The 71587-nt window shown below is 48.2% G+C and overlaps 1 protein-coding gene across 2 annotated transcripts; it reads right to left on the minus strand.

Moving 5' to 3' along the window:
- Window positions 1-29783: 29783 nt before the first annotated feature.
- RNF19B (ring finger protein 19B) lies at window positions 29784-49065 on the minus strand. 2 transcript variants are annotated; one of them, XM_075553694.1, is made up of 9 exons: window positions 48306-49065; window positions 40102-40307; window positions 38635-38776; window positions 37037-37199; window positions 36478-36592; window positions 35406-35546; window positions 34276-34483; window positions 31376-31507; window positions 29784-30622 (listed from the first exon to the last, which is right to left on the minus strand). In XM_075553694.1, exons 1-9 carry the CDS (start codon window positions 48956-48958, stop codon window positions 30169-30171), a joined length of 2214 nt encoding a protein of 737 aa, XP_075409809.1. In that variant the 5' UTR covers window positions 48959-49065; the 3' UTR covers window positions 29784-30168. The 2 variants fall into 2 exon arrangements, with proteins under 2 accessions (XP_075409809.1, XP_075409808.1); XM_075553693.1 differs by having other exon boundaries at window positions 38635-38779; window positions 48306-49064.
- Window positions 49066-71587: the final 22522 nt, after the last annotated feature.

Consider the following 71587-nt stretch of genomic DNA (forward strand, 5'->3'; position numbering starts at 1 on the left):
AGCTGCTCTCAAGATAACTCCAAGTCATGCATGGCAGCAGACGCTGTCGCCCCTCCTGCATCCTCATCGCAGTTTGCTGGTATTTTGACAGGCATCCTTGTGGCTGTTGTACCAGGTCATCTCGCCAGAGGCCTCCCCTGCCCTCGCTGGCTCTCTCCTTGACCACACGCAATGCCCCTCCTCTCTGGCAATGGACCTTGCCCGATGAAGTCTCCCAAGCAAATGAGTTGGAGAGCGTTCTGCTGTGACGACGCATCAGGTTTTCAGTGACTCCGTTTGGGAAGTCGATCCACAGGCCTTTCTTTCTACTGCGTCTTGACCTGTTCACCGTGGGCAGCCCTCAGGGCATTCGCAGTCGTGGCGGCACAGCTTCCAGCATCACAGCGCCATGCCAGCCGCCGCCATGTGGCTCACAGACAGGGGCGGGGGGGGGAGGGGGGGCAGGGGGGGGAGGGGGGGCGGGGAGACACACCTGAGTGGGGAACCTGAGCTGCCACTGCTTCCCTGGGAGAAAAGGTCCTTAAAGGGGACTTTAGCTGTAGCTTTACATTGACGAGAACATCTCCATTTAGAACATAAACAGGACAAGACAACAAGACTGGATTCTGGATGGTGTGAAGGCTTGAGCAGGAACGTGCCAATAAGGTGTGGAGGCCTCTAACTTGGGATTGGTTGGTTTTGCCATGCTTGAGCAGGCACGGAGAACCCTACCATCATCGAGGAAGAAGAGCCACCCAGCAGAGCCCTGGCAACGCCTCTACATGACGGGGAGGCAGCAGCAGACGGTGACATGGAGCTCCCCGCTTTCCAGTCCACGGACTGAGTAGAGCTGTGTGCCGTCCAGCTGGCTGGCAGAGGCTGGTTGTGGAGTGGGATGCCCTTTGGGCATTTATCAGCTCAACGGAACACTCTAACGAGTAACCCAGCAGGGCAGAGGTCAAGAGGCTGTGTGGCTAAGAGGCTGAGGACCAGAGTCATGCCTGCAGGAGGACAGAAATACTGCATCCTTGTAATGTTTTCTGACCCTGGTTCGTAAACCGTGGGGACTGTCTGAGTTCCGTGCGGCTGTTGCAGTGGTTCTTGCACTCAGCAGAGGAGCCGAGGGAGGGACGCTTGGTGTCTGAATCACATGGAGAGGGATGGCGAGTGGAGGCATGTATGACCTCTCCCTCATCGCTGGGCGGATGTGCGGCCGGTTCTTTCTTCCCTCTTGTGTAGCGGAGGAGGTCAGACGTGGCCCCCACGCTATCTCCTCAGGGCCGAAGGAGCCCTGTGACATAGTGTTTATATACACAGTGGGCTGCTAGCCGCAAGGTCAGCTCTTTCAAGCCACCAGCCTCTCCATGGGAGAAAGGGCTTTCTACCCCGGTAAACAGTTACACATAATTCACAGGGGGCACGTCTACCCCAGCCTGCTGGGGGTCCCTAAGAGTCAGCATCCCTCAGTTCTGTTCTTGAAGTGCCACGTCGCCTAAGGGAAAGCACGTGTGTAGTTGCTTGCCTTGCCGTTGAAGCAGCAGCTTTTAGCGTGGAATGCCATTTCCACTGGAGAGACAGCAGATGGAGGAGGAGTAGAGGCCCCACATTTGCATAACATCCTGCTCTCCAGTGCTGCCCTCTGCCCTCTCCTCCCACTTCCCACCACGACCCACTGACCTCCCTGGCACTAAACATATATTGTCTGTAGCCAGTGTGACCCGACGATGATACATAATAAGATCCAAACCGGAAGGAGGGAATGATATCAGAGCTTCCACTGTGAATACCAGTTTGCAGAAGGCTGTAGGTGCCAGTGGGCGCCCCAAATCCATTCACGTGGATTAGGCCTCTGGTGAATCCCCTCTGGCCATAGAGCAAGGCTGTGGATAGCCTGCTATCCTGCAGGCAGGGGGCCGTGGTTTTTGTCTCGTTTTCCACATATGAAATCACGATGGAGAATGCTATAGAGACAGTGGCTGCACTGGAGTGTTGCAGGGGATGGCAGGGGAAGTTGGGGAAGGGGGTAGCTGATAACGGTGAGGATAAGAAAGAAGTAAGCATCCTACAGTTGATTGTGGAAATGTTTGTGCAACTCTTTTTAGTACGATTGAACTGTAGATGTGAGTTCTACACCAATAAAATGGTTAAACATCTATTGTCTATATTAGCATCGATGCATTTGTTATTTTAAAACACATGAAAGTTAATTCTTTTCTAATTGTTTATTTCTAATTTAGTAAATGCAAAATAAAATGAGCCCACATTAAAAAAAAGCTCTTTGGGGATTGTCAATAATTTTGGGGGGGCATCTTCAATGATTTTTAAGAGTATAAAGGGACGCTGAGGCCAAACAGTTTGGCAAATGCTGCCGTAGATAACAAGGAGGCCTAGTGGCACAGTGGGTAAAGCGCTTGGCTGCTACCCCAAAGTTGGCAGTTCAAAACCACCAGCTGCTCTGTGGCAGAACGGACCTGGCCATCTGCTCCCGTAGAGATGAGGCCAGTCTGGGGAGGCTGGTGCTGCACGTCTCCTCTGCCCTCCACGGTGACTATGAGGCAGAAGTGACCCCTGGCCAACCGCCGCTGCATGGGTAGCGGATAAATAAAGGGAACCAACTGCAAACATTCTGCTAAATGGTAGAGGTACATATAAATAGAGAATCCCATTTGGAGCAAGGGAGAGGTTAGACAGTACCCGGTAAACTGGTGTGTTACAGATTTCGCTGGACGAAAGCATCAAGAACCCCCCGCCCTAAGCGGCATTCAGAGCACAACTGACCTCTGTCTGCGGGAAGCAACAGTGCAAGAAGCGAGCAGGAGTGGGGAAATGCAGTGTGGGGGTGACTGATCGCCTCCATGAATTACTGCCCCCTTTGCCGGCTCCCATGACTGAACACCTTGATTAACGGTTCTACAGAAGAATATTGATCCTGATCAAAAGAGGGAAAGCGCAGAACAGAATGTCAAAGTCTCAGAGAAGGCGAATTTGCTTGGAACCAGGAAGGGTGGATGACCCTCGTGAGACTAATGCTTAATGACTACTCTTTAATCCTTACACCAAACCCCCCCTGAGGTCTTTTTTTTTTAGATGAACTTGTTTGTCATTACTCAATTTTACTTTTCCTGCTCTTTTTATGTTCTAAAGCCCCTCAGTTCACTATTTGGGTTTGAGGAATAAGAAATTTTGGAGGATTTTTATTTGTTTTTAAAGAAGCATTATATATATATCCCATTTCAAGAAAAGAAATTGATACCAATATCCTGTTAAACCTTCCATATAGCTGTCTGCCCCCCTCTGCCCGCTGTGGTCCCTCCCTCCCCAGTAACCTATTTGTCCCCTCTATTTCTGGCCCAGTCGGTCCCTGGCCTCTGTGCAGTCATCAAAGTCCTGTCTGTTGGTGTGTAAATCACTTTTCCTTTCCTGTGTTTTTCATTGTATCAGTGATGTTATTAGATATGTATCCGTGTGAGCCTGACTGAGCGAGCTGAGCAGAATGTTCCCTAGCTCGTCCCTGTCCTACGGTGCTTCAGAGAGTGCCCATAGTTTTCCGTGGCTGCCGCCATTCTACAGTGTGAGTGTCCCAGACCTTGTTCATCCATTCCTCTGTAAGGGAGGGTTTTGGTTGTTTTCATGATTATGAAAATCGATTCAATAAACAGAGGTGCCCGCCTCTGATGTTTTAAAAGCCAGATAATAGGAGCCATTTGAGATCAACGGGCAGTATTTGCCAAGGACCAAGTTGGGAAGGCAGGAAGGGTTAGGAAAGAAGGCAGAAACAGGAAGCACGGGGAGGAAGTGTGACGCAGGGAGGGCACATTGTCTGTTGCAGTGGTTGACATGGAAAACAAAACCGTGTGATTGTTGAATGGAAAACTGACTTGTTCTGTGAACATTCACCTGGTCACAATAAAATGTTAACATTTAACAACAAGCTGATCTTCATGGTAAGGAATGGGCGCCTTCAATGTTACACTATTTTAAGAACAACTGTAGATGCCCTGGTGTATCATGAATTGGGGTGCCAAACCCCAGGTAAGTTGTGGGGATCTCAGCTGCTCTATGGGGGAGGGGGAGGCTGTCTGCTCCCATAGAGACATCCCACCTTAGAAACTCATGGGAGCAGGTAGTTCGACCTGTGGGTAGCAGGGCCGCATACGCGGCCCTTTCGGTAGGTACATGTGGCTCTGAAGCAAAATCAGAAATGAAAATAAAACTATGACTCTGATCACGGTGATTCTATCCGTTTGTAAAGACATCTGTGGCTGTCAACGGGTCTTTCGACTGTTGTGAGGGACACAGTTGGCTCCTTTGTCTCAAAGGTTTGCCGCCTCCTGGTCCCCAGGGTCACTATGATCAGCATTGACTTGATGGCAGTTGGTGGTTGTTTTAATGAGATCCAATCGATGAAAACAACTGGAAAGATCTGATAGGGACTTCAGGGGCAGGGGTGCATGCTAGTTAAATGGTGACGGTGGAGAGGAACTTTATCATATGGCTCTTCTCTCTCTGTCTCTAAGGAGCCCTAGGGGTGAAGTAGGTTATGAGTTAGACTACTAACTGTAAGGGCAGCAGTTCAAAACCACCAGCCATTCCTCAGGGGAAAGACGAGGCTTTCTACTCCAGTAAAGATTTGCTGTTTCAGAAGCCCACAGGGACAGTTCTGCTCTAACCTTCAGGGTCCAGAGGAGTTGGCATTTGTTATTTTGAGTTATGTCCCTGTATTGCTTCCATCAAACGACTGGATAGAACTGTGAAAATAGGGTGTGTATCGTATCAATGCATCAGATTGGTCAGTTTTAGTTGCCACGCCCCTGGCTATAAGGCCGAGCCATCTCAGAAGCAGGAACAGAGGGGAAGTCCAGGCCCATCGAGGAAGAGCCACTGGCGGAGTAGTTTAGAGAGCTCTGTCTGAAGGGGCAGAGGCTGCGACCAGAGGCGTCGGAAAGACCCTGGGACAGAGCAAAGGAGCCAGGCCGAGACCAGAGGGCGAGGCAAGGAGACCCCGTGAGACAGAATGGAGGCTCAGCGCTGAGACTGGGACTCTGGGTAAAGTAGCGGGCTAGGCTTCCTAGCCCACGGAGACAGATGCTAAGGAACTTCCTGGGCAGAGGATGTGTACTCCCTGCCCGTGTACTTCTCATCAGACTGACTGAACGCATGCTGGGATGCCATCCACGTGAATGATACCACTTCGTCTACATGGGGCCTATGGGCACCTGGTTCACTGCTACCTTCCCCGATAAATCACGGCTATTGCCTGTGAGCTCTGTGTGGCCATTGCATGGAGTATTCAGCCCGGCAGAAAGGTACAGCATCATGAGATGAACAGCTGGTGTCAGAGTAAGGCAGTGGTTTTCAACCTGTGGGTCTCGACCCTTTTGGGGGGTCGAACAACTCTTTCACAGGGGTCACCCAATTCATGACAGTAGCAAAATTACAGTGATGAAGTAGCAACGGAGATAATTTTATGGTTGGGGGGGTCACCACCACATGAGGCATTGTATGAAAGGGTCACGACATTAGGAAGGTTAAGAACCCCTGGAATAGGGTAAAAGAAGGATGGAGAGGGGAGGTATTTTGACCTCTGCCTCATGGCCTTGAGTTTGTGTGGCTGTATTAGACAGGGTTCTCTAGAGAGATAAAACCAGATTGCTGATAATTTATATACATCTATAAAGATAGATAGATATATAATACAAGAAATGAACAGTTAAATTATAAAGCAGTACAAATGGCTTAGTGCAACTCACTCCCGTGAGAGAGTTGTGAGACAATGGCAGTCCTTCAAGTCTTGAGGGCCGTCAGGTAGTCCTCTGTAGAGAGCTAGACTATCCCAGCACAGGCAGCAAACAGCAAGGCAGGTCACCATCCGTCAGCCAGGTCACGAACTGTCAGTCTCCAGCTCCAGAGATGTAAATTCCAATCGTGTGGTCTTAAAGGGACCTCAACTTACAGTGAAACAGTCCACAGGCTAGGTGTCCCACAGCTAGTGTACCCTGTAAATTGAGGCACAGAACAAGCAAGGTAGCCGCACACTGGTCTGATGATCAAAGAGCAAGAGACAAGAAAGGTGAGGCTCACCAAGCCATTTATCTCTCTGCCCTTCAATTAATCCTGCTTGTGTTTATCGACCAGGCTGGCACAGTAAACTAACGATCTCAGTGGCCTTGGGTTTGCTTTCTCCTTACTGCTGCCAGAGGGGGCCAGAGATGACTTGGTGACATTTACTCATGGGGGGGCGGGGGTGTACAACTCAAAGGATGTAATCAATGCCATTGACTCGTAAGCATGGAAACTGGTGACTAGGTGTCTATTTGACTGGGTATAGCCTCAACAACAGGAGCCCTGGTGATATAGTGACTACATGAAGGTCAGCAGTTCAAAGCCCCCAGTTGCTCTTCAGAAAAAAGACTTGGCTTTCTACTCCTGAAAAGAGTCAGCCAACACTTGTCTGTCAGTGTGTCATACTGTGGTGGCGTGTGTTGCTGTGATGCTGGAAGCTGTGTCACTGGTATTTCAAATGCCAGCAGGTCACCCACAGTGAGCAGGTTTCAGCGGAGCTTCCAGACTAAGGACAGACTTGGCACCCCACTGTGAAGGAAGGAGCCCTGAAAACCTTATGCATAGCTTTGAAACATCAGATACTGAATGCCTAAAGAACGGAAGCAGAACATTGTTTGAGACAGTGCCCGAGATGGGCCCTTCAGGTTCCAGGACACTCGGATGGTGACTGAGGAGGAGAGCTAGTTTCTCGGAATGGAGCAGAGCACGTGGCGTAAGTCGGGTAAAGCTGGTGGGAGGGGATCCTTCCGGATCTTCATTCGCTGATGGGCACAACTCAAGGTGAGAACAGCTGCACAAATCTTCTAACGACTGGAACTTGAAATATGTGAAGTATGAATCTAGGAAGATTGGAAGTCATCAAAAAGGAAATGGGACACATAAAGATTGATATCCTAGGCATTAGTGAGCTGAAATGGACTTGTATTGGACATTTTGAATCAGAAAATCATGATGTACTGTGCAGGGATGACACAATCAAGAGGAATGGAGTTGCATTCATTCTCAGAAATGATATTTCAAGGTCTACTCTGAAGTACGATACTGTCTGTGATAGGATTATATCTATCAGTCTTCAAGGAAATCCAATCAATACAACTATTGTTCAAATTTATGCACCAATTAAAAAAAAGCTAGTGATGAAGAAATTGAAGAATTCTACCAAGGACTTCAGTTGGAAATTGATCAGCATCCAATCAAGGTGCATTGATAATTATTGGTGATTGGAATGCAAAGTTGGAAACAAAGAAGAAGCAACAGTAGTTGGAAAACATGGTGTTGGTCATAGAAATGAAGTTGGAGATTACATGATAGAATTTTGCAAGACCAATGACTTGTTCATAGCAAATTTCTTTTAAAAAATCATTTTATTGGGGACTCATACAGCTCTGATCACAATCCATCCATCCATCCATTGTGTCAAGCACATTTGTACATTTGTTGCCATCATCATTTTCAAAACATTTTCTTTCTACTTGAGCCCTTGGTATCAGCTGGCAAATACCTTTTCAACAACACAAAAGGTGACGATAGACGTTGGCTTCCCCAGGTGGAACACACAGAAATCAAGTCGACTACATCTGTGGGGGAGACATGATAGAGAAGCTCAGTGTCTGCAGCTGAAACTAGGTCAGTTGTTTCTGCTATTAAGTGACTTCAGGTTGGTTCCGACCCATAGCGAGCCCATGCACAACAGAATGCAACACTGCACACCCTTCTCGCAATCGTTCCTGTGCCTGAGCTCATTGCTGCAGCCACCGTGTCAACCCATCTCCTTGAGAGTCTTCCTCTTTTCCTCTGCCTCTCCACGTTTCTAAGCATGATGTCCTCCAGGAACTAGTCTCTCTTGATAATATGTCCAAAGTATGAGAGGTGAAATCTTGCCATCCTTGCCTCTAAGGAGCATGTAACTTCTCCCAAGATAGATCTGTTTTCCATTTGATCAATCTGTGGTACTTTCAATACTCTCTCCAACATCACAATTCAAATACATCTGTTCTTCTTTTATCCTCATTATTCAATGTCCAACTTCCACATGCATAAGAGGTGATGGAGAATACCATGGCAGGCCATGGGTCTGGCTCATCGTAGTCCTCAAAGTAAAATTCTTGATTTTCCAAACTTTAAGAGGTCTTGTGCAGCAGATTTACCTAAAGCAACTTGCCTTTTTGATCTCCTGACTGATGTTTCCATGAGCCTTGACTGTGGATCCAAGCAAGATAAAATCGTCAACAACTTCAACCTTTATCCATATATCATGATGTTACCTATTGGTCCATTTGTGATGATATTTGTCTTCTTTACATTAGGTTGTAATCCATACTGAAGCCTGCAATCGCTGGTCTGCATCAGCAAGTGTTTCAACACCTCTTCACTTTCAGCAAGGTAGGTTGTGGTATATGCATATCACAGGCTATTAATAAATCTTCCTCAATCCTAATGCCACATTCTTCTTCATAGAAGCCAGATTCTCTGACGACTTGCTCAACATACAGCTTGAACAACTATGGTAAGAGGATACAACCCTGATGAACACCTTTCCTGATTTTAAACCATAGAGGATGGCCTTGTTTGCACAATCGCTTCTTGATCTATGCAGAAGTTCCTCATGAACACAATGAAGTGCTCTGGAGTTCTTCTCCTCAAGGTTATGCATAGTTTGTTATAACTCACACAGTCAGTCGAATCCATTTTCAAAGTCAATAAAGCACATGTAAACATCTTTCTGGTATTCTGTGCTTTGAACCAAGATCTGTCTGATGTCAGCAATGACTTCCCTTGGTCCATGCAGCAGGCCAGGTAGACTAGAGAAACAAATCCAGAGACACTCATCGTAAGTAAGAGAGCACTTTATATCAAGCAAACCTTCCTGCCCAGTCTAGCTCAAGTCCATAAGCCTGACACGAGTCCCTCTTCAGAGTCACACAGCCGCATGCAATGGTGCAAAAATGCATGAAGGTCACAGGCTGGTGGGTGCAAAGTCTTGTGGATCCAGTGGCAGGGGATGCATCTCTAGGGCTCTGGCAGGTTTCAGCCTTGAGGCTCACCATTATGTTTCCTGCCTCCCTGCCTTTGATCCCACTCACGTGGAGCTTTGACTTGAGCTTTTTCAGTCCTGCAAAGCATGGATCAGCTTGATTGCTGGCTATAGGCAAGCAGTTTAGCAAATTTGTAGAAACAGGACCTCAGGGTCCAGGTTACCTGGATTGAAGTCCTCAATTCATCTGCCACTGGCTAGCTTGGGCAAGTGACCCTTACTCTGACCCTCCATTCCTCAAATGTGAAATGGGGATGAGAGGTGGACCCACTTCTTTGTTTGACTGTGACGATTAAATGTATGAAGTGTGTACTGTTGCTTTGTTTTCCTCTGTCTAGTTTTCATGCATGTTAGTGACTCCACAGGTCTGTCTGAATAGGACAGGCTGGATGAACTATCTGGAGGAAAAACAACGGGACCGACAGTTTTGGGGGGACTTGGGGTGGGGGGTAGGGGGGGGTAAGGAAGTGGTGTTAACAAACCCAGGGACAAGGGAAAAACATGGGACCCCAAATGGTAGAGAAGTGGGAGTGGCAGGCCTCCTGGGAAAGATCAAGGGTAAGGTTGCTTAGAGAAGAGTTATACTCTAGCCCAGGTGGCGATGAAGCATGGTAGTAGGGCAGGAGGAAAGTCAAGGGAGATGGAGGAAAGAGCTAGGAGTCAAAGGGCAATCATGGAGGTCTAGACAAAGACATGTACATGCAAATATATATAGGAGGATGGGGAAATAGATCTATGTGTCTATATTTATAGGTCAAGTATTAAGGTGGCGGAAGGACCTTGGGCCTCTACTCAAACACTCCCTCAATGCATGAATACCTTCTTTTATTAAATTGGAACTCTATGATGCTCACTCTCCCGACACAACGGCTGGAGCCAAAGTGTGTGAACAAGTAAATGTGGTGAAGAAAGCTGATGGTGCCCGGCTATCAAAAGAGATAGTGACTGGGGTCTGAAAGGCTTGAAGATAAACAAGCGGCCACCTAGCTCAGAAGCAACAAAGTCCACATGGAAGAACACACCAGCCTGAATGAGCGAGTGGTCCCAAAGGGATCAGTTACCAGGCATCAAAGAACAAAAAATCATATCATTGACTGCACACCTCCATGATAGGATCGCTGAAGACAAATGGGTGCATAAGCAAATGTGGTGAAGAAAGCTGATGGTGCCCGGCTATCAAAAGAGATAGTGTCTGGGGTCTTAAAGGCTTGAAGGTGAACAAGCGGCCATCTAGCTCAGAAGCAAATAAGCCCACATGGAAGAAGCACACCGGCCAGTGTGATCACGAGGTGCCCAAGGGACCAGGTATAAGGCATCATGCAAAAAAAAAAAAAGATATAAGTGTGTGTATGTATGTGTATATATGTGTATATGTATATATGTATATATATCATATTAAATGAAGGGGGAAGTGCAGAGTGGAGACCCAAGGCCCAAGTGTCGACCAATGGAGATCCCCTCATAGAGGGGTTTAGGAGAGGAGATGGGTTAATTAGGGTGTGAGGTAGTATCGATGAAGAACACAGCTTTCCCCCGGATCCTGGATGCTTCCTCCCCCCAACTACCATGATCCGAATTCTACCTTGCAGGGCTGGATAGGACAGAGGCTGTACACTGGTGCATATGAGGGTTGGAGGTACAGGGAATCCAGGGTGGATGATACCTTCAGGACCAAGGGTGTGAGGGACGATGCTGGGAGAGTGGAGGGTGAGTGGGTTGGAAAGGGGGAACTGATAACAAGGATCCACATGTGACCTCTTCCCTGGGAGAGGGACAGCAGAGAAGGGGGGAAGGGAGACTCCGGATAGGGCAAGATATGACAAAACAACGATGTATAAATTACCAAGGGCATATGAGGGAGGGGGGAAGGGGGAGGGAGGAGGGGAAAAAAAAGAGGACCTGATGCAAGGGGCTTAAGTGGAGAGCAAATGCCTTGAGAATGATTGGGGCAGGGAATGTATGGATGTGCTTTATACAATTGATGTATGTATATGTATGGATTGTGGTAAGAGTTGTATGAGTCCCTAATAAAATGTAAAAGAAGAAAAGAGAAAAAAATGATTAGGGCAAAGACTGTACAGATGTGCTTTATACAATTGATGTATGTATATCTATGAACTGTGAAAAGAATTGTATGAGCCCCAATAAATTGTTAAAATTAAAAATAAAAAAAAAGAAGTGTGGTAATTACACAATTTTATGGCAACTTGATAAAAGAATGAAGGGGTGGAGTCTAGCCTGTCAATCAGGTCCCAGCCTGATTGAGCCCTCCTTGTGGGCGTGGCCTTCGCATGAAGTTTCTGGGAACTTCTTTCTCCCTGGAGGTGGGACACACACACACTCTGTTTCACATTCTGTGGACAAGCCCCATGAGGCTATGCTGATGGCAGCCAGAGTCCTGGAGCTGGAGGAGCCACTTGGAGGGCTACGCCAGTGCTGAGATGTTTCCACAAGACCTCTCACCCACTGGCCTGTGATCTTCCTGCTTTCTTTCACATCATTGCATGTGCTGCATGAGTCTGTAGAAGAATTTATGGACTAGTATTGGACATATAGGCTAATATCGAGGTTAAGGACTGGCCAGGGATATTTTCTTAATATACAATTACTCTTGGATATGAAACTCTCTTCCACACGTATAAGTGTCTGGATTCGCTTCTCTAGCCGACCCAGTCTAACACACGAAGCACTTGGAATAGTACCTGGCACGGGGAAGACTCAAATATTAGCTTTCACAAATGATTATTTCTTGGCAAAATCTGTCTCTTTCTTGACAAGGAACCGAAGGCTTGAGAAAATAGCCAACCCATCTCTGCACTTTGCATATTTCTCCGGAGTCCTCTGCAGCCCTCACCTACGCCAGGTCCCCAGCCTGAGGTTCAGAAGTGCTGGCTGCATCACAGGGAATGCCCGCCTCCCGGTCTGGGCGGAGAAATCCTTCTTGTTTCACACCCTTCTCAACACAGCCGGGTCCACGGGTTAGGACCCATCGTTGCAACACCCCACCTTCCATGCTGGTCACAACGTCTTCAGTTGCAGGAAGCAGAACATTACACGGCACGGCCTTTGGGATGCGGGGCAGGAATTTGTTGGATGATGTTATTCAAGAGTTCAAGGCTTCCAAGAAGCCCTCTGGTGATTACAGGTTTACGTCTCCCAGTTTAGGGGTCTAGGAGAAAGCAGCTGTTAATCTCCTAGAATCCCAGAGACATTTGGGATTGCCTTCCATTCTCTAGCTGCATCCAGGACCTCAGTCCTGCAGCTCAATGGGGGCTGCCTGGGTTCACAGTGGAGACACCATCTCTTGATCCTCTCCACCTCTTCTCAGAATGGAAAAGACCGTGTCCTTGCATCCAAAGCCGATCCCTCTGCTGTGCCCTTGCTCTCATCCATCTTCTTGGGCCGAACACATCATCCAAGATTTGCCTCCCTCTCTCTCGCTGTCTGTGTGTGTCTTCTCTATGTTTCTCGCGTCTCCACACATATCTCAGGCTTTCTCGTTGTGCTGGGCGAGGTTCCCGAGGGCAGTAGACCCAATGGGATACACAGGTGTCCTCCTCCAGCGGTGATGGAGAAGCAGCATCGATTAGGTGTCAGGAGCACAGAGGGCTGTGGGCATGGCAGACAAGGAGTTGTACACCTGTAAAAAGCACACCCAGGAAAGCTATGTGAGAGACATGTTTACAACAAGGAGAGCAGCCGCTGGGGCTGTGCGGTTACAACAAACTCCTTGCGGGGCTAGAGTTTTAGGGTCATGGTTTCATGGGACACCCCAGCTAACTGGACCAGTGTGTTACGTGCCCTCTACTTCATTGAAGAGGGTGTGGGTCTTAAAAGCTTGCAAGTGGTCACATCCCAGGCAAACATCTGGAGTCTACTCACCTGGAACAGGAGGAAGGAGAGTCAGAAACAGGATCTAGGAGGCGTGGACCTGCTCCTTGGCGATGAGGCCAGAACTGGATGACGCCCGGGCACCACTGCTGAACATTGGGATCAAAGACTCCACAGAAGAACTTGGATCCCAAAGGGGAGAAATGTGAAACAGAACATTGCGGTCTCATCGATGGTTGTTGTGAGGCGCCCGGGAGGGGGATCTGACCCATAGCAACCCCTGCACAACAGAATGGTCCCGCGCCTCCTCCCAGTGGGTCCTTCATCGGTGTCACGGAGGGCCGGCCTCTTCTTCCCTGTCCCTCCACTTCACCAAGCAGGATGTCCTTCTGCAGGGACCGGCTTCTTCCTGACAGCACATCCAAGGCATGGAAGATCACGTCTTGTCATCCTTGCCTCCAAGGGACATGCTGGCTGTTGTCTTCCAAGACAGATCAGTTTGTCCTTTTAACAGTCCCCAGTATTTTCAATATTCTTCTCCAGCACGATGATCCAAATGCATCTATTATTTTTATTTTCTTTCTTAAAAAATCATTTTATTGGGGCTCATACAACTCTTATCACAATCCATGCATCCATCCATGTGTCAGGCACATTTGTTGCCAACATCATTCTGAAAACATTTTCTTTCTCCTTGAGTCCTTGGAATCAGCTCCTCATTTTTTCCCCTCCTTCCCCCGGCCCCTCCCTCATGAACCCTTGATAATTTATAAATTATTATTTTGTCAGGTCTTACACTGTCCAATGTCTCCCTTCATCCATTTTTCTGTTGTCCACCCCCCAGGGAGGGGGTTATATGTAGATCATTGTGATCGGTTCCCCCTTTCTACCTCACCTTTCCCTTCCTCCTCTTAATATTGGTCTTGAGGGGTTTGTGTGTTCTGGATTCCCTGTGTTTCCAGCTCTTATCTGTATCATGTACATGCTCTGGTCTAGCCGGATTTGTAAGGCAGAATTGGATCATGATAGTGGGGGAGAGGAAGCATTAGAGAATTAGAGGAAAGATATTTCATTGGTGCTATACCGCACCCTGACTGGCTCGTCTCCTCCCCGCAATCCTTCTGGAAGGGGATGTCCAGTTGCCTACAGATGGGCTTTGGGTCTCCACTCTGCACTCTCCCTCATTCACAATGATGATTTTTTGTTCTTTGATGCCTGATACCTGACCCCATCGACACCTTGTGGTCACACAGGCTGGTGTGCTTCTCCCATGTGGGCTTCGTGGCTTCAACATCCATTCATCTTTGGTCTTCCTTATTCACGTTCAACTCTCACATGCATAGGGAGCAGCTGAAACTACCTGGCTTGGGTCAGGTGCACCTTTGACCTGAAAGTAACATCCTTGCTCTTCAATACTTCAATACTCCAGAGGAGTCTTGTGCAGCAGATGTACCTAATGTAACTCGTCTTTTGAGCTCTTGGCTGCTGCTTCCATGAACCTTGATTGTGGATCCCAGCAAGACAAAGACAAAATCCTTGACAACTTTAACCTTTCCCCCATCTACCATGTTACCTAGTGGTCCAGTTGTGATGAGTCTGGTTTTCTTGATATTGAGCTGTCATCCACACCGAAGGCTGCAATCCCTGACCTGCATCAGCAAGTGCTTCAAGTCCTCCTTACTTTCAGTAAGGGACATTGTGTCATCTGCATATCACAGGGTGTGAATAAGCCTTCTTCTTCATAGGGGCCAGCATACAGATTGAACCAGTCTGGTGAGAAGAGACCACCCTGACGCACACCTTTCCTGATTTTAAACCATTGCAGGATTCCCTTGCTGTGTTCCCACAACTGCCCCTTGATCCACGTACAAGTTCCCCATGAGCAGGATGAAGTGTTCTGGGATTTCCATTCTTCTCAAGGTCAGCAATCTGTAGTTTGTTATGATCCACACAGTTGAATGCCTTGGCGTAGACTGGAGACCAGTACTCCCCAAAGTGGGTGCTACTGCCCCCTGCAGGGCACTGGAAGGATCAAAAACCAAAACCAAACTCCCTGCTATCCATCAAGTGGATTCTAACTCATCACTATAGGCTAGAGTAGAACAGCCCCTGTGAGTTTCCGAGACTCTAACTTTCTGCAGGAGTAGTAAGTCTCATCTTTGTCCTGCGGAGCAGCTGGTGGTTTTGAACTGCTGACCTGCACAAGTTAGTAGCCTAATGTGCAACCACTACGCTACCAGGCCCCCTTGGAAGGATCTGGGAGGACTGCAAAAGCGGATATGGACCCTTTACCCTGGAGAGGGGGACTGTGGAGCAAGCAAAAGTTTTTAATTGCCAGGGAGGCGGGCACTGAGTAATTTTGTTTTCTTTCTGAATAGGGCGTGGGAGGCTAGGTAAGTTTTTGGAAGTGTGTTAGACCAGGTTGACCAGAGAAACAAATCCTGGGACACTCATATATGTGTAAGAGAGAGCTTTATATCAAAGAGCAATTGATACTGAGAAGATACCCCAGCCCAGTCCAGATCAAGTCCATAAGTGTGATATTGGCCCATCTGTCCATAAATCCCTTTACAGGCTCATATAGACACTCACAATGATGCCGAACGCAGGAAGATCACAGGCTGGTGGATCCAGTGGCAGTGGAAGCATCTCATTGAAGGCGAGGGTCTCCACATGTCTCCTCACCACGAAGGTGAAGCAGAGAGAGTGGCCCTCCTCCAGGGAGAAAGAAAGGAAGCTCCCAGAATCCTCCTGAGAAGGTCATACCCACAAGGATGCTTCATCAGGCTGTGACCTGATTGACAGGCTAGACTCCACCCCTTCACTCTTAGCCTCAAGTTGACACGAGATTATGTGACTACCACAGGAAGCTACCTGTTCTCTAGACTTCGGAAGCCATGGAGGGTGGATGAACACCTGCAACCCTGGGATCAGCTTTAACTTTTCATTCGAAACTATCCTGACAGCTGCTGAAAACCAAACAGTAGTTTGCCTTGAATTGTATGTTTTTTGTGGTTTTATAAAAATTGTTGTATGTTGTGTTTTTTTTGATTCGTTGTATGTTTTGTGGTGCATATTCTCACCAACAAAATTAAGAAAATGTAAAGAAAAAAAGAGAAACCAGGTTAATATATTCATACTTATAATCACATAGTTTTATATCATTCTTATTTGATGTGTGAGTGGCAACGGGGATTCACGTACACCAACCATCGTGAAGATGGCACAGGAGCGGACAGCTTTTCACCCTGTCACACATAACACGGAAAGTGGCAGCCAACTGAGTGGCAACCAGCAGCAACGCACATACGATGGTGTCACACATCCCAGGTCTACACAACAACATGCAACTGGGCATCACGCACCCACCACGCGTAGGAAGCCAGTGCACATGATGCGGCATGCATACCACACCTGCTGTTTGTGTGAAATCCTGTATGTTTGAAAATTTGAGATATGTTGGTGAATGTAAAATGCAAGATGTGTAGGAAAGTTGTAAGAAAAAAAGATGTTTTGTCATCATCTCAGGAGGCTTGTCAGCCCTTACCATCTCCACTCATTCACCTTCCACTCACTTTTTCCCCTGGCTACTTGATCTAAACGAAGTTGATTCTGACCCAGAAAATCTCACTGCTGTGGAGTCCATTCTGACTCATAGCAATGCTGTGGAGCCGGGCAGAGCTGCCTCCGTGGGTTTCTGAGCCTGTACATCTTCGAGGGATTAGAAAGGCTCATCCCCCTGCGGGGTGGCGGGTGGGTCACCACTAACCAGCCGTGGGCAGCCCAGCACCTCACTCACCTCTAAATGAAGCACATCTTCCCGGTTGTCTGTCTCCAAGTTCACCGGTGAAATCCAGCCCTCGCTCCATCTCTGCCACACCCCTAGTGAAGCTGTCCTTCCTGAAGTGCTCGCCCTCCTTGGTTGATTTCCACGGTTTTGTGGAACGTGGCAGGGCGGGGCAGGCACTGTCCCTAGGTGTGGCCTCAAAGCTGCTCAGAGGACATCTAAGTGCACCTCCAGGGCAGGTGTGGGGAGGGCCTTTGTCTTGCCCTTGCTGGATTGTTCTGATGAGAACCCCTCCCCACAGCCTCAGCAGGCTCCACTCATGTTCCCTTCGCAGCAAGCAGCCCACTCTGGGATCAAGAGGGCTGGCCAAATGGACAGGGCACCACTGGGGTACAAGGCTTTTTGGCTCTGGCTGTCAGCGCCCAGGAAGGTAAGCAGGAGCCCTGCAGCCGTGTGTTCCTGTGCGGAGCTCAGATGGGCTTTGACGAGGACACAGGAGGAGGCTCTCGGCGGCCCCAAGGAAAACAGTGGCGCCCTCTGGGGCGCTCCTGGCATTTCCATAACCGGACCAGACAGTCTCATGCAGGGGCTTGCCTCCCTCCCATCCAGCTGGTCAGGACTGCCTTTGGCTGGGACCCAGGCCCTGTGTGCAGGAAGGTTAGTAGGACTGGCCTCATTGAATTCGCTGACCTAGATCATGGTGATTTCATAAAGTGAGAGCCTTCCGCGGAGGCTGTGGGAGAGGCAGGGCAGGTGTGGTATAGGAGACGACTTCTTGTTTTGCTCGTAATGTCTTCCTCAAGCCCAAGGCCACCAAACTCACTACCATGAGTTGACTCGACTCCTAGCCACCCTAAAGGGCAGAGCAGGACTGCCCTGCGGCTTCCTGAGACTGCGGTCTTGGCTGGAGAGACAGTCTCATCTCTCTCCTGGGGAGCCTCTGATGGTTTCCAACTGCTGGCCTTGCACTTAGCAGCCCAAGCGCTCACCCGCTCTGCCCTCAGGGCTCTGTGCCTTCCTTACCAGGCTCCGATTTCCCGCTCTCGTCAGAAGACAAGGAGCCCTGGTGGCATACTGGTTACCAGTGGGCTGCGATCCACAAGGTCAGCAGTTGGAAACCATCGACTGCTCTTCGGGAGAAAGACAGGGCTTTCTGTACCCGTCAAGAGTTACAGTCTCGGAAACCCACAGCGGGCAGTTCCCTCTGAACTGTCCAGTGACGTATTCCTAGAGTATGGCTACATCGCTGCTCTAAGGGCTTAAACTGAGCGGTTCATTAACTGGGAATCAATTGCAGGACGCAGAAACCACACTAATTATTTAACACACAGAGGGATTGGATGCCCAAAAAGTAGATGGAAAGGCTAGGAGGCTGGGCTCTAAGATGAGCCTCAGGAGTGATTCCCAGAACAAGACCTCAAGAAGTTCCCAGAGTAAGTGGGTACGTCAGGAGGTCACGCCTAGAATGGCATTTCAGAACGTAGCACATGAAAAGACAGCTCACAGAATGGGAGGACATGTTTGTAAATCATCTATCTGATAAAGGTCTAGAACTGATCATACATAAGGAACTCTTAAAATTCGACAGTCATAGGGAACCAGTGGAGAGGTCTGAGGGGCTGGCTGCATTCCCAACTACGTGGATACCTGCCCCTCCCCCAGAAGAATCTATGTCATAGGACGGCACTGAAGCTGAAGCTCCGGGAGAGGGCAATGTCTGATCAGAGCACGTGGGAGCAAATGAAGGGGGAGGAAGAGAGAGTGGAGCACATCCTGGCCCACCAAGCCTTGAGGACGATATTCCCGCTCAGAGGAGTCAATCTACAGAGAGGACCACATGGTCGGCCCCACTATGAGACATAACATCCCTCACTGACCCATAGTCTTACAGGGGACAAGACTGGAGACACAGTGTGGGAACTGCACCCGATCTGATCCCACCATACTGAGGCAAAACACTAAGGGCGTGCAACAGAACAGCAAGGAGAACAGAGCAATAACATACCCAGGGAATACCAAAAATAGACTTTGGGGCCAGGGCTTGGCACCCTATCAGACTCAACTAAAAAATACACCTAAAGGCCAACAAACAGTCCTTGAACTAACTACAAGCCTTTCTGTTTTGTAGCTGTGTTGTGTATTTTTTTTTGTCATTGGCTTTTTGTTATTGTTGTTTTGTTTTCTTTTGTTGCTTGGTGTTGCTCTGTCTTGTTTTTGTGCATGTTATTATCTCCACAGGTCTGTCTAAATAAGATAGGCTGGATGAACAATCTGGAGGAGAAAACAATGGGACTGACAATTCCGGGGGGACATGGGAGAGGGGAGAAAGGAAGTGGTGTTAACAAACCCAGGGACAAGGGATCAACAAGTGACCCAAATCGGTGGTGAGGAGGGTGTAGGAGGCCTGGTAGGGCGTGACCAAGGGGTAATGTAACCGAGAGGAATTACTGAAACCCAAATGAAAGCTGAGCATGATAGTGGAACAAGAGGAAAGTAAAAGGAAATAGAGGAAAGAGCTAGGAGGCAAAGGACATTTATAGAGGTCTAAATATAGGTATGTACATATGTAAGCATATTTATATATGAGGATGGGGAAATGGATTTACATGCATCTATTTATAGGTTTAGTATTAAGGTAGTAGATGGACATTGGGCCTCCACTCAAGTACTCCTCAATGCAAGAATACTTTATTCTATTAAACTGGCATTCTATGATGCTCACCTTCCCGACCCAATCACTGAAGACAAAGCGGGTGCATAAGCAAATGTGGTAAATAAAGCTGATGGAGCCCGACTATCAAAAGATATAGTGTCTGGGGTTTTAAAGACTTGAAGTTAAACAAGCGGCCATCTAGCTCAGAAGCAACAAAGCCCACAATGGAAGTAGCACACCAGCCTGTGTGATCATGAGGTGCTGAAAGGATCAGTTATCAGGCATCAAAGAACAAAAAATCATATCATTGTGTGCTCACTTCCCTGATACGATTGCTGAAGACACAAGCAAATGTGATGAAGAAAGCTGATGGTGCCCAGCTATCAAAAGATATAGTGTCTGGGGTCTTAAAGGCTTGAAGCTAAACAAGCAGCCATCTAGCTCAGAAGCAACAAAGCCCACATGGAAGAATTACACCAGCCTGTGTAATCACGAGGTGTAGAAGGGATGAGGTATCAGGCATCAACGAACAAAACATCATATCATTGCGAATGATGGGGAGTGCGGAGTGGGGACCCAAAGCCCATCTGTAGGCAACTGGACATCCCCTTACAGAAGGGTCGCGGGGAGGAGACGAGCCAGTCAGGGTGCAGTGTAGCAACGATGAAACATACAACTTTTCTCTAGTTCCTAAATACTTCCTCCCCCCACTCCTCACTATCACGATCCCAATTCTACCTTACAAATCTGGCTAGACCAGAGGATGTACACTGGTACAGATAGGAACTGTAAACACAGGGAATCCAGGTCAGACGGTCCCTTCAGGACCATTGCTGAGAGTGGTGACACAGAGAGGGTGGCGGGAGGGTAGGGTGTAAAGGGGCAACTGATTACAAGGATCTACATATAACTTCCTCCCTGGGGGACGGACAACAGAAAAGTGGGTGAAGGGAGACGTTGGATAGTGTAAGATAAGACAAAATAATAATTTATTATTAAGGGTTCATGAGGGAAGGGAAGCAGGGAGGGAGGGGAAAATGAGGAGCTGATGCCAGAGGTTTACTTGGAGAGCCAATGTTTTGAGAATGATGAGGGTAACAAATGTACAGATGTGCTTTACACAATTGATGTATGTATGGATTGTGATACGAGTTGTGTATGAGCTCCCAATAAAAACAAAAAGATAAAAAAACTCTATAGTCAAAAGGCAAACGACCACTTAAAAAAATGGACACACAATTTAAATACACACATCTCCAAAGATGTTCAGATGGTCAATGGGAACATGAAAAAGTACTCAAGATCATGAGTCATTATGGAAATGCAAACAGTGAGTTATCACTTTAGACTCACTGATAGTGAGGTTCAGACTCATCGCCCCTTAGAGGACAGTCTAGAATTGCTCCGTGGATTTCTGAGACTGGAAGTCTTTATGGAGAGTAGAAAGCCTCATCTTTCGCCCACAAACGGAGTGGATGACTAAAAGAAAAATCAGACAGTAGCAAGTGTTGGCAAGACTGGGGAGAAAGTGGAGCCCCATACTGCTGGTGGGGATGGAAAATGGTGCAGCCACTTTGGAGAACAATTTAGATGTTCTTCAGAAAGTTAAACATACAATTACTCTATGATCCAGCAATTCTAGCCCTGGGCATACACATGATAGAAGGAAAACATGTTCATAGAAGAACTTGTATATGCATGCTTACAGCAGCATTGTTTATAAGTCAAAAATGGGAAGAATGTAAACGCCATCAACTGAGGAATGGATGGGTGAGCTTTTCTGAACAATAGAAAATCATTCAGCCATAAAAAGGATGGCATTCCGATACATGCTACCAGGTGGAGGAATCTTAACATTTTTCTGAGTGCAAGATGGTTGTCACAAAATATGGTATGCTTACACTTATGTGACAGACTCAGAAAGATTAATAGATGCCGGGCTGGAGACAGGGAAATTGGCTATAGGTTTCTTTTTAGTTTTTTTTTTTAAAGAAAGAAGTAAAATGACACAATCTTGAATAAAGAAATTCCAAAGAATACATACTCACTAAAAAGAATCTATGCATGAGTTCAGCGAAGTTGTAAGATATAAGACCAACATATAAAAATCAGTGCTATTTCTATATCGAAAACCCCAGTCCCAGACCAACCCCACCTCTATTGAGTTGATTCTGACTCTGTCTGAGACTGTAAATGTCAGTCCTCCATCTCCCATGAAATGGTTGGTTGGTTCTTTATGGGGTGCTGAGAATGTTCTAGAATTAGAGCGTGGTGATGGTTGCATACTTTACAATGATCCATTTATTATGTAAAGCATATCTCAGTGAAGAAAATAAAAAAGATAAAAGGACACATCACTGGGGCTACAGTCTAAGGATCTGAAAGCCACCCCGACTGCTGCCACCACTGCTTTGTCTCCACAAGGCTGCTGGACCCTGGAGCGCTGAGTTCGGCCCTTTGCCTCTGCGACTGCTCCCGATGCCCGTAATGAGAGCGGACACTGGGATGCTGCTGGAAGAACCCAAGGTTCCCACAAACATGCAGCAGCACCCGTGCAACTGGGAGAGGGCCCTGGTCTCACGCACCCCTCCCTACTCTTAACTGGCATAAAAGTTGCATACATTCATAGGCAGGGCATTCGCTGCAAGGAAGTCTTGGCCACAACCATGTTCCCTGTGGTTTCAGGCGCATGAGGTTGGAGTGGCCGCAGAGACCCGGTGTACCATGCTGACCCCACTCCACACTTTTGGCCTTTTAGGGATCTAAACTCGCTCCCTGAAAGCAGACCCATGGTCCCATTACATGTGTTAAATTAATTTGATCCCCACAATCCCAAATGAACAAACCGAAATGGAGGGCTTAAGCAATTTGCTCAAGGTCACAATCTGAAAGGGCTTCCAAGTGTTCCTGGAAACAATTCCTTCCTCTTTTAATCCATTTTTCCCATGAATGTTGGGAAGCCCGCTGGTCCTTAGAATTAGAATTCCACCCCAGGCATTCTGGCCCAGAGGCTGTCTTCCTATCAAGGAAACATATCATTAAGTTTAGAATAAATTAGGGCGGTGTCTTTGGTTGTTAATTTGAATTTCTTCTCACTTTAAGACCTATTCTTTGTGACGATTTTAGGGTTGAGGTACATGGAAGGGTTTCACTGGCCAAGTCTCAGAGGAGATCAGGTGTGTTCAGCGTGCTGTGGCTGTAAACCGGCTGACTCTGTGCCAGGCCCTTCTTCCGAGTCTGTCTAAAGTATGGAAATTCCACCCAAACCTGTCTCCATGGGGGACCCTGCTGCTAGTTGAGAATCTGGTGGCAGAGCTTCCAGCAAAGTCAGTCAATGGCACAGCAACGTGCTTCCAAACAATCCATCCCTAGAATGAGAGCCTTTCCCAGGGAAGACAAATATATACTCCAAGTACCATCGAGACCCAGTGGCCCCATCAGAGCAGGGCGTGGTAAGCCATCGGCTTCTCAAAAGGAAGGTTGCCAGAGCCAAAAGACGGCTTGCTGCTAAAATGGTAAGGTCCTCCCGGGTTTCAGCACACACACAAATAAATAAGTACAAATTAACAATAATAAAATAGTAAGGTCCAGTGCTGTGGTTCTCTCATGGAAACTGCCTACAGTGTGTACACAGCATCCTGATTTTCCAGGGACCCCTGCACTCCTCTGGATGTGCTAGGTCACAAATCCTGAATGGTAGCCTGAACCCGTAAGGACCATTCTCTTTACCTGAGCCGCTCAAAGCTAGCAGTATTATGGCTGCTCGGTGACAACGTCAGCGCAATATAACGGAACCTTGTATGTGTTGCCTGCAAAGTTGCAAGCCATTCATGGGATGCTGGGGGTTTTCTTAGAGCTGAGGGTGTACAGCACACAGGCTTGTCCTTCACTTCGGAGGGGGTACCCTCCCCGCTCCAAATGTCAGATAGATGTTCCCTTACTGTGCACAAGGATTGCCTAGCATCCTCTAGACCAGTGTTTCTCCACCTTCCTCACACGGTAACCCTTTCATACAGTTCCTTGTGTGGTGGTGACCCCCAACCATAACATTATTTTCATTGCTACTTCATCACTGTCATTTTGCTGTTATGAATCGGCAACCCTGTGAAAGGGTCATTTGACCCCAAAGAGGTTGCAACCCACAGGTTGAGAACCACTGCTCTAGACCAATGTTTCCTGAAGTGGGCGTTGCTGCCCCTGGTGAAGTGGGGTGCTGGAATGATCCCCTGAGTCAGGGCAGGGGAGAGCGGCCCCTGTGGTGCCCAAGACTAACTTTTGATGGGAGTAGGAAGCGGCGCCGAGGAGCAGCGGATGGTCTCCAACTGCTGCCCTTAAGGTTAGCAGACTGACCTGAAGCCATTGTGTCCCCAGGGCTCCAGTTAGCTGCCACAGCAGCTATAGAAGGAAAGCTTCTCATTGCCTGGGGTGGGGGGGTGCTGAAAATTTTGTCTGCTGTGTCATTGCTAAAGATGTTTTCCCAGTCCGTTGAATCTTTTACTACTCTCTTGGTGAATTCTGTCAACATATGCAGGTGTTTTATCTTCAGTATATCCCACTTGCCAATTTGACTCATCTGTATTTGTGTACTTCCCTATGTACTCCCTGTGCCAAAGTTCTCAGGTTTGTCCCAGTTCCCTCACTGATGGTCTTAATAGTTTGGGGTTTTACCTTGAGGTCTGTGATCCATTTTTACTTTATTCTTGTGCATGGTGTGTGATAAGGGTCTTGCTTAATTTTTCTGCAGGTAAATAGTCATTTTTTTTCCAGCACCAATTGTTGAAGAGGGCATCCTCTTCCTTATTTTCAATGGTATGCCTGAACCCATTTTAAAATTTTGAGGCCATTTATGGCAAGTCATGCATTTACTTGCTCTCCTTAACTTCGACTGTTTCATACGTGCTGCAGGGTCGACAAAGGCTGCAAAGACGAACACTTCTCTGTCACCGCCACGTGCTAACTCCAGGTTTTGCAACTCTTCTAAGCACCTGGTTTACCTGTAGCCCCTGGATGGTGCAATTGGCTAACAGTGCTTGGCTGCTAGCCGGAAGCTCAGCACTTTAAATCTACCAGACACATTCTGAAAGAAAGGCCTAGGATCTACTTGTGGAGAATTAGCCATTGAAAAGTTTATGGATGTCGTCATGAGTCGGAATCAACTCAACACAAATTATGGACCCGTAGTCTGTGCCTTGTAATGACAACCGTTACTGAAATAAAATCCTTTTTTGAGAAAAGACTTGGGTTGACCAAAGTATGATTTTTGGTCATCTATCACTCTGGAGACAGATCGTGCGGGAGAAATGAAAACTTTACAAATTAAAAGCTTAATGATTGAAAAAAACCGATTTTTTTAAGGTTAGGAAATGTCAATACAGGAGAGTCCCAGAATAACTTAATGTCTGTAACAAGAGACTGATGCAGGTGGGGAATCTGGGCTGTTAACTTACACAAGTTGGCTCTATCGCTGGGTCTCTTCTGTGGGGCCCGGAACACTATTTGGGAAAAGCGAGCGCCTGAAATGAAATGGGCTCATGTGAGTGAATTTGGGTGAACTCTTACTGGTTCGAGAAGCCCTCCTCCCCTCTGCTTATGAATAATCCTGTACCGAGGAAGCTTAGCACCACCCTTAATGGACATGCTCAGCCCCTGGACCAATATTGACAGGAGCCACACCAGGAGGGCAAGGGGAAGGTGGGGGGAGAAGGGGGATCCAATCACATTGATCTACATAAACTCCCTCCCAGGGGGGCAGACAACAGAAAAGTGGGTGAAGGGAGACATTGGACAGTGTAAGACATGAAATAATAATAATTTATCAATTATCAAGGGTTCATGAGGAAGGGAGGGGAGGGAGGGGAAAAAGGAGGAGCTGATACCAAGGGCTCAAGTAGAAAGAACATGTTTTGAGAATGCTGATGGCAACAAATGAACAAATGTGCTTGACACAATGGATGGATGGATTGTGATAAGAGTTGCATAAGCCCCCAATAAAATGATTTTTTTAAAAAGAAAGAAAATTAAGGAAGGAAGTCCAAACCTAACCAAAACAAAACCAAAAACACAGAGCTCCAGAAACCAGGAAAGAGCCAGGCATTTCAAACAGTGCTCCCTTTAAGGAGACGCCACCTTGGGAAGCTGAGCCAAGAAAGCAGCAGCTTGAAGCATGGAAACAGCAGCAGAAACGGGACAGACAGAAGGAATAGGAAAAGAAAATGTGAAGTGAATCTCACTGCTGAGCCAACCAATGGGGAGCCTGTGGAGGAGGACTCTAGACAAGGCACAGCAAAGCAAGGCAAGCTGACCAAATGAAACCTGAAGAGTTTACATGGACAAGGCGCTCCAGGCCTCAGGTGTGCGAGATGCCGAAATCCTCTTGGTTGCAGGTGTCCTCAGGTAGAAGCAGCTACTGTCCAGGGTGGACAGGAATGGCTGGTACCCGAGTTAAATGAATCAGGTCTGATACCCAGGGAAAATTTGGCAAACCGGCTAAATTATTTGGAGGAAGAACGGTCACTGTGGTTTTCAGCACCTCAGCCAATTTGAGGGGCAAAGGGAAGCAAATGAAGGCAGAGCAGCATGCTGCTCGGTTCAGAAGTGAAGTCTGCTTTGGCAAGGCAGGCCTCTGAAGTGTCTTCAAGGACTGGAGACTGTGGCAAAGCCATGTGCGTTGGAGGGATGGGGCGTCCCAAACGAGGGTAGAAGCAGTGTCATCAAAAGCTTAACACAAGAACAGACACGCAGTGCTGGTATATCCATGGCGCTCCCTTTGGACAAGCTGATCCCAATCACAGACAGTCCCAGGTTCCTGTGTCTTCCCTGAACTGGGCCACTGCACCTGTTACGACAAATCCAGCAAGTCTTCGGGTATTACAACCAGGGAGGCTGCTAGTGCCACCCTAGCTCGAGGCTGATCCTTGGCAAGCAGTGTTGAAATACACTGTCCCCGACTACCCGGGGCCTTTGTGTCGCCAAGTGTTCCCTTTGCTGGCTCAGAGAAGAGGCTTGCACCCAAAGGGTGGAAAGTGCCCACAGGTGGAAAGTGCTGGCAAACTGCTGTGGTCTGAGTGGACGGTGCCTTAGGCTACTACTGCCAGCCCCCAACTTCCTGGACTTGTTCACACTTGACTGAGAGTCCAGGGGCACATCTGAAATCGGGCTCTGACATGGACGAATTGCCCAAGCACAATACACACAGCAGACTGGCCATCGGAGGATCTCACTCGGCGAGTAGTATCCTGTTCCACTCTTGGGGTCTGACAAAGGGAATCATTGGATTTCACTGAGGAGTTGCCAACACAGAAGGCGAGGGAGCAGGAGGACCATGACTGTTGATGGCCAAGAAGCTGAAGAGCTCAGCCCTGTCTCCTGCAGAAGAGACAGAATCTCCAGCAGGCAAACAGTTCGCAACCCACAAGCACGTGTCTTAGATAAAAGACACAAGAGGAGGGCGATGCCTACAACTTCAGTACAGACTAAGAAACCTCACCCTTTGTCCAAACGATTTCACTGTATATAATGCAGCGATGTGCTGGTAAGCTGTAAATGTTGTATTATGGGGTATGTCCATTGAAATTAATTTAGAAGGTGGAAAAAAAAGTTGTGAAACACATTCTAGACTGAGCCTCTAGGAAGTTTCCCCAAATTGGCCTACCCCATGAAGATGGAGAACAGGAGGCTGGAACACCCATCACTGCTACTTGCGAATCAGGAAGCCTCACCACCACCAAGCTGACTGGATATTGGAATTCTGTTGAAGAGAAAGCTAAGTTCTCTATATTCTTGCAGAAGCAGTAGCCAAGGTAGCCAAAGACAGCCCTGGGATCTTCGGTCCTTCCACATCTTGTTTGTGTTGCTAACTGGCAAAACTTAAAAGTGTATTCTGAATCGTGGTTTCAGAAATTAAGAAATGGTTCTGCAGGAAGTTCAAGCTCTACTGGAAGCATTAGACTGAAAAACAAGGCTCCAGGAATTGACGGAATGCCCATTGAAATGCTTCAGAAAGCTGAAGGAGCACCGGAACCACTTATGCCAGGAGATTAGGAAGACAGCTATGTGGCCAACTGACTGGACAAGATCCGTATTTGTGCTCATTCCTCAGAAAGGTGACCCAACAGAATGCTCAGACTGTAGAATGGTATCATTACTATCACATGCAAGTGGAATTTTGCTGAAGCTGTTTTACAAATCTACAGCATCTTACCCCCTGCCAGGTTCTGACTCAAACGGCCACCATCCACTGCCCGATTCTGCTCCAGCCACACAGGCCTTCCTTGAGTGGCCCGCTCTTGGTTAGAGGGGATTGTTTTGCTTCATAAAACAGACCAAGGATGTTCTACCTACAGGCCTTTTGCAGTTTGTTTCTTTTTACTGTACTTTAGTGTAAGGCACACGGGGACAGGAATTGTGTTTCTCAGTGCTGCATTTCAGGTATGAAATGGAGCTTTCCAGTGAATGACGATGAATGCTAGGTGAAGAGATTAGCTCACTTCCCTCATTTTCTAAGATGAGAGCCCAGTTTCCCAACACATTACTCGTTTCCTCTTCCAGGTGATGTTCATGGGCCTTTTTAGCTAAGGCCTGAGAGATACAACAGGAGTGTTGTAAAGAATTAACATCAGCTTAGTTTTTCAGTCCCCATTTGAGAGTTCTGGGCTTCCTTTCTTAGACGAAGCCCAGTTTCTTCTGGAATTTACAGGCTATTACTTCAGGAGGAAAATACACGGGCCTTTACCAAAAGCATTTCCAGTTCATTGCCTCACTTAATCTTAGTCCCATAATTCATTATCTCATTTTGGTTGAGTGAAAACAGGCTCGCAGTTGTCCCAACTCTCACAGTAGGTAAGAGGCGGGGCTTATCTCGCTTCAACCGGCTGAAGAGGAAAGGCTGGAGCAGGTTTGGGCAGGGTGGTCTTCCTCCTGAGGTCTAGGGGGTCAGGGGAGAAGAGCGACAACATTCAGAAGGGGCAGGTATTTTCACACCTATCATCAGGCGTATGCTCGTGTTTTTATTCCTGTTTTCTGTGTGTCTGACAAATAAATACCTATCTTGTACAGCTTGGAGGGCGGGGGGAAGTGGTGCCCAGCTTAAGAACTCAGGTTTGCCCTTGCAGGAGACTTCTTTGGTTCAACTTGATTGCTCCTTTGACGAGGCTTCAAGAGAATGACAAGTCTTGAGTTGCTAGCCTGCGTCTCATCTCGGAGCTCTCTGGTCTGTCTGCTTCTTTCCTCAGCAGTTTCCTTGGTCACACGGGACTCCTCTCTCGGGCACTTTCTTCCAGGGACCCCAAGTTCCTGGCTGTCCCAGGAACCGGCAGCACCGAGTCTGGCTGCAATACCCCAGAGATAAGTCATCTTCCCAGTTGGTGGCTGTCCAGGTTCCTTGTCCTCCTCTGAAGCAACGGCCAGGCCAGGAAGACGACAAGCAGGTGCATCTGTGAAAGCTGTCTGGTCCTTAGGGAGAGGATGTGTTCAGGTCTTCCTCTGGGCCCCGTGGCTAAGGTGACAGAGAAGGCTGGCGAGGGAAGTTCCTTAGATACCATCTGAAAGGGAGGTCAGGGGCATGACAGGGCAACAGACTCACAGTGACTGCCAGATTTGGAATCTGAGGCTTACCTTTCCAGCTAAGGACATTCTTCTCAAAAGACTCCAAAACCCCTAACACTGACTGGACTCAATCCTGATGAATTGAGAACAGATAAAATTAAATGTATTAAAAAATTTTATGACTGTCGCCAAATTACCATATATACCTGAGTATAAGTTGACCCAAATATCAGCCGAGGCACCTAATTTTACCACAAAACTGCATTAAAAATGTGCTAAAAAACTCTGCTTATACACGAGTTGATACGGTATAAAATTCCATCAGATTTCTTAGTCCCTCTTTGACCAGATGGGCAAACCGGAGAGGACACCTGAGAGCATAGTCAACACCTACCTAGGCCATTGCCGGGCAATTATGCAGAATTAGTTTCTCCCTTCCATAAAAATGCTGGTTTCCCAACACGTGACCCTGCAATGTTCACTTCTCAAGAGCCAGCCTGAGACCAGTCCCCCTCCCTTCCTCTGGGGCCCATGACTAATCCTGACTGTCATGCAGAAAAGGATGAAAAACGTGAAGAGGAAAACTACACAGTTGCCTCTAGAGGGCAAAGCAGGATCATTTCACCCGGCAGCTTCCCTTTCTGGCTGACTCAGAGAACCATTGCTCAGCCGGACTGCACAGGCCAAAGACAAGCTCGGCTTTGCGCCCTTGCGCTCTACCGGGAACCACTGGTCCACAGACGACTGCACTGCAGTGTAGTGACAGACAGTCCTTCTCCCCTGGGACTCTAGACGGGCCGATGTCCGAGAGGCTGACAAAGACAGAGCTCTGTTTCCAGCAACCATGTGGCTCTTTGGGACTCACCAGGCCAGGGAAAATGACAGGAGATGAATTATGACAGAAATCTTTATTAAAACATGTCCTCAGGAATATGTTAGCATACATACAATATACACACATACATATGTACACTCTTTAACACACCTCACAGATCCCCACCATCAGATTAACCAATAAATTAATACTAAAAAAAAAAAAAATGGAGGAGGGAAGGGTTGAGGGGGTATGACCAGGGGCAAAACTTTCCATGTTTTATCTGGTAAGAAACTGCAAATTTCTCAGAATTTCCCTGTGGGGAAACCCATGACCAGAGGCTCTTTGAAATAAAATACATAAATCCCCACCCCACCCTCCCCCCACCCAAGGGGAAAAAAAAAGATTCCCAAAGATGCAGTTACAACCAGTGTGCTTCTCAGAACAGGAGCATTCATTCCCCTTCATACTCTGGCTTCTGCACCTTCTGGCTTCGAGACAGGCTGCCCCTCGGCTGGAGCAGAGAGGTTCATACGGGCACTTGGGCTCGGTGCACCCTGGGCTCTGGGGGTGGAGGGGCAGGCTGCAGTATGGGAGCGGGGAGAGCCACCCTCATCTGAGGTGATGTCTGGGACATCGTCTGACTGTGTGTCAGAGCTCTCCAGGTCACTGCGGATGCTCTCGGGCTGGGCCAGACTGATGTCCCAGGGTTTGCTGACCAGGCAGTCTTTCTGTTCACAGCTTTGGTGTTTGCAGGGGGGAGCCTCTTCACTGCCGCCGCCATCACCACTCCCTTCTTCATTCTCTGCCATCTGGGCGTGAACGTGGAGCGAGTCCTCGGTGCTGCTGCCGCTCACCAGCTGGTAGTGGCTGGGCTTGGCTTCAATGTCCACTTGGATCTCCATATTGTTGCACTCTCTGTGGAGACAAAGCCACTCTGCTGAGGCATGCATGGGGAGCTCGTGTGCTCTTCCTGCTGGTAAAGGAGTTTGTGGCTTCAGGAGTACATCAAGTTTAAAAAGATGGGTCACAGTTTAAGCTAGAACTCACTTTTACCCTGAAGAAACCTTTTAACCTAGCCAAACAGGAGCGAGAACCACCAGTAAATCCTTTTTGCTGACTTCAAGCCTTACCCTCCCTCTCCCCTCCCCTCCCTTGCCCCCCTAATCATCTCTTTAGGCATTTAAGTACGATCTCCCCAAATTCCCACTCTGACCACATTTAGGTCAAAGCGGAGTCACAGCTCTCTTATGACTCCGCTCCCGCAACCACACCAGCCGATACGCTAGTTTCCCAGAGAGAGACAACCGCCTATGGGAGCCACTTCCAGCAAAGGGCATCGGGAGAGCAGGAACTTGACCCACAGACATCAAGGCACGGCCAACTAGCTCCAAGTTTCACGTGAACAGTAACACAGGACTGCAATGGCCAAGAAAAAACAGAGACGGGAAGAAACATAGGGGGAAGGTGGGCGGGGCTCTCTATAAATCAACTGCTAAGAAGAGCTGAGAGATACCACCACTCCAGTATCAAAGCATGCTCAATGAATTCACTGAGAATCTAGTCCCACTAGCTGACACGTAGGGTCCTAAGCGAGGTGCTGAGCTTCCGAAGGCCTAGTGCCCGACTGAAGAGCCGCAACCTCTCCTGGGGATCTGACTGTTCACGTACCTGTCCTGTGGGTTGTAGGAACTGATTATGGAACCGGCCATAGCACGGGTGCTTGCGTTGTCACTAACTGCACCAAGACTGGCTGTGTCTTTGGGGAAAATTTCCTTTTGGACATCGGCTTGGACTTCTAACCTGTGTAAAGAGGGGACGGTCAAGTTAATAAAAGACCTGGGTTTCCCAAGGCAATCGGCTTCCTGGGCCAGCTCCTCCATCATTCTCCTATAGCCGATCCTCTCCACCTGTCAGAGCAGCTCCAACAGATGCCCACACCTTTCTGCTCTTAGATACCTGCTGTAATCATCCCCTCCTGTCTGCTCCCTGCAGGCCCCAGCACTGCCTGCTTGGATACCTTCAACTCGTTCCCTCTCCAGCAGCCCCTCCGTCCAGGTCAAGCCAGGGCAAAGACCGACCACTCTCAAAACGTCTCCGGGCTTCCCAAGGCATTTAAATTTCTTCTCATCTAGCTCTTAACTTTTGTCTCCAGCTCATCTCTCACGGTTGTTACTGGTGTCCGGCGCCAAGTCAGCTCCGACTCCCGGAGAACCTCTGTCAAGTAGAACAAACCACAGCCCGGTCCTGGGCCAGCCCCTCGGCGGCTGCTTTGTTTGAGCCCATTGTTGAAACCACCATGCCAAGCATTTTGGCCAAGGTCTTCCTCATTTTCGCTGCTCCTCTAGTTTACCAAGCATGGCCTTTTCCAGGGACTGATCTCTCCTAGCAACACATCCGAAAGTTCATGAGGCGAAATCTAGCCAACTTTATTTCAGCCAATACCTGTCTATGTATTTTCCACCTCATGACATTACAAATGCCAGTCCTCTCTGGAAGAACCCTGTCTCCACCTGAGCAGCTTACTTAGTACCTAACAGCAAATGGAAATATCTCACTTCCTCATGCTCACAGCAACCAGTGACTGCCCGCTAAGTGCTCCACGGCACTTAGCTACTCTTCTCTCGCCTCCCCACCAAGACGGGACCACAGCGCTTTCACACTTTGCCCTCAAGGCCTCCCGCACCCTGAGAAAGAAAACACTGACTCAGCGATCAGACTACTCTGAGCTTATGCCACTGATGGCCATACAGAGTCAACTTAGAAGCAACCTGCTTGCCCACTGGAGTCAGCGCTGGGAACCCGCACCGAGCTCCCTCCTTGGCTCCAACACCATTTTGTTGTCATGAGGTTCATAGGCAAACCCTCCTGACTCATTCAATTCCTATAAAAGATAGGCTTCCACAGAATTGGAACAGCAAGCCCGTCTCCCATTATGGCAGTATGCTTATTTCCAGGGGGTTGGCTTTAAGAAAGCAGAGCAGTGAATACTCTTGGCATGTGCGGGTGGGATCCCCTACACTAGACACCCAGAATCCTGAGACACAGATGGGTCAGCCGCCCCTGCAGCTGCCTAATCTACCCAGCTGCCTGGGCCTCCGCACTGCTGTCAGTCTCAGGTGCAGAACAGGAAGGGAGACTCACAGTGGAGAGGGCATCAAAGCAGAAGGCTGAGCTGGGTTGTTTCAGCTCTGCCACAGAATCGGGGAGAGCTGGAAGGGACCGCTCTACTGAGGGGTTCCCAGACCGTGGTTCCCGCAATGACTGATAGAACCATCTGGGAAGCTGGTAGAAACCACAGATCTCTGGCTCCGTGCCAAGAGATTCGAATGTTTTCATTCTGGGACTCACCCAAAAAACCCCACTTCCATTGAGTCGATGCTGACTCAAAGCAACCTTACGTGGGGTTTTGCTGTGAGAGCGGACAGTCTTAGAGCTTTCTCCTGCGGAGCAGCTGGTGGGCTGCAGCTGCTGACTTTGCTATTAACAGCCAACATAGTCACCAGGGGTCCTCGAATCCAGGACAGGGCCTTGAAACTTCTAGTGACTTCCCATATTCTCTACACCAACCAAAATCTTTTTCCACAGCTCCAGCTGCTGCTTTTTGGCATGAGTCACAGCAAGAAGGCCAATCTTTTGCCTTTCCAGGGAAGGCCCGTCAACAACTCTTTCCCCTTCCCCAGAGCACGCAACGATCTGTTTCTCACGCCGTCTCTAGATATGTGAGGGTTTGAAAAACTCATGGATAAGTTTCATGGTCTTCTCATTCTACTTATACTCTGGTTTCCTGACTGGTGAGGTGATCAGTCATTTTTAGATCATAAAGTTTGACGTATTCTAAACACCAGTTCATAAAATTGATCGACTTTCCTTGACTATGGGATGGGAACACAAAACCCCAACTCACTGCCATCTAGTCCGTTTGACTCTCCACAGGGTTTCTGAGATGACATCCTCAGGGAAGCAGGCAGCCTCAGCGTTCTCCCACAGGGTGGCTGGTAGATTTGAACTGCTCACCCCAGCTGAGCAGCACAATCGCAAACCCACGGAGGAAGGTAATAAAGCACCAGGGAGACAATGAGGTTTAGCAGAGATGCTGTGTGGCCGGGCTGAGGGCCAGGGACAAGCCAACGGAGAGCACAGTCCCGGGACTCCTAGTAGCTCTTCCTCCCGGAGGGGCAGCCGCGAAGTACATGCGCACGGGGGCTACAGCTGTCATGGTGCAGCTCAAAGAAGGCCGACCTTCTGTCAGCTACTTAACCCTTTTGTTTTCTAGTTGTTCGAGTTTAAAATAAAATTCCATTGTTGACTAAATCAAAATGAGGCAATATAAGAGGCATGCCTGGCACAGAGATAGGGTCCAGGAACAGCATGCAACTGGTGTTACGGAGCAGAACTGCTCTGTAGTTTTCTTGTCTATAGTCTTCAGAGAAGCAGATCAGCGGCCTTCCTTCCACAGCACCACTGGCTGGGTTCCAGTGGCCAGTCTTTAGGCCCGCAGTTGAGTGGGAGCCACCTGTGCTCCCGCTAACCATTCTAACTGGTCTGTCACCGGTCATCCTTCTGCTTACCTGCTGTATTTCCCCTTGCCACTGGACAGAATGCCCCCACTCAGCGTGCCCCCCGAGAGGGCCGCGAAGCTGGCTGTTTCGCTGTAAGGGCCCTGCATAACACTGAGTCCATCGGTAGGGCTTCCACTGGTGCTCAGCACACTAGTCAAGCCTTCGATGCTGCTCTCCCCAATGCTGGGGTTCTTCAGGGCTCGCCAGGCATCAGCCACTGGAGATGAAACAAACATTTCAATTCAAGTCAGGACAGCATCCAAACAGTGTCTGCTAGAGATTTCCTGGTATGATTCTTTTCAGAGTGGAGGGTTTTCCTGTCGAAAAACATTTGTTTATTCCAATGCTTAAACAGCTATAGTAGGTCAGTTCAACTGCTACTACCATCATGTCGGCAGTTAGCATGTTCATATTCAATCTCCCCAATAACCACGCATTACCTGCCTCAATTTTCAAGGAGAAAGCAAAGGCTTAGAATGAAATGACTTGCCCGAGGTCGGATCTAGTCACAAAAAAACCCTACAATTCTGACTCAAGCCCAGTAGGCTTCCTAATACATGGTAGCTGCCATAATCGAACAAAATTTCAAGTTACTTTTAGGTCAATTGCTGATCCTCACCACGTAGCTTAAAAAGCCTCCGTGCCACAGATCAGTTCATAGAGTCCAGTGGGAGCTGCATTTGCTTATGCCTGAGTCAGAAGCTTGCTCGAGCCCCAGCTCTGCTGACGCTCTTAACCCCATTCAACAGATAAGAAGACACAGTCTTCAAATGAAGTCCCATGACAAGCAGATAACAGTAGTCCCTCAGAGGGTTGTTGTAACAAGCACATGAAATCGGAACTGTGTGAAGTGCTCTGAAATGATAAAGTACTGTGCAGGATAAGGTGGCTGGAGTCACACGACCACCAGCTTTCTGGGAGTCACTTGGAATACTCGCAGTTTGAACCTGCCCCACAGAAGCAAGTACCAAAGGAATTAACCTAGTAACTGTGGAACAAAGAAATGAAAATCTAAAAATACTTCACCCCTCCCCAAAAGTAACCCAGTGATAATCTTGGTAAAATGTGCTTAGGCTTATTGAGTTTTATCTTGTGACCCATAAAATCAAATGGAGGAAGGGGGGAATCTAGCTTTTTACCTGTAATTGGGCCGTCATCTTCATCAAACTCAATTTTTACCCCCTTCCCATTGGCTGTGCTAACTCCACAGCCTCCTCCACGACAGAGAGAAATGGGCACAACCCCGTAGACATAGGCCAGCATAATGGGGACACCAATACCTGGGGGAGAGAAGGAAGCATGTCAGCAGGCCCTCAGGGGCAGCTGCCCTGAATTCCCCTTTCCAGCCAGGACATGGACCAACCACTTCAGAAAGGGCCAAGGAATGACAGGGCGATCCCAGAGAGGGAGCTGGGGTGGACAGAATGATGGCCGGATGTGTCATGGCAAGTCCTGGCGGGGAATCTTAGCTGTGTGGTCTGGGGCTGTCAGTACGCACTGAGAATCCCCAGCACGGTAGTGGCAAACACTCGGCTTGCATGTTTCCCTGATAAAGGACTACTCCAAAGGAAATCACTCACGGATCAACCATCAGGACTACTGTCTTCCTAGCATCCCCAAACCCAGGTTAACTCCATAGTCTCCCTGCTGAGGTTCTGAACTCAGAATGCTTGGTTTTCCTTGCCCTAGCAGGTTGCTGCATCTTTACGTTTCAACTGTGCTGTCTGGAGGCTTAAGCGAATTAATACATGCAAAACACTGAGTCCCACCAGACATGCGAGAACCTCAATAACTGTTAGTTACTGCATTGTTGCCATTCTAAAGCAAACCCCTGTGCTTCTCAAAAAACTAACGTGTTTTAAAAAAGGAATTTTGTTTTGTGGTTCTGTGATATCCACAGCAGAGGGAGAAGATGCAAAGGGAAAAAAATCTAGATTTAAAGGAACTTTCTCTAAGTGCCAGACTAATTTTTAGGCATTAACCCTTCAGAATAAAAAAGCTTCCAAACCCTGATCATTTAGTAGGCCTAGAAAGCTGGGGGGAAATTAACTACCAAAGTGGGTTTGGTGTAAAATCTTAAACTCTTCTGGGTGGGAGATCTGGCCAGCTGGTCAAACTGCACTGGTCAGAGAGCTGATAGGAAACAAAGAGCAAGGAAGAGGCCGAGGAGCAGGAAGGAGGAGGGAGGAGGGAGAAGCCCGCCTGCCTTACCAACACTAACTGCAGCAATGACCGGGGATGCAATGACTGACAGAGTCACTCCTCCCGTAATAGCCAAATTCCTCTTGTGCTTGGAGGTCTTCCTTCCCTCATACCTACTATGAATCTAAGAGTAAAAAAGAGAAAGTGCATGTCAGTAGGTTAGTTCATCTGTTGTTGTTTTTTTCCAGCAAGAGAATATTCACTTAAAACTGATCTATATTACATCATATTCTCCATCCTAAAAGAGACACTGTTAGCAAATTTTAATCCAATATAGACCTGGGAGAGATACACTAAGGCAGAAAAAGTTACTCCACAAAGAGACAAAACAACTCAAGGGCACTGTTAGTAAGTAGTTCACCTTTAAGTCACTGAGCAAAACCAGGCCTAGGCTGTCAAGAGACCTGAAAGTTCTTGGGAAAGAAAATCCATTTAAGAAGCTATGGTTATTTTTATCCTGGAACTGGCTGGTTTTCAGACAGTTCTTAAGTATACGCTCCTCCCTATTCCCTCAAACCCTTAGCATCAAATGAAGCCTACAGGTAATGCAGAGCCCAGCATGTCTTACCTTCCTGCCGACGTACACAGGAATGCCAATGACCATGGCAGGAATGGCAATGCCAGCAATGAGGGAAATCCCTACCGGAGCGCCAATCAATGTGCCCAGCTGCCAAAGAATTTTCTTCTTCCGGCTCCACGGCTTCTTGCCCCAGAATGTACAGCCAGAGGGGCTGTAGAGGAAACACATACTGAAGTTAGGGTTGATGTTCAAGTAGCTGCACTTCCAAGTCTGAGAAGAGTAGAAGGAAGAACGGTTAACAGGTCACAGGAAATGAGCTTTAATACACATGTGGACACAAAGGATGACGTCAGACAGTCAGGGCTCTGGGATTTTTTTTTTTTAATATATAAAAGCATGCCTTCGACATCCCTAAACCACCAACACTGGTCAAACTTTCTGGATTGATAGGACGACAAGGGATCTTGGTACAGCCTGCAAACTGAGCCACCTCATCCAAATACAATGTATCCTAAAGCTACTGAACAGTCTGATGTGCACCACTTTCTTGGAACGTGCCTGCACATCTGAGTCTCTACTGCAAACTGTGTTCCCAAACACGGAGTCAAAATGACTTCTTTGACTCTCTCAGACTATGCCCAACCATCTCACCTGTGTCCCCAATAACTGGAAATGAAGGTGTTTCATCCACCTGGATGACATTTTAATACTGATTTTCTTCGGAAGCTCAACACATGCAAGGAACCGTAAAAGAAATAACCGTATAATTAAGACGATATATAAGATCTATGTAAGCTAACCGTATATAATAAAGAAATGCATAGTTACAGTACTGAAGATTGGACATATACATGAATGAAGTAGAGTAGAGATGATGTCTACAAAAACAAAAATAAAGGAAATCAAGCAGAAGAATGAGACCGACAAGTTAGGGAAGTGATCATGGATGAAATAGTTTTAAGTCGTCCTTGAAGCATGGGTCAGAATGGTGCAAATTGAGATAAAAGGGGGATACTGAAAAGAAAGGGTAAGGGAATTAGCATGTCATTGAAAATAAGAACAAGAGCAAGTGTGGGGATGCGATAGTGCAGAAGGGTACAGGGAAGAGAAAACCCAGATTAGTTGGAATGTAAACAACAAGGGGAAAAAAGAGACCCACATAGCAGAATTGGACTTAGCCAGGACTCCTCATCTGGATATAGAACACCACTCAAACCCAAATCTATGGCCTGAGTCAATTTTGACTCAGAGTGACCTTGCCTCGGTTTCTGGGACCGCACGTCTTCTCTGGAGCAGATGGTCCCATCTTTCTCCTTCGGAGCACTTGCTGGGTCTGACCCACTGCAGTCTAAAACCCAACCCACAGTGCCACCAGGGCTCCTTATAGAGTACGTACAAGAACAAAAATGGGAGAAAAGAGAAATGTGGAGGCAGGCTAGAGACTGGGGAAAGCTTTAACAACTATCTGGAAGGTAAAAGAGCCGGTCTAGAGAAAATGGGATGAGGGATGTTTCTCAGGATAAGATTTCAGTCTTACAGCTTCTTTAGCTGTCACGAGAGGACAACTAGATCTCTTTGATACCCTTTCTGCTAAATCAGTAAGAAAATCAAGACTACAAAAGCAATGGACACATTTCCCATCTCACCTGAGGTAATGCAAGTCTGAGATCTCTTTCATACACAGCCAACAGAATTCACAGCCACATACTGCACAGGTCATATGATTGCAGCTTCCATCATTCATCTTGATAATGTACGCACTGCATCGCGGGCACGACTTGATGTCGTCTGCTAGGGGGAAGGAGGACCAGAGGAGAATGAACAGAAGCCACCCTCACAGCTATGCTGCAGTAACGACTTGAACGACGACTCCCCGTGGAGCGGCGGGCTATGGGTGCAGGTGCAACCTTGCAGTTAGCAGTTGAGCACTAACCACTGTGCCATCAAGGCCCCTTACATCCAAAAATATCGCTAGTTAAACCTAAGGTTGTCTTTATTATTCCTAGGAGTATAGGTAAGAAAAAACACGAGCAGATTCTCAAGAATTCTTGACAGAGAATTCCAAATTGTCTAACTCACTTCACTGAGGGCTGATTATGTCTAGACCTCAGGAAATTTCATTAAAGCGGCTTTGTCTCATACTGAGCAGCCTGTTGCATGGCACTTGAACCACACTTGAGCAAGGAGGCTGCCCCAGAGAGAGGGACGGCTCCAAGAAGAGTGGAAATCCCACCCGCCCATCGGCAGAAGCCTGCAGGAGGAACAGGCTGCATGCTGGGAATGGCTTGTTTGAAGTTTTGAGAGAAATTTTAAGTGAGGAAACTCCGTTTTTAAGCTCACAATGTGTCCTTGTGGTTGCTATTTACACAACCCACAACCCTTTTTGTGATCCTTTCACATCTGAAACCTAAAAACAAGTAGTGATGCTGTGTGGCATGCACCTGGTAACTTTCACGGCAAGTGGAGAACTATCCTATTACAAAGGAATTTAGGAGATTAGGCTGTGCCAGGAAACACTGACTGGTAAATCGTTCCTACCAGCCTCTCCCAAATGACATCAGTGAATTAAAATACATTTAGAAAATGCAATAACCACTGGCTTTTAAAATAGGTATGCTTTGACCTGTTACGTGAAGTAAATGTGTGTGATATTCCTCCTTTGAAGGTTAATCGTTAGCCCATACTAAGATTACGCTCTGCACTTAAGCTGTACCCTGCTTTCAAAAGCAGTGATATGCTCAAAGCATGTGTGCAAAAGTGACGGCTTCACACTGATTAAATGTCTTTCTGCTTACAAGTTTTACAACTCTCCATAAAAAGGACCTAAGGGGGGGTGGGGAAAGGACCTAAGGGTTCTGCACTATGAAACAGACAGATTACTACAAAGGCCGAAACGAGAAAATCCAGTCACTTATGCTCTGACTTTACCTGGGTGGAATAATGTATAACTGTCAAAGAGGGAAGCGACACATTAAACATCAAAGGAAAAGCACTGCCAACGGTACTTTCTGCCTCTGATGTCAGGCGATGATGTCACATAGGAAGGCAGTCACTTTCTTCCGGGGTTGGGCCCACACTAGGAAAGGATGAATGAAGAGACAATCAACTGATACCTGGTCCAGATTCTTGTCCGTAACTGAGGCCAGAAGTATGCTTGGTCCTGACTCGCAAAGTCTGCGCCCTCTGCTGCCGGGCCATGTCGCATGTCTGATTTGGATGCCATATCTGCTTGCAGTGGTAGCAGAACTCAGTCTGGCAGCCTTCCCTCTCACAGGTCAGCTTTGGGCAGCTGGCACAGCCGTAGGCAATAACAGCATACCTAGGTAAGGAGACAGGAAGAGACAGCAGCCAGGTGAAGAACAGTCTGGCCAACACAGATATTATTCATCAGTTCCAGCGGGTTAACTGTTTGGTGCCCCAACCCCTACCACGATGTGACGCAAAGAAAATACACACACAACTCTAAAGACTATAAAGCACGCCTGTACAAAAAGTAGATTTCTTAAGATTCCAGACTCAAAACCCCAAACTGAGGAAAACCTATTCAAGCCTAATTTCTAGCATTTATTCTGTCAAAGTTTAAACTGCATTAGCAGCAGTATGCCACAGTAAGTTTCAGAAATAACCGGGTACAAAACTATTTCCTTTTGATAGCTTGCTATATTTAGATTAGAATTTGTTTACATGAGGAGATGGAATATTTGTCAAAAGACCATAGCTAAAAATGCTAACAAGTGCACTTTTTTCTTTTTTCAGTTCTACAGTGAAGTTAGTCTGACCACAAGCTAGCAGACAACAGCCGCAGCTGGATTCACGAGCAACTCCACCCAGCTTCTCTCATCTGAACTTCCATGTTTCAAATTGATACCTTGAAATGTCTTCTTTCTTGGCAGTCTACAGAGCCGGAGAAGACCACTATCCACCTAGATTCACAATAAATATAAGGCCGTACCCGCTTTCTCTTCTGACACATATTCTTAAGTTTGAGGATCACCAATTCAGAATCTATCAACAGTTTCTAGCAATTCATGTTTGTTTATCAAAAGTGAGCCTCCCACAAACAATCCGAGACGTTTACAAGTATTTGCCTTTTGGGCTAGTTTAAAAGTCAACTGGATGCTCAAGTAACCCCAAGTGGACACGTGTTTCAAAATGTAGACACACGTGACTCAAGAAAGCGAACGCGGGAAGATGAGAGCTGTGAAAGTTCAGTACACAATTTTTAAGCAGGTCCCTGATTATAGGCTTAGGTGTTGCCCCCTGCCCTTTTCCATGTTATCCCTACATTAGCCAAGGACCTCGCACAATTTATGCATAAAGTAACATTTTCTTGGATTATTGTTACGGTTATTTATTTGAATTGCAGACTGGCTGTTCATGCCAGCAATTCAGATTCTACAAATTGAATTGAAGATGACTTACTGAGATGATAACATACCCCCAATGTTATAGAGCATGCGTCCTCAAACTGCGGCCCACCGAGGACATTTATCCGGCCCGCCGGGTGTTTTTGTCCCGTTTTTTAAACTTCAAAATAAGATATGTGTAGTGTGCATAGGAATTTGCTCATAGTTTTTGTTTAAACTATAGTCCGGCCCTCCAACATGTCTGAGGGACAGTGAACTGGCCCCCTATTTAAAAAGTTTGAGGACCCCTGTTATAGAGGATATATGTATTAAAACTCTAAAGAAAAAAAGTCTCCGAAAGAACAAAATGAGAATAGGTCAATATGTGAATGCAAATGATTCATATCCTGTAGGAGTTCTGAGCAAGTTTACCCCACACTTAGGTGCAAAACAACTACTAAAGATAAACAATGTTTTTCCTAGAGGAAGTGACAATGCTGGCTACTTTGTGTTAACCGGGAAAGGTACTTGATGACCTCAGGAAAGTATTAAGCTACCTCCTGAAGGCACAATGAAGGCAGATACACAGTAGATTAGGAGGGTTTGACCCGCTCCCTTGGTAGAGCTGACAATGTCCATTTTGAGTATGGAATTTAATTCCAAGGAAGTAAAAGCATCCCCACTTACTCATGAATCAACAGCAATCTATTACCATGACACAGAATTACTCAGGGCACGAGACTTGGCATTCCGGTTTCTGGGGACCTAGTCTGGGCTCCTTGCCTCTGACTCATACTGCATGACACTGAGCAAGCTAAAAAACTCTAAAACCTTGGTTTCGATCCCAAAATGGAGGTAGAGGTGCTTGCCACTTTCCAGTGTAGCTATGCTATAAACTTGCATTTGAGAGCTTGCCCTGAAAAGTATGGTTTAAATTTTCTCTCTCGGTCTGTCTGTCCTACTTCCTTGCCCTTGTAGCAGATGCTATTCCTTCTGCCCAGAAATGTTCTCACCTTACTTCTTGCCCTGGCAAGTAGTTAAGAACCTACTTAAATATCTTCTTCTGTACAAAATCTACTTAACCTCTCCTGGCAGCTAGTTGTCTACCTGGGGCCTATGCATAATTGTTTTATAATATCAGAGTGTATTTTAAATTTCTGCTTACATGCTTTTTTCCCTGCTAGACTTAAGTCAAGGCCAGCAGTTCGAAAACACCTTTGGAGAAAGACCAGGCTTTCTACTCCCATAAAGAAATAAGGTCTTGGAAATCCATAGGGGCAGTCAGAATGCACATGATGGTGGTGAGTGATACCTTAGTTTAGGGTTTAGGTATAAACCACTTTAGTGGTAAACCTCTAAGTTACGAATAAAAATCAAACTCACTGTCACCGAGTCGATGCTGACTCATAGCGACCTTAATAGGGCAGGGTACAACTGCCCCTGCGAGTTTCTGAGACTGTGACTCTTTACTGGAGTAGAAAGCCCCACCTGTCTTATGAGGAGAACTGCTGACCTTGTTGAAAACCTCATCCTTGAAACCCATCTATCCCAACCATCTTTTCCATACATGCACTGGGACAACTCTCCCACCCTGTGCCCTAAGCTTAACCAACCCCTCAAATTTGTTCATTAGAGAGCTAAGGGAGGTGGAAATGATTATACACTGTTAAGAATACAGCCACATCCTCCTCACTCTTAAATTCAGACAATTCTTATGCTTTTTATCAATTTCCTAAATCTTCTAAAACATCACAATGTGATAGGACATACTACAACACTACCTTAATTTGAACTCTAGAAAAAAAATTCCCATTAGTATGAATTTGATTATGCTCCAACAGACCCCGGTTGTTAAAGAAAACATGTCTCTATATTATGGCTGTGTTTCCCAGCCCCAGACCCTTTAACTAGGTTACCCAATTACAAATGGACCCTGAGTGTGTGTCCAAAAAAGGGGTGATAGACATGATTCATCCTTTTAAAGAGCCCCTGGGCACAAGCAATTGCATTGGCTTTAGACCCCTGGAGTCAGGCTGAGCCAAGTTATCACAATGAGCTGCACTCTTACCATCTGGTAAGATGGTAAGACCCAGGAGTCTAGACCAGACAACTACCAGTGACTCCTATCTGCTCTCCTATCTCCCACTCCAATGTAAACTCCACTGTAAAATGTAATCAAGCAAAACCTATGATAAAAGTTGCTGAAAACCCTTCTAGAGAAAAGCTGTTTCAATACCAGTTGAATACAGAAGTTATCTTCTATTAGCATGGCAATCAGGCAGCCCAACCATTGGCTATGTCACCGAAGAGCTCAGTCATCAGTTTGGGAAACGGCAGGATTTTAGAGTGACTCCCTGCTTATCTAACACCTTCAACTGAAGAGCTCAAAACATTTCACAAAGACTGTATTAAGCAAGCCTCTTAACTTGGGAAATAATTATGCCTATTTCAGATACGAAAAGCAAAGTAGACAAGAGGCAGTTCACAAGAATCAGAAAAGAAACTAGATTCTTCTGTTTTTTTTATTGTTTAGCTTTCATTTCATAATCATAAACTGAACTCTGCTTTCCAGCTGGCCTTAGGGAGAATAAGGAAAGTAGGAAAACCGAAGAACTGGAGTGAGAGCACAAGATGACACGATACTGCAAGCACATGGGGAACAGAAGGGTGATTTTCCAAGCTACACCAAGATAAAACATGGAAATACACATCAAATTTAATTAGAGTTGTCCACAGTCAGCAATGGTGATCTTCTTGCAGGTCTTGTCATTCCAGGAACCAAAACTCTCCATGGCTTCCAAACTGTTCATGCCTTCTGTCACCTGACCAAAGACCCCGTGCTTGCCATCCAACCATCCGTCTGAGCGGGGCAGATAAAACACTGGGGACCATTCGTATCGGGCCCAACATCTGCCAGGACTGTGGGCTTCAGGATGAAGTTCTCATCTTCAAATTTCTCTCCATGGATGGACTTGCCACCAGTGCCATTATGGCATGTGAAGTCACCACCTTGGCACATAAACCCTGGAATGATTCTGTGAAAGCAGGAACCTTTATAACCAAAACCTTTCTCCCCAGTGCTCAGAGCGCATAAGTTTTCTGCTGTCTTTGGAACTTTGTTTGCAAACAGCTTGAAAGAGATGTGGCCGGGGGCTTGCCGTCAACGGCTATGTCGAAAAACACAGTAGGGTTGACCATGGCTGGACACAACAGGACCAGACAAGACTACAAAGTCAGGTGTTGGAGTCTGCAAAGCAGGCGAAACTAGATCCTATCATCCTGGGCCCTCAATATCGTGCCTTGAATACTACTTGACTAAATGTACCCCAAACAGTAGCATCCCCAATAATGGGTGTTATACTGACAAACCCAAATGTTTCAACAGCAGGAAAAACAGTGGCTTAGGTTGAATTAACCAACACCAAGACTCTAAGTCTGTCTCCGCTATTTGCCCCCGAGTATAGTTACTCTATGTCTCTAAACTCCAGTTTTCTCATTTTTTAAAACTAGATCAAATCTCTCTCAATGTTGATAAGGGTCAAAATAAATTATGTATGCCTGGTATGTTGCAAGTCAGATGCTAGCTTCTCTTCTTTCTCTAAGTACCTTCTTTAAGTAATTAGAAGAATAAGTTTGAGATGATACCCAATACTTGACTAAAATAAGAAATGGCCTAATTTTTTAAAGTAACTTCTAAATGAGTAGTGAATAACAGTTGTCAACAAGTCTGAAAATGATTTTCTGTTCATTTTTATTGACGTGAAGACAGAAATTAACTTCATAGGAATTTTTAAAAGGGGGTGGTGGTGACCTTAGACGAACCAAACACCTCACAGGCTGTTTCCTGGGTTTGAAGGCTTCAGACCATATCTCATGGGCTAACTCAGCCAATTGGTATAATAGTTCTATGCTCCACATCCTGGTTTGGTTCAATCTTACACGCTAAAGAGCAAGCATCGAAAATACAACTACTGCTCTGTATGCATCTGGGCAAAAGAGAAAGGAAATCACTCAAAGATGGAAAATGAAACTAGTCTATAGGACGAAGAGCCTACCTAAACTGTGAGCCACTGTCTAGCTCATCTACCTGAGGCCAAAGAAACTGGATGGTACTTGGCTACCATGACCTAACACTGATCAGGGACACAAGTGATGGACCCTGTTAGGATGAGAGAACAATGTAGAACAAACCCAAATTCTTAAAAAGGTGAAGCTTTACTGAACTGATTCAGATGAGAAGAATCCCCGAGATTACTATCCTCCAAACTAAAAAAAAAATTCACTGCCATCGAGTAAATTGCAACTCCTAACTGTCCTCAGATAACCTTTAAATTCTGAAATGAAGCCAGCTAAGTAACAGACCGGCTCACAAAACAAACACCACAACCTGCGACTATTGTGCTCTTAAAAAAAATCATCCACACGAGACCAAACACAGATCCCAAACCGACTGCCACGGCAACCCCACTGGGCAGACCAGTAGAATGGCCCCTCAGGTCTCTGTGATGGCAAATCATCAGGGCAGCAGACTGCCTCATCTTCTACTGTGGCTCCAGCTGGTGGGTTCCAAATGGCATGCCTTGGGTTGGCAGTCAAGCACGTAAACCACTACACTAAGTGATCAATATTTACTCTAAAGCAGCGATTCTTAACCTGTGGGTCGCGACCCTTTTGGAGGTCGAATGACCCTTTCACAGGGATTGCCCAATTCATAACAGTAGCAAAATGACAGTGATGAAGTAGAAATGAAAATAATTTTATGGTTGGGGGTCATCACCACATGAGGAACTGTATGAAAGGGTTGAGGCATTAGGAAGGTTGAGAACCACTGCTGTAAAGCCAAGATGAGAAGTTAAGGGTGGGGAGGCAGGGGTGGAAAAACTAGACGAATGAAAACGGAACCAGAACAGAAATAATGAAAATGTTGGTACACACCACTGCGAAAAAAAAAGTGATCCGTGTCACTAGTCACTTGGCACAGAAAATTTTTAAAGGAAAGCCTAATTTGCTGTGGAAACTTTCACCAAAAAACACAATAATGCTTACAGGCTGAGGTCCCTGGCATGGGCTCTAGCTTTACTCTCTAGGGAGACCTGGGTGAGGCACCAAGGAGGGGATGTGGTTGCTTGTGGCTTTAGGCCTATCAAGATTTGTCCGCCGGTTCTGCTCTTAAAAGCTGTGCATCTTGGGCAAGCAATGTCATCTCTGTATGCCTCAATTTCCTCCATTTGTCAAGTGCAGATAACCAAACCAAGTTCCTGGAGTGACCGTGAGGACTTGAGAACACAGCATACCAGAGAAAATATACAAAGATCTGGAACAGGGCCTGGTATGTTACGAAAAGCTCAATAAGTATTGGCTATTAATATATTCTTTTTAAAAGTGGAGGGGAAATGAGGGGAGTGTACTGAGAAAAGTGATCTGCACAGATCTGCTTTCCAGTTGTCACGTTTCTTAGTTAAAATTCAAGGACATGCACATCTTGAAAACAGAACTACAGAGTAGTCTCTAAAGGAGCCCTAGTGGCACAGTGGGTTAAGCAACGTGAGGCTAACAGCAAGGCCAGCCATTCAAATTCACCAGCTGCTCAGAGGGAGAAAGATGAGGTGGTCGCTTGCTTCGGTAGAGAAAGGCTGGCATCCTCCGGAACCCTATAAAGCGGCTCGACTGTCCTCCAGGGTCAGGTTAATATCAATTTGTTTCAGAAAATGGATCAACAGTGTCTGCAAAACTTGAATACCTTCTCAATGGATGGCTCCAGCTATGAGCTGACCCTTCCAGGAACCCACAAGGTCCTTTCTGAAACTTATCAACTGAAAGTGAAAGTCACCTTCCACAGACACCCTAACCTCTGACAGCAGTGCTTCCAAGTAACTTAGAAACCCCGTGTCAGCAAGGTGAAATAGTAACACTCATCTCTGAACAAGCTTGCCAGAATAAAAATACCAGGGAGCTTTGAAATGTTCATGGGTTAAAAGCAAACGGAATTTTCCACAAACTTTTTGAAGCCCTTTCTTTCCCAGACGAACTCAACTCTGACTCTCCTAGAAATTCTTGATGACTCTTGAGACAAATACCAACCCACAAGCCTCAAAACGGCCTTGATCAATAGGTTACCAGCATAAGCCCTTAACTCCTTTGATGCAAAGGACCACAGAGCATTTTACGAGCAATCCATGGGCACACTGTAAAGAGGCCCTACCCATCCTACGAGTGACACAGACGAAAACGATCTGTCCAAGGTCACAGGGCAAGCAATGGCCCGGCAGGCTGCTGCCAATCACTTAGATGAGCCCCTTTGTTGCATGCAGCCGGCCATTCGTGGGACACCCCGACAGTGACACAGAGTTTTAAGCGGGGAGCTGGGATGGAAAATCTCTGTGGATACTGCGCCCCTGCAACTCATCGGTCTTCAAGATTCGGCACCCAGACTCCCTGTCATCAAGAGCCGGGGCTGCTATCCTGTTCCTGAGTGCCCTGCTGTTTCTACAAACTGCCCTCTCAGGGTCTGTCCACCGCCCCACCTGCCCACGGTGGCAAGGTCAGACCCACAAGATGCCTCTGGGCAGCCTGGCCCGGAATGACAGTGTCCAGGGCCCTCTGGGCTCGGCCAGGGCGCTGTCCTCCTTCCCCCGGGGGCCGCCCCCCTGTCACCTGCTTCCCAACGTGGAAGTAGTGGATGTCGGGCAGAACACGCCTTCTCCCGCAGTAGTGCCCGATGGGCACGCCCCTCCGGAGCGGGGTCCCCAGCTCGTCTGCCGCCAAATGCCCCCTCCCCGGGCCCCTCCGCCCTCCTGACTTGATGGACAGCTCCCAACCCCCTCCCTCCATGACCCGCCCCCCTCCCCCGGTCAGGGCTCCCGCAGTCGCCGCCCTCCCCTCCTCCCCCGCCCCCCCGGGGCTGGACCACGCGGCGGCCGGGGCGCCCCTCGGCCGCAGCCCCCCGCGACCACGCCCCCGCGCTCGCTCACCCGCAGTCCGGGGCCGGGCACCAGCGGCAGTCGGGGTCCGAGGCCAGGTAGCGGCGCAGCATGAACTCCTCGTACTTGTGCATGAGCGGCGGGTCGGCCAGCAGCAGGCGGATGTCGTGCGGGTTGAGGCGCTCGCTGCACTCGGGGCAGCTGATGGGCACCCGGCTCTCGCTGATCTCCAGGCGCAGGTAGTGGCGGAGGCAGTCCCGGCACGAGCGGTGCGGGCAGCTGAGCAGGCGCGGGGCCCGCTCGGGCGGCAGCCGCACCAGGCACAGCGGGCACTCCACCTCCTCCGAGTCCGGGTCGCCGCCCTCCGCCGCCGCCGCCTCATCGTCGAGCCCGGGCCCCGCCGCCGCCGCCGCCGCCGCCGCCTCCGCCTCGGCCTCGGCGGGCGGCTCGGCGGGCAGCGCCTCGGGCGGCGGGGCCGGGGCCGCGGCCGGGGCCGGGGCCGGGGCGGGCGGCGGCGGCGGCGCGGCCGGGGGCGGCGGCTCGGCCTGAGGCTTGGCCCTGGAGCGGCGGCCGCGGGCGGAGGCGGAGAAGACGCTGTGGAAGGTGAGGCGCCGGCGCCGGCCGCCGCTGCGGCACTTGGGGTCGGGCGCGGCCGCGTGTAGGGAGGTGGAGCGCGGCGACTCAGAGTCCTTCTCGGAGCCCATGGCCCGCAGCGGCCTCGGGCCCAGGGGCGCCCAGCGCCGCCACAGCTCCCGCCTCCTCAGCCCCCTCAGCCGGCGCCCCGGGCGCCGCCGCCGCAGCCGCCCTCCCGAGATAGAAACCGAGCGGTGGCGATGAAGTGGTTATAAAGCCTCCGCCCCGCGTGCCGCGGCCCACTGCGCAGGCGCTTCGCCGAGACACCTCACAAGCCGCGCTGCCCAAACCCGAGGGAGCGCTGGGCGGGGCCAGGCGGGCGGGGCGGGGCGAGCGGGGCGGAGCTCCGCCTCCTCGCGGTCAGGTGGCCGCCAGGCAGCCATCTTTCCAGACACAGAGAGGTGGGCCCGCCCCCTTGGCTTGCCTTCCTCCCGATCCCGCCATGCCCGGCCCCTTCAGCTCTCACTCCCCCGTTCCCAAAGTCGGGTTTGGGGTTCACCCCTTCTCCCAGCTAGCCAGATCGTCCCTCGCAGCAACTGTGGCCCCGGGTACTTCATCTGCAAAAGAGATCGGGGTTGATCCGAAGTAGATCTCCAACGGACAACATATCCAACGTTTCTTTTGTTGTTGATGAAGCCTGACAGTGTTAATTCAGCCGTCCGGAAGGTATTCATTTCATCGAGCTTCTACAAAACGCAAGGCACTTGTAGATGCAGTCGGCGGGGTCCTTGTTGAGAAGGTTTTACAAAATAAAATCCCAGCTCCTTAGTCAGTGCCCTCAGTGAGACAACTCTTCCTAGGCCCACCTCTTGATGACGTGGCCATTTACCATTCCTGAGAAGAGGCCTAGGATGTTCTTACCTGGAAGTGCTTTTTTCCTTCCATTAACCCACTCCTGAGTAGGGAGGCAGCAGGACTATATGCTTCCTAGTGGGAGGTGGGAAAATGGCTTCCAGAAAATATAGGGAGTGCATCCGATGGGATTAGATTCGTTTGCAATGGAGAAACATGGCTTTTGAACACAAAGAAAGAACATTTCTTCCTTTCTCCATGACAAATAGGACCCGAGGTAGGCAGCTCGGAGATGCTGAGCCATCTTAGCATTTGATTTCAAGTCTTAAGTCTAGGGCCATGGAGTCAGGCAGATCTGACTCATAGTGAAACTATAGGGCAGAGTGGATCTGCTTCCTAGGGTTCCTGACACTGTCCATCTTTACAGGGACAGTGTCATAAGGTCACTTCTTTATGAACCGCATTCGGTAAAGAAGGAAGAAAGATGGGAAGGTACATCCGTCTCTCTCTACCTTTGGAGAAGACTTTCTTGGAAAGTCCACCCAGTTTTGCTTACAGCTCACTAGCCAAAACTTAGTCACGTGGCCACCCTTAACTGTTAAGGCTCAACTGCAAGAAAGGCTGGGAAATGTAGTCTTAACTGGGCCCCATGTGGCTTCTAAAGCTGTCTTTCTGATGGGTGGTATTTAAAACCATGGGAATGCGTCTTGAGGATCTTCAGAATTTTGAAGTGATTCGTGGGAGAGAAGCCAGCAGAGGCACCTGAGAAGCAGGGACCAGTGATATAAAAGGAAAACCATGAAGCATGATGTCACAGACAGCAAGATAAAATATATACAGGAGGGAGTGGTCAATTATGACAAATGTGAGAAAGCAAGAAAGATAAAAACAGAGTGACCACTGGATTTGGCAATACCAAAGAGTGCCCTAAGGAAGGGAGAGAGTTCTTCCATGGTAGGAAGGCAGCTTATTGTTGGATGACTAAAACTGTTCATGTCCATATATTGGTTAGGACAGACTGGGTTCTGCTGTGGGACAAAGAACTCAAACATTCCAATGGTTTGAAACAACAGTGGGGTCCTCTTCCCACTCCTGCAGAGTCAGCTGAGAATCCAGGTTCTTTCCTGGCAGCTCTCCACTCCATCAGGTAACTCAGACCTCAGCACTTCCACCCCGGGCTCTGCCTCTTATTGGAAGGCTTCTAGGATTGCTTCAATGAAGGAAAGAGAGCTTCAGGCTTGGTGCCAACCAGCGATTAAATACTTCAGCCTGGAAATGACACACATTACTTCTGCTTACAGCTCATTAGCCAGAATTTGTCACATATGCCCAATCAACTACAAAGGAGGCTGGGAAGCGTAGGGGGGAACCATGGACCTTTTAGTAAACTGTACTCTGCCAAAGTTCCTTATACTGGGGTCATCTGTGACTCTGTTTCCAGGGACCTACATCTTAGGGTAGAGGAGACATCTGCCTCTAATGGGCATGGGGGCCAGAGGGATGGCTCTCCTATCCTTGGGTTAGATTGTGCTGGAGGAGCTAGTAATCCCTGAAACTGTTCAGATGCCTTTTGGATGCTTATCCCTATCAGTTGACAGGAAATTTGTCAGAATCCCAGCTTGTTGAAAAGCTTACCTCACCAAATGTTTGCTTGTCCTGGCATTGGCTCCGAAACAAACTCTGCCTCGGCTCAAAGCTGCACTGACCTCTCACAAACACCATGAGGCTTTCCAGGGGCCCCGTTTCATCTGGATTGTCTTCTCCTCTGCATCCATCACCCTTGACTACACAGACTACACAGGTCCTCCCACTTTTCCTCCTCTGCCTTTCCTTGAGATAAACTGAGTATTGACGCAGGAAGATAAGACGAGGGAAAGGAGGATTCTCATTTATGTATTCATTCATTCAGTAAACATTTGATTATCCTTGATGTGTGCTGGACCCTTTCCCAGAAATGAGGGTCATGGAGATAAAAAGCACAGGCAACAGACAGGAAAGCAGATCACTAGGATACGGGCTGACCCGGGCCATGTACAGACAGCTGTGCGAGACCAAAGGCAGGCATGAGATATTCTGCCCAGGGTCATCAGGGATGGCTTCACACAGGAATAGTTATTTGAGCTTGTCAGGAAGGATGTTGGGTTAGTCTGGGTAGACTAGAGAAACAAATCCATAGAAACTCATGTGTATAAGAGAGAGTTTTATATAAAGAGTAATCGTACATTAAGAAAGCATCCCAACACAGTCCAGTCCAAGCCCATAAGTCTGACATTAGTCTATATGTCCGATACCAATCTGTAAAGTCCTCTTCAGACTCATGAAACACATGCAATGACGCCGAATGCAGGAAGATCACAGGCCAGTGGGTGGGAAGTTGATGGCGGTAGAAGCAGCTTGGCCCTGCCAGGAGTCTCCATGCGGCTCCTCCAGTTCCCAGGGCGGCATCAGGGTAAGTCCATGTGGCTTCTCCTCAGGGATGTCTCACAGGAAGTCAACCTTGTCAGTAGTCTCCAAGGCAGCGAGCAGAGAGAGAGAGAGAAAAGTGTCTCTCGCCTCCAAGGAGGAAAATACAGGACTTCCCAGAATTCTCAGGGGGTAGGCCATGCCTACCCAGAGGCCTCATTGGCTATGACCTCATTGATAGACTAGACTCCACCCCTTCACTCTTAATCCTCTCTGGTCCCAAATTGACACCACATGATGTAACTACCACAGATGTGTAGAAGCGGACAAGTTAGTATAAAAGGAAAAGGATATTGAAGAAGCTTCAGCGGTTCTCAACCTGTGGGTCGCGACTCCATTGGGGGTCAAAAGACCCTTTCATAGGGGTCACCTAAACTCATCGGAAAACACATATTTCTGATGCTTGGGGGTCACCACCACATGAGGAACCGTATGAAAGGGTCATGGCCTGAGGAAGATGGAGAACCACCAGCTTAGAGGAAAGGCAGAGGGGTCTTGCTGATGTGGTTACACGTTGGGCTGGTGGCTTGAAGCAGGTGGAAGCTGGGGCTTTCGACTCCCATAAAGAGTCACAGCCTAGAACCCCCAGGGGCAGTTCTCCCCTATCCCACGGGGTCCGTATGAGTTGGAATGGACTTCCTGGCAGTGAGTGTGAGTTTGGGAGAGGACAGACATAGGGGGACACAAACCCGGGAGAGAATTTTGAGTAGCAGGCTGTGCCTGGAGTAGGTACTGTTTGCAATAATACAAGAGAGAAGCGAGAACAGAAAGATTCTGGTTCCATTGGAAGCAGGAGTGGAACCGCCACACAAAGTAGCCTAGGCCAGAAGAGTGGTTTGGGGCTGGAGTAGCTGGGCCCAAGGATCAGCTGGAACAGGGGACCCAAAGGGCACCAGGTTCTCAGCCGCCACCGTTCATTTTTGTTTCTCTGCGTGTTGTGGCTTCATGTCCTCTGATCTTTTTCTTCTCCAAGCTAGAACTGTGGTCAAGAGAAGTCCCCAGGCCACACCGCCTAGATCCTCTACCCGAGAGATGAGTTGTCTTCCATTTGGTCCAAACCCCTTAAATCTTGCAGAAGGATCCTGATTGGCCAGGCTTGGTCACATGTTCACTCACACCTTTGACCAGGAGATGGGATAGTTTCCCATCTGACAGTTCCCACCTGGGCTATATGGTTAGACCCGGGTAGGGGCAATTTTCCAGGAAGAAAGGAAGTTATTCTTTCACAAGAAGGAAGAAGTTAAATAAGCAGGGGACATATGAAATGTCCAACACGGAGAGATTGGGGTCAGGCCACTGGGAGCCTTGTATGCCAGACTGAATAACCCATTCTTTATTCTGTCAGCGGGCAGTGGGGCATTATGGGCAAGTTTTAACCGAAGAGTACATACTTACAATGAAGATGCCTGCAAAGCGCCCACTTTCCTTACGGACAGCTCTACTTTAAGCCCTCTCTTGCTCCAGTTACTCAACCAGTTTCTTTTGCAAAACAATTGATTCACGTTACCCTCTCCTCAAACACAATTGTATAGTTCCTCTTGCCAGCCTCATCTTCAGCCAGGCATCCTGGGCTCAAGCTACCCCAAATGTTTGATACTTATCTAAACACCCACAATTGTGAAGCCTTGTTTCTGGGCACGTGCAGGTCCCTCTGCCTGTTATGTCCTCTTGCTTTCTCTACATTTCCCCTCTCATTGCCTCCCTCCCGCCTTTATGTCTCCAAGATACCAAAGAGTTCAAGAAGAAAGAAGATGTATTGAAAATGATGATGACAGCAAGTGTACAATTATGCTTGATCTAATAGTACTTTGGATTGTAGTAATAGCTGTAAGCACTCCTAATAAAATGTTAAAAAAGAAAAGAAGAATCTTTCCAAGAATGGAAACACGGATTTGACAAATGTATCAAGTGTAATGGAGAGTACTTTGAAGGTGATAAGGTTGTTTTGAAAAAAAATTTTAATGCATAGCTTTGAAAAATATATAGATAGTGTGTTAGTCTGGGTAGACAAGAGAAACAAATTCATAGACACACTCATGTGTGTAAGGAAGAGGTTTATATACAAGAGCAATTGTATATTAAGGAAGCATGCCAACCCAGTCCAAGGCCATAAGTCTGATACTAGCCCATATGTCTGATACCAATCTACAAAGTCCTCTTCAGATTCACGAAACACATGCAATGAAACCAAATGCAGGACAATCACAAGCCAGTGGGTAGAAAGTCTTTGGGTTCAGTGACATTGTAAGCATCTCAGTGCTGGCAGGGGTCTCTCTGTGGCTTCTCTGGCTTCTGAGGTCTGTTTGCATCCATGTGACTTGTCTGGCTCAAGGCACTAGGGTAGTTCCATGTGTCTTGTCCGCTGCAATGTTTCCCATAGAGTGAAGTAGTGAGAGCAAATCTCTCCTGCCTCCAAGGAGGGAAAATCAGATTTCCCAGAATGTTCAGGAGAAGGCCATGCCCACACAGGTCTCATTGGCTAGCTCCAGATGGACAGGTTAAACTCCATGCCTACACTCTTAATCCTCAAATTGACACCAGATTAGGTGACTGCCACAGATAGGTAACTCTTGTCTTGCACCTACAACTAGGGTGACCATATACTGTCCAATCAGGACACTTTTAAGCATGAAAGGGAGTATTTGAGGGGTAAAAAAGAGACCCCAAATTCAAGTACACTATAGTGAGATCCCTTTATTATCGTCTTCAACAGGACAATCATGAGACAAAGACAAACTGATCAATTGGATGAGGGAGGAGACCATTAGCTTGAGGCTATAATAGTGTCCAAAGGTTTCCTGGCTGAATTATAAAGCATGGAAAACACAGAAAATTTGTCATAAAATCATGATTGGTGACAGACCAACAGGCCTTGTGATTGGGAGACATAAACTACTCTCCATTAGAAAAGCTTACAGACTTAGTTCAGAGCCCTCTGACCACCTTAGCTACTGCATGACATATGACTCAGGATCCAGAGAACCCCACCCTCCAATTTCCATCAAGGGCATACCCAGGCAACCCGAGGGCTAGACTGCCCTTCCCTGGGCTCACCCAGGTCGTAGCAGCAAACACACCCTACCTGTGGGCAAAGCTGTTTTACATTGTGGGTCAAAAGTCAGAAAAAAGTCAATGGAGGTTGACTATGTGGAGACTCAAAATGGATTTAAGGTTCCCACTGTAAAATATTGACTTCCACAAATCTTGTTGTTGTTGTTGTTAGGTGCCGCCGAGGCGGTCCCTGCCCATAACGACCATGTGCACAGCAGGATGGATCATTGCCCAGTCCTGCACCAGCCTCACAATTGTTTCTGTGTTGGACCCCCTTGCTGGAGCCACCACGTCAATCCAGGTTGTCGCGGGCCTTCCTCTTTGTCACTGCCACTCTGCTTTACCGAACATGCTGTCCTTCTCCAGGGACTGGCCTCTCCTGACAACGTGTTCAAAGTGCGTGAGACGAAATCGCACATCCTTGGTTCCAAGGAGCACTCTGGCCGGACTTCTTCCACGCCCGATTTATGTGTCCTTTTTGGCACTACGTTCAATATTCTGTGCCAGCACCACATTCAAATGCATCGGTTCTTCTTCAGTCGTCCGCAAACCCAGTACTCAGAATTTAGCTTTAATTCAGGAACTAGCGCTGTTAATTTCCATGGTTCACAACGTCCCCTTCTGGACTGTCCCACGCAAACCAGAAGGCATGTCACCCACCTAGAGCTAACCCACCGGAGTCAACTCGGACTCACCCCACGCATCCAGAATGGAGTCGATTCTCACTCCTAACGATGCTTTACCACCGAGGAGCACTGCCCCTTTGAGTTTCCGAGGCTGTGAATCTGTCTGGCTAATTCTTCTGAAGTCTGTTCAAGTCTGGAAGCTCTGCTGAAACTTGTTCACTTTGAGTGACCCTGCTGGTGTCTGGAATACCAGTGACATTGCAACTCACAAAGCACCTCGGTGCAACAGACTGACAGATGATAGGTAACATCATGATAAATGGAGAAGAGATGGAAGTTGTCAAGGATGCCATCTTGCCTGGATCAACTCGTGGAAGCAGCTGTCAGGAGAGCAAGCGGCTCTTGGCACTGCATAAATCTGCTGTGCAGACCTCTTTTAAAGTGTTGAAAAGCAAGGAGGTTACTTTGAGGACTAAGGTGCGCTTGACCCAAGCCATGGTATTTTTAATGCCTCACCTGCGTGTGAAAGCTGGACACTGAATAAGGAGGACCAAAGAAGAACAGATGCATTTGAATCATGGCACCGGTGAAGACTGTTGAAAGTACCTCATTTTTCTCTCTCAGAGAGACTCTTGACGTTGAACTGCTAACCTTGCAGGCAGAAGCCCATCTCATAGACCTCTCCAGGCTGGTCTCTGACACACAGTGACCTTAACCACAACAAGGTAACGACTGCTGTCCTGTGCAGGGCTTACCACCCTTGCTGTTCAAGCCCATTGTTGCAGCCACTTGCGTTAGCATCTAAGACCACAGGCACTCCAGCCAGAGCCATCCTGAGCACCCACATTCACTTTGAGCATTCCCCTGATGATTGGGAGGAGCAGTTTGCCCACTGGAAAGACAGGGAGAGGAAGCAGGGACACGTTCAAAGAACAAGGAAGGGTGACTGAAGGGAGTCCCCCCCCCTAAAGACTAGACAAGTCAATAGAGGAGGGCTCCCTCCTTCGCACTCCCCAGTGGTGCCATGACGGGTCAACAAAGCCCCTCGGGATTAGGGATTATCTTTACTACAGAAGCTGTTGACAAAGACCTTTGGAGAAGTTACTATTTATATTTAGCTTGTCCATTGAAAGAATCAAGCCATCACTAACTCTGTATATAAACCGCTGATCTGGCATTGCTTTTTGGACTCAGTCAGACATAGCTTTGATGTCAAATCAGCCTTTCTCCCAGCTCTTTTCTATTTACAGCATATGCTGAATAAAATTTTGATGTTCCTCACTATTAGAACTTTGTGATGATTTTCCTGTAGGACGAGATGTCATTATGGGTCCCCTTTGTCACATACCCTCTACTTTTCCAAGGAGCCCTGGTGGTAGTGTTGACTACTAACCCCAAGACTGGGGACTCAGATCCACTAGCCAGTGTGTGGGAGAAAGTTGAGGCTATCAGAAGCCCTGTCTAGGGCTGGTACGCGTCAGAGTCACTTTGATGGCAGTAGGCTTGGCTTTGGGGGGTTGGGTTCTACTTTACCAACCATGATGTCTTTTTCCAGTGATTCGATATTTCTGACACACATAAAAAATAAGCAAAACAAAGGCTCGGACTCCTAACTTCTAAGGAACATTCTGCCTCTCAATGATAATATGCAATGTTCTTCACCAGCTCCAAAATTAAGAAACACCAAATCCTTCTCCAGTGTTCATTTTACTTTCTTCTTCCTTTTTTAACCATTTATCGCACAACTCTTATCACAATCCATAGTCCATCCATTGTGTCAAGCACATTTGTACATCTGTTACCATCATCCTTCTCAAAACATTTGCTTTCTGCTTGAGCTCTTGGTATCAGCTCCTCACTTTTCCCCCTCCCTCTCTGGAGTCTTCCTTTTTCATTGTCAGGCTTTCCCATGCACGTGAGGCCATTGAAAATCCCATAGCTTGGGACTGTCACTCAAGGTGACATCTTTGCTTTTTGAAAAAACAACAACACTCTAAAGAGGTCTTTTGCAGGCTTGCCTCATAGGAGGCCATTGTTTGGTCCCCGATAGCTTCAACTTCATTAAACCATCTGGTAGTTGGTGTTTTTAATTGTCTACTTCCTGTCTCTCAGTAGCATGTGCGATTGACGTTAGTGTTGTCTTCATCTTTAAGACAAGAAATGAAGTTTCGAAGAGAGAAGACTTGTGCTCAGACAGGCAGAGGACAGTCAAGTTGGCCAGGTGGGGGGGGGTGCCCCCCTGGAGGTCATGGATTCTAAAGCCCGGATAACTCTAAGTCCAGAGTTAGTATCTACCACAGCACCTGGCCTCTTCAATACCACAGGTTCTTACTGTCTAAGTTAGTCACCAGGTCTGGTGACAACAGGAGAGGCACGTGCTATGCATCTTGATCAACCGGTTTCATAATTGTGAGGATACCTCGGGACTAGGAAAAGCCCTTTCTGTTATACCTAAGGTCAGCATTATGACTCAGAACTGACTCGGTGGCACCAACGTGCAACAACAATAGCTGCCTGCTACTGTGTCGGTAACAGACACACAAGGTCCCTGCTCTCAGGGAGCATGCAGTTGTTTCAGGGCACAAAAGAGACTCCAAATCACAAATACAATTAAGAAGACTTAAGATCAAATACCATTTAAGAAGAACACTAAGTCTTAAACAGCACAAAGATAAGACAGACACTTTGTTCCCACGGCTTTAACGCCATCTTGGTAGTAACCCCGGAACCACGAGAGCCAAATGGAAGAAGAGAATGCACAGACTGAGCACAAAAGACGAAAGCTGAGGCAGAGAGAGGTCCCCGTCAACTAGTGTGTGCAGCCGCAGAAGCCCCCCAGCTGCAGGAATATGCAGTGCCCGAGGCTGAGGCTGGGACACTGTTACTGCCCAGAATTTCTATGGATCTAGAACTTCCATCATATTCGATCCCACGAACACCTGAGAGGCCCACCTTGCTCCTTCCTACCTAACCTGTCCAATTTTGATCTTTTGCCCTGCACGATGGCATTCTGGATAGTTCTGTTCTCAGTTGTGACTCAATGTAATGTGCATGATAAATCGTTTCTTCTGCTGTCTTAGCTGGAAAATAAGAAACAACAAGAAAAAAACAAACCAAAGACACATCATCTAGAAGAGGGAGGCACATGGTCATAATGGCATCCAAAGTATTGCTGAAATGTAGGGACTTCGAAAGGACATGGTGTGTGTGTGCACGCGTGCGCAAAGGAAACTATCATAGATGCACGATCAATGGCAAATCACAGTTATAGATAGGACTACAGAAGTGGGAACAGGACCACAAGGGGGACTTGTACATTATAATAGAGAGCTTAGCAGACTGGTCCAGGGCCTTCTGACCAAGGCAGTCAGGGCATGACTCATGACTAGGTGACCCCAGTATGGCAATCGCCATCAAAGACAGACTCAAGCAAGCCCCTAAGAGGGACCTCTGGCTGGAGGGAGGGTAGGCAAGAGATATCCACTCTCTAATGCACTCTGAGAGCAAGGCTGTTCAAGTCCCTAGTTCTTGGCTACAAGGAACTCAAGAGAGGCTTACTCCACTTTGGGTTTTCACGGACATTCCTATTGTTAGGTGCCATCGAGTCAGTCCCAACTGCAGAACAGAATAAAACACCACTCTGTCCCAGGCCATGTTCACAATTGTTCTTACATCTCAACTCTCTGTTGCAACCACTGTGTCCATCCATCTGGTCAAGGGCCTTCCTCTTGCTTCGCTGCTCCTCTACTTTACCAAGCATGATGTCCTTCTCCAGGGACTGGTCTCTCCTGAAAATCTTCTGAAAACTGGGCGCTAGGAATTTAAGCTCTAACACCCAGTCCAGTGGGGAATACTGGGAATTGAGGTTTGAGAAATATTCAGGAGGCAAACGTAGTAAGTTTGGGTCATTTCATGGAGGAGGGGCCAGGTTAAGATGGTTCTCTGGGCTTCTGCTTGCGGGGAAGGGCCCCCCACAAAAAGACGTTTGCAGAAACGATGAAGTCCGTTTAGATGTGTGGGGCTTGAGGCACCTGTGATGTTTCGGATGATTGCTCTCCACCTCCAGCCAGGTCAACCGATTTGCTCCAAACCGCACGGTTATGACAAGGAACAAGCCAGCTCCAGGCAGTTCCGACCAAGCTGGCCTCCAGGTAGGTGCAGCGAGAGAAGGGCAGGTGCGGAAAGCAGAAGAGGAGAGAAGTCTGGAGAAGCGAGAAGAGGGCGGATAATTGGTATTCCCCTGCAGAGCCAGCTCCATCTCCCGGCTCCCCAGACCCCGCGGCCCTCCCCACCCCACCCCACCCCACCCCACCCCACTCTTATCGCTTGAAAGGAGGAGGGGGCCGCTGCGAGCCAGGAGATTCCAGCAGCCGCGGCGCGCCGGCGGCCAATTGGGCTGCGCCTGGTGGCTGCGCCACGTGATCGGCCTGCGCTCCCCCTTCCCGGCCTTCCAGGGAAGACGGGCATCCCCGCCACCCCGCCCCCGCCCCTCGGGTGCCGCAGCCGGCGGGAGGGCGGGCGGCCGCGCTCCGGCTGGGATTCCTCTGCAGTCGGCTGCGGCGTGGGGGCGGGGGGACGGGGAGGCGCGGGGGCTGCAGCGGCGCCCGGGCTGTGCCGTCAAGGTCAAGCAGTCCCTGTCCCTCGGGGTGGGCTGCCTTCCCCGCGGATCCCGCCGCCCCCCAACAGCAGCATCCCTCGCTGGCTTCCTGCGGGGGCGGTGGGGGGAGGGAGGGTGTCTCCGCCACCCCGAGCGCTTCCCAGCCACCTGTCTTTTTCCGCACCCCGCCTGGCGAGCGCTGCGCTGGGAACACTGCAGCAGCTCCGCTTGCTGCACGCGAAGACTGAGCTCTAGGCAAGCCCGAAAAGCAAGCCCCACGTCAAGCCGCTCCAACTCCTCCGCCCCTTTGTGCTGAGTCCTTGCCCCTGTGGCCCCCTTGTCGTCCCAGGACCAGCATCGCCAGCATGCTGAAGAAACCGCCTTCCTGTCTCTTTTTCCTAGGGGGGGCCTTAGGTGCCATCCAGTCGCTTCCAACCCCTAGAGAGACCTTAAGCAAAACAACAACAAAAACAAGCAAACACTGAGGCCGCCATGCGCCATCCTCCCAATTGCTTTTATGGTTGAGCCCATTGTGTCCGCCACGGTGTCAGTCCATCTTGGCCAGGACCTTCCTCTTGTACAGTGCCCCTCTGCGCTACCAAGCCGTGGTGTCTTTCTCCAGGAGGCCTCTCCTGACAGCCATGTCTACAGGACACGAGACAGTGTCTTGCCATCCTTGCCTCCAGGAAGCATACCGACAGTAGTTCCTCTAGGACAGGTTGGTCGGTACTTCCGGCAGTCTTCCAAAGCATCATGATTCAGATGCATCTCTTCTTTGGTTTTCCTGATTCAGTGTCCAACTTTCACATGCTTCTGAGGCAACTGAAAAGATCTCGGCTCGGTGAACTCCTTGCTCTTCAACACTTCAAAGGGGCCTAATGGGGCTTGTGCGGCAGACCCACTGAGGTGTGTCATTTGAGCTCTTGACAGCTGATTCCTTCAGTATTGCTTGTAGATACAAGCTAGGTGAAATCTTGGACAATGTCCCTCTTTTCTCCTTTATTGTGATCATACACATCGGTCCAGTTGTGAGGACTTGGGTCTTCTTGACACTGAGTTGTCATCCATCCTGAAGGCTGCAATCTTTGAGCTTCAGCAGCAAGTGCTCTGGTCCTCCTCACTTGCAGCAAACAACTTTGTGTCTTGTGCCTATCGAATGGAAGTTGTTAATAAACCTTCCTCCAGTTCTGATGCCTCCTCCTTCACAGAATCCACCTTCTCAGATGATTTGCTCAGCATAGGGATTGAATCAGTAGCGTGAGGGGATAAACCTCACTCCCTGCCACACACCTTTTCTGAATGTGTGCCATGCAGAATGCCCTCGTTCTGTTGGCACAGGCCGCTGGATCCACGCACAGCTTAGTGAAGTCCCAAGATAGCAATGCAATGTAACGGTGGTGGGAACAGGCACAAAAGGCCCCTTAGCAAAGAGCAAAATCGAAAGCCTGCAGGGATCGGACAGGAGAGAGAAACTGGGCCAGTGGACAGGGCCAGATGGAAAGCCTGGCTGAAGGGCAGAGCTGGCTTCTGCTCCTGCCAACATGCTCTTTGGTGGCCATGGGCCCTTGAGGGCCACATTTCCTGAGTTTACAAGAGTTGTGTGCAATCTCTCAATTTCAATATTGGTTGGATTTTTAAAAACCAACATTGCAGCGGGCCAGTTGTGGCTCTTGGACCCTCAGCGTGTGACCTCTAAGGAAAGAGCTGGCTTTCATTAAAAATACTTTGAGAAATTGGTCAGGGTTCATAAAGGCTTCAAAGCTCAGGGCTGTGGCTGTGGCTGAGGCAACAGAGAAGATGGGTGAGGACCTGGATTGATTCGTTCTTAAAATGCCTGCATGTTTTTGGCCAGAAGCCATATACTGAGAAGCCACTTGCAGTCTCAGAGAGTGTATAATCAACCAGCAGATTGGGCTTGAGAAATGGGCAGGCCTGGAGGGTCCTGGGGAAGGATAAGCAGCAGGATTCTAGCCAGGGTCACCTGCACACCCAGTCAATGGTCCAGCTATCCTTGTGAGGAGTAGTGGAAGGTCAGAAAGGCATGTATGATGCTTGAATTTGGGGGTGGAGAGGACAGAAAGCCAATCTCCATTAGCCACCAAAGCTCTTGGAATTAAAATTGAAGAATCGAGCATGGAGGTGAAGAGACAGGAGCTGACTCACCCCACCAGTGAGCTGGGTAGCAGCAGACGTCCTCTCTCCTGGGTAGCTGGCTGAGGTGGCGTGGAGCACCAGGGTTTTGTTGTTATTCTCCTTGAGGTTTGGGGGAGCTACCATGTGATCTCTCCTTCACCCCACACCCCCATCTTTGGTGATCTTCGGCAGTTTATTCCAGTAATTATTCTATATGCACATGGGGAGACCATTTTGTTTCTTTAAAAAGGCAAAACAAAGAAGGCCCCTTACAAAGAATCTTCTAACAAAGAATAAAAGTGAGTAGAAGAGAGCATCAAACAGTGGCTAATCTGAATGTGAGTAATGGGACCATGCTGAGATCAGCCGGCATCAACAGAAATGCAGGTGGCCTCTGGCCTTGGAGTGTGGGAGCTTCATTTCAACAAATCTTTCTGGACAGTTTGGAGGTTTCAAAATGATAAAAAGCACCTGGATTATTCAGGGAATTCCATGGGTCATCCATCCCTCAGGAAACGAGGAAATTACCTAAAGTTACATTCTTTGCATTCAGTAAACCCCGAGCTAGTTTATCCTTTAACTTTGTCCTAAAGGGGGTTTACGAAGCCTTCATCACTGCCAGGCTGATGCACCCTTTCCTTCCTACTAACACTTTTCAGGCGACAACAGCTGAAGGGCCTATTTTACTTCTGTTATGGAATAGTGCTGCCCACAGATGGGACAGGCAGGAGCTGGGCCAGGAAAAAAAGAATTGCCCAGGAATTGGCAGCATTCCTGGGGAAGGTTTGGAATAGGTGCTTGGGCTCAACCCATGGAAGGTCTCAAGGGGTCAGGAGGCCTCTGGCCCACAAGGCTGCAATGAAGAAGTAGTTACAATTTACGTAATGTTTGCTTGTGGCATGTAGACACCAGGCTAATTGCTTTCCATGAATCCTCTTTTACCCCAGGGTGGTTGGTGAGGGGGAGGGGCTACCACTGTCATACTTCCCGTTTGCAGATAAAGAACAAAGGCCCAGAGAGGTGAAGGGACTTGTGCAGTCAGCAGACAGTGGAGCCAGGCCTGCTCCTGTGGTCAGTTGCCCTCAGCAGAAGTACAATTGTTATTACTTTTTGTGGGGGTTTCAGGGTAACTTTCTGCCCACTTACCATGCAGAGTAATAGGTATTGTTTTGATTTGCATATCTGTCATCCCACTCTTCTCTTAAGAGGCATGAGCCACCCCCCCACACACACGCACGCAATCATGACCCCAATTCTATCTTACAAAACCGGCTAGATCAGAGTATGTACACTGGTGCAGATAAGAGCTGGAAACACAGGGAATCCAGGACAGATAAACCCCTCAGGACCAATAATGAGAGTAGCGATACCAGGAGGGTAGGGAGAAGGTGGGGGGAGAAAGGGGAAACTGGTCACAATGATTGACATATAACCCCCTCTCAGGGGGATAGACAACAGAAAAGTGAGTGAAGAGAGACAGCGGTTGGTTTAAGACATGAAAAAAATAATAATTTATAAATTATCAAGGGTTCATGAGGGAGGGAGGGTGAGGAAAGTGGGAAATGAGCTGATATCAAGGGCTCAAGTAGAAAGAAAATGTTTTGAAAATGATGATGGCAACATGTATAAATGTGCTTGACACTATGGATGGATGTATGGATTGTGATAAGAGCTGTATAAGCCTCCAATAAAATGATTTTAAAAAGAAAAGAGGTGTGAGCCATGTGAGTCATTTCAAGTGTCTGGCCCCCGGTGGGCACTGAGTCCGTGCTGAAAGAATGAGCTTAAGGAAGGCCAGAGATGGTGCCTTCAAGGAGTCCGAGTGCGTGAGTCCCTCTCTCGGGGCCCCAGGGTTTCATCTGGGAAATGGAGATGCTTATTCGACTATGCTGAGCCTTAAGTGGAAGCACGCCACAAGATTGCCCTGAATGGGCACACAGAGGGCAGCTGCTGTGGCTGATGCTTGACGTTGACGATGATGGCTGAGCAAGGAGCACGGAAGGGAATGAAGATGGGGATGCTCCAGGACTGAAGCCTCAGGCGGCCCACCAGGTGGAGGGTTTCCAAGACTGCTGTGTCTTCAGTCCTCACCACTGGAGCACCTACTATGTGCTGGTGTTGATCTCTTGTCCTTCAGAGTCGATATTCAAAGTCATCTCATTTTTCGGAAGAGGGGAATGAGATGGGAGCGATGACGCCATTTCCCAAAGCTTACATTGCTAGTATGTATGGTACAGAGGACGCAGGGTTTCGGCTCCAATCAGTGATTCTGAAAGCTTTACTCTTCCCATTTCCGCTGCTCCTTTCGTTATCCCTTCATTCAACTAAGTGTGAGGCTTCCCTTGGGGCGATGGCAGAGACCCAGCCTGTACCTGTCAGATGTTCCAGGTCTAGTGGAGGAAGGAAGACAATTGAGTGACTATTTGCAGTTCATGAAGACCAGCCTTCTCTGGGAGAAGTGCAGGTGGTAGCAGCGGGCCTTTGCTCTAGGCTTGCTTTTCTCTGTGGAAGTAAGATGAGGCTTTCTTTTTAAAATTTTTATCTATTTATTTATTTTTTAAGACAAGGCTTTCTACACTCATAAAGATTTACAGCCCCCCCCCCAAAAAAATAGATTTACAGCCTCAGAGACCCACAGCGGTACTTCTACTCCGTTCTGTAGGTCACTCTGAGTTGAAATGGGCTGCGTGGCAGTGAGTTTTCTCATTGATCAACGGCCCCCTGGGCCACATCTCTAACTCTGAGTGGTTCCCTTCATGTATTCTTACCCTGAAGGAGGAGAAAAATCCTCCTCTCTCCTCTGGCGTCCAGTGGGGAGGGTTGTAATGGGGACTACCCAGCAATAAACAATTCTCTCTAAAAGAAATCCCTCCCTATAGACCTCTGTTCCCTCTCCTCCGCTCTCCCCCTCACCTCCTTTCTCTCTCTCTCTAGTCCTCTCCACCCCTCGCCCTCCCTCCCTCCGTGAATTCTTCCCTTACATTGAGCAAAGGACCAACGCAGCAGTCCAAAAATCAAATGACACATAGTACTGGGCCAGTGTGCTGCCAACTCACTCACTCACTGCCATTCAGTTGATTCCCGCTCCTAGCCACCTCATAAGACCGAGGAGAACTGCACCCTTATGGGTTTCTGAGACAGAAACTTTACCTAAGTAGAAAGCCTCATCTATCTGCCATGCTGCAAACGACTTTCTTAAAGTTTTGAAAAAAACGAAGATACCACTGTGAGGACTAACGTGTAAGTAGCCCAAGCCATGGTCTTTCCAATCACCTCATATGTATTCCAAAGCAGGACAATGACCACCAAAACCAACCTCACTGCCATTGATTCAATTCTTGCATAGCCATCTTACATGATATGGTAGAACTCCCCTTGTGAGTTTCAAAACTGTAACTCTTCATGGGAGTAGAAAACCTTGTCTTTCTCCCTCAGAGCTGGCTGGTGGTTTCGAACTGCTGACCTTATGCTTAGCAGCCCAATGTAACCACTTCACCACTAGGGCTCTGGACAATGACTAAGGAAGACCAAAGAAGAATGACGTTGTTAGTGAGGGATCTAGAATGTTCCAGGGACTGCTAACAGAACAAGCAGTCACTTGTTCTAGATACTCCTTAGAAGGGAAGGTGGCAAGGCTTCATCTCACGTACTTTGGACATGTTATCAGATGGGACCAGTCCCTGGAGAAGGATGTTCTGTAAAGTAGACAGAGGAAGACCTTCACAAGCTAGATGGTCCCCATGGCTGCGACAATGGACTTAAACAAAGCAGCCCTTGTGAGCACGGTGCAGGACTGGGCCGTGCTTTGTTCTGTTGTACGTTGGGTTGCTATGCATCAGCAATGACTCCCGGACACCTCACAACAACGAACAACATTGGCTAAACACGGGTGGTGGACTCACGCTGGTAGAACTGGTTTCTCCATTTCTCAGCAAGCCCTAACCGGGTGGCTGAGCACCTTGATTTAGTGTGCAATGTGCCCAGGTGCTTGTTGCTTCTACCTTAAAGCCAAGACAGCTGGAAACTTGCATTTATCATCCTGTGACGACGCATTAAAAAGAAATCGGGAAGGAGAGTCACTCTATAGTCAACAGTGTTTATTTTTAGGTAGTGAAATGTGCAATCTCTATTTTCTTCTTTTTTACTTACTTGCTTAAATATATATGAGGGGGTACGCCCCCCAAAACAGAATTGCGCTGGGCGGAGCAGAGCTTTTGTAAAACACATTGTTCCCACTAGGTCAGCATTGAGCAACTCACTCTGAGTTAGTGCACCCAGTGGCTTTGCCTAGAAGGTTCTCTCTGGTCACAGTGAAAATTTTTTTTTATAAAAGCAGTTTCCCTTGAACCTTGCCTTTTGTGACGACTGATATAAGAGAACAGTATGCAGCTGTGAAATTTTGTTTCCTGCTCAGAAAAAATGCCGCAGAAACCGTTGTGATGTTGAACACAGCTTACAAGGACAGCGCAAGAAAACAAACAGACAAAAAACAAGTACAGCGCTGTGGGAAAAACACAATTGTACGAGTGGTTTTCTCATTTCCAAAAAGGTGAAATTCCAATTGATGACAAGCCTCATTGTGGACATCCATCAACTTCCTGAAAGAATGAAAATATAGACTCTCTGTGTATTTGGAGTTCATTCATAACACTGTGACAAAAAAGGCCTGATTTGTGGCAGACAGGGGACTGGTTTTGCCATCACAACAATGCACCTGCTCAGGAAGCCTTCACAGTGTGCCAGTTTTTGGCAAAAAACAGCATGCCTCTCTTGCCCCACACACCTTACTCACCTGACCTCGCTCTGAGTGACTCTTTTTGTTTCCACAAATGAAGAGGGACATGAAAGAACAGCAATTTGGTGAAGTAGAAGAGGTGAAGAAGAAAACGAGGGAGGTGCTGTCAACTATCCAAGCAGATGAGTTTGAAAAATGTTTCCAAGAATGGAATCGAAGATTTGACAAATGTTTTAAGTGTAATGGAGAGTACTTTGAAGGTGATAAGGTTGTTTTGTAAAATAATTTAAACATATAGCTTTGGGGAAAAATCTGCTTTGTTTTGGGTTCCCCACGCGTGAGTGCGTACATGTGTTTCTACCACAGACTTTGGTAATCAGTCTTTAAAAAGACTTCGTTTAACACTGAAGGGGCCCTGGCGGCTGTGATTAAGCACTTGGCTGCTGGCAGTACAAACGCACCCTGAGGCTCTCAGGAGAAAAGATCTAGTCATCTGCTCCCACAAAGATGACAGCCTAGCAAATCTTTGGGGCATCACTCCATCGCATTGGGTTCCTAGGAGTCAGAAACTGACTTGAGGCCGCCCAGCCAGACCAAGTTTAACAATTATCTGTGGCCTCACGGATCAGGGAAGTCTTTTGGAGACAGTTTCAAAAGGGACTGCTGCTCGAGGACAATGGAGAAGAGATGAGAGGCCTGGAGGAACAGGTGAAGAGGTGAGAGAGAGGTCACTGAGGATGGGAAACAACAGCCACCCTTCCGGAGGCTTTCTCTGAGCCCAACTCCATTGCAATCCTTTAAACGGATTCACCTCAGCGAGTCTGCAACCACAGGGAAACCCAGGGCCCATTTCCCAGGGCAAGAAACCACGACCCGGACAGCTTCTGTGCTTGTCCAGAGACACACCGCTGAGAGGGGTGGAGGCAGGATTTGAACCCAGGTCTGAGTGACTTCAGTGTCTGGTTGAAGCTCTCCCAGGTTTGAAGTGTTCACATGTTCCCGGCTCTTCACACACAGGCTCTCACTGGACTGGGCCAGCCCAGAGGAACAGGTGGCTGCAGATGATTAATGGTCCCGTCTTTCAGACGGGAAAATGAAGGGCAGAGAGAGAACTTGCTCTGTGTGGTCGCTGAGAAGAGCTGGCACTCTTTCTCGAATCCAGACTTCGTTCTCCCTTTGGGCATTTCCGCCGCCTCCTGCCAACTGCTGAAGCTTCCTTCTTGAAGCAAATGACTCAAGGTGACTCTGGCTGGACTTCCCCTCTCTCAAAATACAGGAAGTCTATTGTTTGCAATCCCTGTGGGTGAAGAATGGAAGGTCAGTTACAAGTAGCAGGGGGACCCAGAGAGTCAGAGTCCTGCAGGGGACACGACTCTGTTATCTGGACTGGCCATGGCCACCTAGTTGTTTCCTTCTGAATGGCCAGGCCGTGTGTTTGCTCCTCCGGCAGCCTTGAAGTCCCACCCCAAACATCTGGCTGCACGAATCCTGGAAGCTAGACGTGAGCCCAGGAGGAAAGGGGCCTCCCCTGAATAATAAACAATAGGATCTCATGTTTGGGGTACGTTAGCCCGTGTCCCAGGCACTCTGCAAAGTGGCTGGTTCACGTGCACCCAGTGGACGGGGTGGGAGGAAGGTCCTCCAGCTTCGGAGCCGGAGAGAACTGGATTTGAAGGACAGCCCTTCCACTGCCCAGCTCAGGGAAGTGCCTTGTGCCGAGGGAGCAGCTATTTTTGAGCACCTACTATGTGACGTGCACTATTCAGGAAACAGAACAAAGATTCCTGCTCTTTGGAGCTTACATTCTATAAGTGGAGGCAGAGCATGAACACAATGAATAAATGAAACATTGTATATGAAAAAGTGGAATGTGCAGTCGAGTAAGGTGAGCCGGATAAGGAGAGCTGAAGGGCGGGGGTGAGGGTGGGAGGGGCGGGGGGAGTATTAACCAGTGGTGTCAGGATGGCCTTGCTGAGCAGGTGTGCTGAGCGGTTCAAAGCAGATGACACGACCTTGCTTGTTCAAAAGCAAAGAGCACTTGAAGCCCTTTAGGATGAAAATCAAAGGCTACAGCCTTCAGTGTGGACGACACTTCACCATAAAGAAAAGAAAAATCATCCTAATTGGACCAATAAACACCCTGATAAAGGGGGGAAAAAAGACTGACCTTATCAAAGATTTCATTTTACTTGGATCCGCAAGCAACCCTCATGGAAATAGCAGCGGGGCGAGGCGCCCTTTCTTAACCTGGCTTTTCTGTCCAGAATCCCGTCTTCGGTGTGCCGTCAAGGCTAGCCTGCGTGCCTGTGGTTATAATCCCATTGTGGAGGGACTTCTCGGGCATGCTCATGGACAGGGTTAATGTGGGATGTGTCTGAGTTTCTCTTTTTTTTAGAAGGTGAGAATCAGGTAATCATTTTCTTATGGGGATGGTTTGCTGAAAGGCAAAAACTACACTTCCATCAAAGCTGTTCCTCTGAGAACAAGCGCCATCAGAGAGGCAGAGAGAGAGAAATCCTGGCACCGTCAAGGAGGAAGATCCACCGGCTGAGCACGCTTGCCATCTCTACCTAAATTGGTAGAGAGCAGAGGCCTCACAGGACAGAGCAGGAGAGCTCCACCGAGACAGAGCAGAGGGGCTGCGTCCCTGAGACCATGAGACAATGAGGTGGAGTGGCAGGCAGGCTTCCTGGCTCAGGTCTGTGGCTGAGAGACTAAGGACCAGAGAGAGACTTGGTTGGTGGCTGTGCAGAAACCTGCTGTGGACCAGACTGTATCCTTAATGTTTTCTGATCCTAACGTGTAACCTGTTAACTTTCCTAATCAATCCCCATTACGGTGAGTTTTATCTGAGTTCTCTGTGCCCATTGCAGCAAATGATTGAACCCAGCAGATAAATGGAGTGCTGTGGGAGGAACGGGTAATGTCAGCCTGGATGAAGAGGCATGTCTGACCCGTGCCTTGTGGCAATTGGTCTTGGGCTGGTGCCAAGATGGTGGCGATGGAGCCCCTCCCTTGTACAGCCAAAGGAGGTCAGAAATGGGCTCTGTGCTGTTTTCTCCAGCAGTCAAGAAATTAAACGCTGTATCACACTGGACAAATCTGGCGTCAAAGATCTATTTAAAATATTGACTTATTATCACTCTGAGGACTAAGGAGCACTTGACCCAGCTCATGGAACATCAGTCTCCTTGTCTGCATGTGAAGCTGGAGCATGGACCAGGAAGATCGCAGGGGCCCTGATGCACTCGGACCCTGGTGCTGACAAACCATGGACTGCCAGAAGGACGGACACACCTGGGAGGAGGTACAGTCAGAACGTTCCTTAGAAGCAGGGTGGCAAAACTTTGTTTCACATCCTTTGGACGTGGTATCACAGCAGGAGTCCCTGGAAAAGGACAACCTGCTTGGCAAAACAAGAGGAAGATTCTCCACGAGACCAATGAACACAGAGGCAGCAGCACTGGGCTCAGGCATAGCAGCAGTCCTGAGGACGGCCCCGGACTGGGCAGGGTTTCGTTTTGCCGTATGGAAGGTCGTCGTGAGTCAGAAAGGACTTGACGGCCACTTCACAAGGGGAGGAGATGAAGAAGCCCCACTAGCCAAGGTTGATTCCTAAGGTCAGGCATCCTTCTACCCTCCGTTTGTTTTTTTTTTAAACCAATTCTGACACCAGGCCTCCTTCCCAAGGTACTCTCAACGTCCTTCTTAGTTGGCCTTGATAACTTGTTGCAGTGGCCCCACAGAGCACCCAGATAACACAGCTATGAGTTTATGAGGAAGTAACCGGTTTCCATGGAGGCTAAAGCACTCAGGATACCGCTCTTTGGTCAAGATAACCTTTTCTCAGTGGTGCCCACGGGCATGCCCAAACCCTGTGGCCCCTTGGTCTGGCCCTGCCCTACCTAGCATGCCCTGTTCAGGCAAGTGGTACAAAGCCTCCCTAGCTCTGCTGATAAATGCCCACTCTACCAGTAAGCCTAGACCCAGGAGTGTCTCTGCTCTCGGGCCTTGAGTCGGCAAAGTCATCCTAGTGAGCGCTCAGGAGGCACCCCACGGTGCCACCAAAGCTCCTGCTGAAGGAGCTGGACCAGGCAGCCGGCTGCTACCAGTCTCCTGGTTCTGCTGCTCCGCTGCTGTTACCTTTCTACCACGGCTTCTTTCCACCTGTGGAAATGGGGCCCACATCCGACCTCTCCCAGTGTCAGGAAAGAGAAAGAGAATCCACTCCACCCCAGCCCAAGGTTGCTTGCTGCAAAACAGAGGTTACACATGCCTCCAGCTTCCTTCTTTCTCTAACACC

Source organism: Tenrec ecaudatus, chromosome 1 (assembly GCF_050624435.1).
Source record: "Tenrec ecaudatus isolate mTenEca1 chromosome 1, mTenEca1.hap1, whole genome shotgun sequence".
Lineage (NCBI taxonomy): Eukaryota > Metazoa > Chordata > Mammalia > Afrosoricida > Tenrecidae > Tenrec > Tenrec ecaudatus.

Bases quoted from the DNA above. Each gene is read 5' to 3' on its own strand.
- RNF19B (XM_075553693.1), bottom strand. From the start codon at position 48,958: ATGGGCTCCGAGAAGGACTCTGAGTCGCCGCGCTCCACCTCCCTACAC. The intron at 40,308-48,305 runs GTGAGCGAGCGC...CTCCTTACCTAG, and splicing joins TGCCCGGCCCCGGACTGCGG to GTATGCTGTTATTGCCTACG. The intron at 30,623-31,375 runs GTACGTGAACAG...TTGTCTCCACAG, and splicing joins TCCTACAACCCACAGGACAG to AGAGTGCAACAATATGGAGA.